This window comes from Lynx rufus, unplaced genomic scaffold (assembly GCF_022079265.1).
Source record: "Lynx rufus isolate CCGP_SWC_20201006 ecotype Redwood Valley unplaced genomic scaffold, mLynRuf1.p SCAF_2, whole genome shotgun sequence".
Lineage (NCBI taxonomy): Eukaryota > Metazoa > Chordata > Mammalia > Carnivora > Felidae > Lynx > Lynx rufus.
This window is the reverse complement of record NW_025814834.1, coordinates 116376661-116444354: the sequence shown is the minus strand read 5'-3', so window position 1 is coordinate 116444354 and position 67694 is coordinate 116376661. Positions and strand designations below refer to the sequence as shown.

Genomic DNA, 67694 nt, shown 5'->3' with positions numbered 1-67694 from the left:
TCACCCTCAACACCCTTTTCCAATTCATCTTTAAGGAAGCTTCCAAGATTACGCCCCTTGTCGCTTCGGAAATGGCGCGGTCCAACCGCGTCAATCTTTTCGCCGTTACCGGCACGACTCGAGGCCGCGATTCTGCCTCCGAGGTCACCACCTGCCTGGGTCCTTTGGCCTCCAGCCTCCGGACGTTGATCTCTCCAGGGAGGGGCTGGACGGGCCTAAATTGGGAGAGGTGAGTGATCATAACCCCTCTTTCCAAACCAAACCATATGCAGCTAAACAAATAAAAACGCGCCCTGCAATGGACCTCTGGTGTTGGTTTTGTATATTGTCAATATTGATTGATTTGATTGGGAGCCCTTTCTCTCAGAACCTCAGTCCCAGTCTCGCTGGGACATTCGACGTTGAGGCTAGATTTCTGAAGCTAGCCCTGATCTTGGATGCCGCCTTCCCTGCCACTTAAAGGCTGTTTGATTTGGGGGGACTGAAGTAACCGCTTTGAACCTCAGTTTCTAAGTCTGTAAAATGGATACAGGAATTTTAACACTTCACAGGCTTTGTGAGGATTAAAAGAGGTATAGATTACTACCATGGTACTATATATTACTGTTATTTGGACAACTATATAGGATAATGAAAGAAAAGAGGGTCATTGCTTCTGTGTTTAATAGGGAAGCAGAATAAAGAGTAGTCGCTTTAAAATACCTATGTAAAACATGCAATGCAGTATGTACAAAAGTAGAACAAATGGGCTATCCAGTTGCTGAAGGAACATAGAGGAGTCTGATGAATTAATATGGAAGGCCTAGCCACTCAGTATTATGGTGAACAAATGAATAGAAGACTTCTCAAAAAATACTATGAGCCAGGTCTTAGAAGAGATATTGGACATGATCCAGCAGAACAAAAAAGGAGAGAGCATTCTGAAGACTAAAAAATTGTATGGTGAAGAATAGAGATGGGAATTTGCTTGAGGGCAAGCTGATAAACTTGGTTAAAGCAGGAGTACAGTTATGAAAGATGAGCGGAGAAAGAGGACAAGAGTGCCATAGATAGTTTAAACTTGTCACCACTGGTCTAGAGGAGAGAATCACCAACCCACCTGTTAGGTCCTGCAACTCTTGGCCAGCTCCCAATCAGCTGTCAGGCAAGGGTCAAGAGGTGATGATCCTGCTTTAGCCTAGAGTTTAAAATGTCATACATCCCTCCCTTCCAGTGGATAGGATTCCAAAGGGCCTCAGACCAGCTTTTGAAACAGTGTGAAAAGGGATGTGAAAGCCCTACTTTTTATAGTAGGAAGTTTTTTATTTTCCAATAACAACAACAAAACAAGATTTCAGGAACATCTCTGTTCAAACTTTAAGTGGAACTTTTTATAGCCATAGGCAGTTATTAAGTCCTTTATTAACCAAGTGAGATCCCCACTTTTTTCCTCCCCTACAAACAATATTAAGCAGAAGTATGTTGATTTTCTGTGTTTATGATTCTAAGGGCTCACGTGTGAACTTCTTTGCATCTCTGTATGACTTGGTCTTTCTTTCTCTGGAGTGGTTGTTGTTGTTACTCTCCTGTTTCTGTGAGTCTCCAAATCCCTCTAGTCTGAACCCAAGGCAGGAAGGGATTCACCTTTGTATTCTAGCTGTATCTTTAGTTTCTACCACAGGGGCAGAAATTATATTTGTTGATATAGCAACAGATGGAATGCAGAAGCAGATATAAGAATCTAGTTAGGCATTAAAGGGATTTCCAAAAATGTAAAACAATACCAACTGTCTTACCGATTTTTTTTCTTTTTGGTTTGGAAAAAGTTATTTTTCATAAATGAATAAATTAAAAATGTTAACAAGTAAATATTGACTAGTTTTCTTCTCTCATCCTATTTGCTTTCAGTTGTCAAATTATAAAGCTGAATGCTATTCTGTTTCCCATATTAAATTAAAAGCATAACACTTAGGATATCTTCTAAAATTCCCCACCACATTGAACCTATTTCTGAAAATTTTCTTTTGCTAGAAAAAGTACCATTTGCCTCTTTCCTAGGTCCCAGGGAGCCACTGCAGGTGTAGATGGTTGCACATGGATGATGTGACCCTATGGGAAACTGTACTGTCCTATGTGTGTGGGACACCTCTTGTTTTGATGGAAAAGTATATGTGTGTGTGGCACCTTGGAGTATAGGGAGGGCAGGAAAGTACCAACAGGGTCAGGTAATGTCATTTATTTTATTTTGTTTTTTAGAGACAGAGTGTGAGCAGGCGAGAGGGGCAGAGGCAGAAAGAGAGAGAGAGAGAGAGAGAGAGAGAGAGAGAGAGAATCCCAAGCAGGCTCAGTACTGATTGCATGAAGCCCAATGTGGGGCTCGATCCCATCACCCTGAGATTGTGACCTGAGCTAAAATCAAGAGTTGGATGCTCAACTGACTGATCCACCCCATGTCGTTTATTTATTTAAGTTTAACCAAATCAGGTAAAGAAGTTGGCTTAGTCATCAAAAGTTGGTATAACTAGCGGACCCAGTTCATAATGTAACTCCTGTTATATTTTAAATACCCCTGTGGTTAAAGAAATTATAAAGAACAACTTTTTCTCCCTGAGCCACAGAAATTAGGGTTTTTTTTTTTCCTCCAGAGAAAAGATAAAGAAGCCAGCAGTTGTTGGCCAAGCCCCTACTGTGTATGAATACAAATATTACCTGCTTTGTTCCTCATTACAACCCTGTGAAAGAGATTTTATCCCATTTTATGGAAGCTAAGCTTCAGAATGGTTAAGTCACTTTTTCAAGGTTGTTTTACTTCAACCCACAATAAGAAGTACATTTTATATCATGATCAAGAATACACAGACGTACCTTCGCTGAAATAAAGGTTTCAGGAACTAATACTTACCCTTACTATATGCAAATAACTCTGATAGTTTCTGTTTTACTTCACTTTTGAAAACACTGTTTTGCACCCTGCTAAATCAGTTTTACAACCCATGAATGGGCTAAGATATGAACTGAATTCATGCTCTTTTCAGCAAACAAATACCTTCTCATGAACATCTCTTAAATAATGCATTACCTATATGTTGTGCTTAGTTTTATCTCATAGGACAGAGCTACCTGGACAATCCTAGGCAAAGAAGGGATAGACCTACTGAGGAACCATACCATAAGATGAAATACTTAGACAAACATGTGATGACATTAGTCCTTTCATTTAGTATGTGAGTAAATGTGGCATTTGCTTTGATTTCTAAAGAAAGTTAATTGTCCACAAAAATAATAAGTTCACTTATTTGGGGCCATCGACTAGACATGTAGAGTTTATCTTGGCTTCATAGTAAACAGTTATTTCAAATCTTAGTAAATTATAAATTATCTTTAACTTAATTTATGATAGGGTTAAAATGAAAAAACATGACACTTGGGGGGTGAGGTCATGTGAGTACAGAGTAGGGTGTTGGGAAAAGAATAAAAATGGTAGAGGAAGCAGTAGGCAATCCCCAAAATCTTAGTTTAACCCTTCATCTAGTAAACTGAAGATTGCCTAAACTATAGAATAATTTGTTTCATGTTAGATTATTTTTAATTTTTTTAAAAGTTTATTTTTGAGAGAGAGAGAGAGAGAGAGAGAGAGAGAATGAGTGGGGGAGGGGCAGAGAGAGGGAGACACAGAATCCAAAGTAGGCTCCAGACTCTGAGCTGTCAGCACAGAGCCCGATGCGGGGCTTGAACTCACGGACCACGAGATCATGACCTGAGCTGAAGTTGGGCGCTCAACCGACTGAGCCACCCAGGTGCCCCAGATTATTTTTATTTTTAAATGTTTATTTATTTTTGAAGGGGGCAGAAAGGGAGACAGAGAATCCCAAGCACCGACAGTGCAGAGCCCAACACAGGGCTCAAACCCACAAACTGTGAGATCATGACCTGAGCCAAAATCAAGACTTAGATGCTTAATCTACTGAGCCACCCAGGTACCCCATGTTAGATTATTATTATTATTTTTAATATTTATTTATTTGGGGGGGGGCAGAGGATCTGAAGCCAGCTCTGTGCTGACAGCAGAGAGCCTGATGTGAGGCTTGAACTCAACAAACTGAGATCATGACCTGAGCCAAAGTTGGACACTTAAACAACTGAGCCACCCAGGTCCCCACCCCCCCCATGTTACATTTTTAAAAAAATTTTACTTATTTAAGTGATTTAAGTAATCTCTACACCCAACGTGGGCCTTGAACTCTAGACCCCAAGATCAAGAGTTGCACTCTTCAAACTGGGCCAGCCAGGCACCCCTTACGTTAAATTTTTTTAATAGGTAAGTTTTAAAAATAGGCTACTGGGGCGCCTGGGTGGCTCAGTTTGTTGAGCGTCTGACTCTTGATCTCAGCTCAGATCTTGGATCTCAGGGTCATTAGTTGAATGTGGAGCCTACTTAAAAAACAACAACAACCATAAAACATAAAATAAACAAATAAATAAAATAGGCTACTTAAAAATCCTATGGCAGGGATTAGGGGTTGGGGAGGGAGTGGCGCATGCCTGGCTAGCTTGGTTAGAAAAGCATGCAACTCTTGATCTTGGAGTTGTGAGTTTGAGCCCCACATTAGGTGTAAAGTTTACTAATAAATAAATAAACAAACTTGGAAAAAAAAAAACATAAATCTCAAAATCCTCAGGTGGGCTGGTCTCCCAGAGTGAATGGATACATCCCCAAAGCCAACCATGGTGAGGACAAGGTTTTCTTGGATGCTTTCATCTATTCTAACATGAGTGGTTTATTTTCCCATATGCCTGTCACTTTTTTTTTTTAATTTTTTTAATGTTTATTTATTTTTGAGAGAGACCGAGCACAAGAGTGGGAGGTTGCAGAGAGAGGGAGACACAGAATCCGAAGCAGGCTCCAGGCTCCAAGCTATCAGCACACAGCCTGACACGGGGCTCGAACTCACGAACTGTGAGATCATGACCTGAGCCGAAGTCTGATGCTCAACCAACTGAGCTACCCAGGTGCCCCTGCCTGTCACTTTTAATGTATCAGCAGCCCAGTCCAGTCCCTCTTCTCCTTCCACATGGAACCAGTTGCTTGGCTGTTTCCTTATGACTCCAGTTCCTCCATCCTTTAATGCAAACTTCATACCTTTATCCACTCATTCAGTCAACAGAGAACTATGATGGTTGCATGTCCTTCTAGTTGACTTCTCACTATTGTTCGTACACCCCCCTTCTACCTGACAGGTCTCTATCAGGGGATGGTTCTCCTAGGTCTTTAGTCACATCTCACATCCCCAAACCTCTGCTTTCCCTGGAATGTCCTCTCTTTTCCACCTATCTACGCTCTACTTACCCTATCTTTTCCATGAAGTCTTCCAAAATTATTCAGCCCAAGTGATCTCTCTAAATTTATAGCTCTTATGCAGAATGAGTACCATGATTTAGCTTTTTTTCTATAGGTCTTATGTTGTTCTGTCCTTGTTTTAGGAGTTAGACTTGTCCAGGTGACTCCTACTTACCTCAACTGGGAAGTCATCCGGATCCCTGTCTGATCTATATGCTATTCCTCTGGGCCCCCATAGCTCTATGCTTACTGCTAACATAACTGTTATGTTGCCACTACGCTATGATCATTATTGACTTGAAGACAGCTTAAGTCAGTTGGCTTCTAAAAAGTGCCTGGCACCTAAAAAACAAAAAGGAAATTGCCAAAACCACAGTAAGGCCGATTTCTGACAGCCTGGATAAAAGAAAGGGCTCTCCCATTAAAATACAAGTAGATCCTGGATACATTACAACAAACATAATGGTCAGCATATTGCTGGGCTCATTAGAAAGTAAGAGAAATCACTAAAGGAAGAAAAAAATAACATTAAGCTGAAACCTATATGAAGGAGTGAACAGTATTGTGAACAGAGGCTAAACCCCGGGCCTAGCCAAGGAAGGGGAGAAAACCTGGGACTCCTGAAAGAAACTGAGCCCCATGAAGGGGCTAACACAGTCCCAGGTCAGGAGCATCATTTGGCTCCTGGCAGAAGCAAATGCAAATCTTCTCTGCAGGAAAGTGCCCCCAATTTAGGCTCTCTGGATTCCCATAGATTAAGTTTAACAAAATTTGAGCTCAAAACCCCAAGATTGAAAATATACAAAGAAACAAGCTACCAGAGGCAAGAGTGAGCAGAAAACAAAACAGATTTAGATATCCAGGAAAGTTACAGAAATACAAAATAACAAACCCAACGAGTTTCAAAAATTTAGCATCATAGGGTACCACATCTCTGAGTACAAATGATTAAAGTTGAAAGTGGGTATCAAAACGGTAAAACTTTAAATATTCAGATGTTTGGAAGTTCAAAAAATTGTTCTAAATAATTCATAAATCACAAATCATAAAGGTAATTTAAATATCTTAGGACTAAGTTATAATTAAAGTAATTTACAACAGAAAAATTGGGGGGATGTAGGGAAACAGGTCCTTAAAAACTTACAGTAGAAAAAAATAACAGCTTGAAAATTAGGTTAGGTGTCAAAATTAAGATGTTATGAAAGAACATAAAATTAAATCTAAAGAAAGCAGAAAAGAGGAAATATTATAGATAATATCCATAATTAATGAAATGGAAAACAATACATAAGGGAGAGGATCAACAAAACCAAAAGTAGTAGCTGAATAAGTAAAATAACAAATTTCTGGTGCAAAGGAAGGTAAAAGTAAATAGTAGAAATGAAAAACAAAGTACATGACTACCCAGAGAGCACAGGGGGGGAAAAAAAAGGAAAAATTTTAATTAAAAAAAAAGACATGAAATTACAAAATCCTAAAAAAAAACACTTAACCTAAATTGACTCAACAAAAAATAGAAAGTCCAATCAATGGTTAAAATTTTTCCCAAAAAGGAATGCCAGGCAAAAATGGTTCAACAGTTGAGTTTTACTGATCTGATGTCAGCTCTTCCAGAGAATGAGAGGGAACAGTTCCCAACTCAGAGGATGCACAGATCAAATGAACCATCTTAGAAACTTTTTCGAAATCTTACTAAAAAAAAAAAAAAAAAAGGCACTAACAGGTACAAGAATGTTCATAGCAACACTGTTTGTAATAGCAAAAAAATGGAAACAACCCAAATGTCCAGTAATAGGTGAATGTGTAGAATACAGGTGAAAAATGAGCATTATAGCTACTTACAACATAGATGAATCTTAAAAATAGTGTTAGGTGAAAAACTGCAGGGGACTATTAGAGCACAAAATTTTTGTAAAGCTAAAAAAGCAAAACTGAATATTTTAAAAGAATATTATATGTATATGGTTAAATATAGAGATACACATATATTTGTGTGTGTGTGTGTGTATGTAGGTAACTAATAAACACAAAGTTAAGGACCGTGGTTATGGTCGGGGGAGAGGCAGCAGAATAGGCCAGGGTAGGAACACAAGAAACTCAACGGTATTTCTAATGTTTTAATGCATAATTTGAGTGATGGGTCAAAGGTATTCACTTAATTATGTTTCATAATTTATTCATGTTAAATATATTCTTTATATATATCAAATATTACATATTATAATTTTAAAAAATATGCTGTGGTGGAAATGAAGTCTCCCTGAAAGAAAATTTATTTCCTGGGCAGAACCAGATTCCCTGACAGAAGCTACCCTACGCAGAAGACAAAGTAGGTCCTCAGTAAATATTGGTTTACTGCTTTTCCAAAGGAGAACATAAGGTCTGGGTTCCCTTACTATTGGTGCTGATCTGCAGAGCTACCTCCTGCCACACACCTAGCCTAAACCCCACAACCCTGGCCAAGTCCTGACACATGTATGACAAGAGACTGACACCTGGTGGATACAGAATGGATTTAATAAAATGGCTAAGAAGTTCATCTTTCACTCCACTTGGTGAAAGCTGGCAGTAGGGTCGGGAAAGCAGAATGAGTAGGGAAGCAGAATGAGGAAAAAACAAACATTCAGAAACAGGAAAGGGAAGGATCTCCATCTCTGAAATGTAGGAAGTATCATCTAAATGAGACCAAAGAGAGTCCTTAAAGGAGAGGGACATCCCTCATTCCTTCTGAGCCTACCAGAGGAAAGAGGCTATTATTATAGCTGCAGTAAGGAAAATGGAAGACAGGGAGGGGAAAAAGGAAACAGGTGTAGCCGATCCCAACCTAGAAAGCTAAAACCACATGTACTTTATAGTGTGGCCTGCGTCAGCTGCCTCCCCAGGAACTGCCCGTTTGGAGACCTTTGTGATTCTAAGGAGGCTGATCCCAGGCTTTCCCCGATGTAGAATGAACAAATTAGCATACACCATCCTTCTGGCCACAGTGATTGGTTAGGGGTGGGCATGTGACCCAGGATGGCTTAATCAGTCAATCTTGATGCTTCTGCTAAGATTCCTGGCACAAAGATGTTCCCTTTTCAGGTTGGATATAAATGAGAAAACGTGTAATCCCAGGAGTGCTGGCAGCCATGAGGTGGCCCAGGTTTAAAATGATCCTATAGAAGGCAGCAGCAGGGGGGGAGATCAGGTATTTAGAAACGGGTTGAGCCACTGCATCAGCTCTCCCTGGAGCCAGTACTACCTCTGGACTTCACAGTTACGTGAGCCAGGAAGTCTTAATTTTTAAGCGTTTGTAAGGTTTTCTTTGATTTAAAACCGAAAGATTCGTAGCCGATACATTCATCATACTTACTCCATCCCTATCCTCCCACAGGATAGCAGAGATCCAGGTAAGACAGTCACTACATTTATCAAGGACTCTAAAGCCAAGGGTATTGAGCTGGAAACATCAGAGGCAGGAGCCAGACACTGTGTAAGACAAGGGGGCCTCAGCAGTCTCTACAGGAGAAGGAACTGCCTTAGGAAAAGAAGAGCCAAATGAGAAGCAAGTGCAGAGAAGGGCCTCTACTAGGCAGGTAGAGTTAATGTGAATATAAACACTTTTCCCCACGTACCTATCAAGGGGGTGTTGCTTGGGGGTCTTTCCCTTCATGGGATAAGGAATTCTGAAGCACATGCCCTTTTAAGTCTTTATTACCCTGTGCTGCGGTGTCTACCTCTCCCTTTGGAAGAGCCTCCTTTTGGCTTCTACTGCCTTTGATGACACTCACTTTTGAGGTGACCGGAGGAATTTTATCTTCTGCTTCTTTGGCATGCCGGGAACCGGGGCCCTTTCCTCCTCTGGAAACAACACCATCTTCCTGATCCCGGGCAAGCACCATCCCCTTCTCAGCCCCTCCCACTGGCCCTGGTCTCCCTGACCCTCTGGCAGAGTTGCTCTCCCCTGCAGAGGCCCATGTCTCCCGTGGTAACCGGCAGGGCTGGGCAGAGTCCACGGCAGCTGCTGACTTGTCAGGGGTAGAGTTCCTTTCCCTACTTCCACCTGATTTTTTTCGAGGGCGCCCCCGTTTTCTTTTGGCATCACTTCCTGTATCCTCTATATCCTGCTTTGCTGCTTTAGCTGGTGGATCCTGCCCAATGGCCTCACTCACAGGTACTTCTGCTGATCTCTTGACACCTTTGTCATGGGGTCCTGGGTCACCACCTATGCCTACCTCCCTGTTCTCTGTGCCTCGTGGCTGAGCGAGCACCCCAGGTAGGGCTTGCCCAGGCCCAGGCCCAGGCCCAGGCCCAGGTCCAGGCAAAGCAGGAACAGCTGGTAAGATCATGTTAATGATGGGCACAGCTGCCTGGGGTCCCCCAGCCCTACTGGGCAGAGCCACTTTCAGAGGGCCTGAAGAAAGCTTGGGGGCCAGGATGGGGGGAGAGACTTGGAGTGGTGGAATAAGTGAGCGAGGGGCCCGGGGAAGGAGCAGAGGCAGCCGGGCCACCAGGGCATTAACCTGTGGGTTACTGGCTGCTGGGGCTGGGCTCTCCACTACACTCTTCTTCCGCTCTCCACGTGCAGGAGGGCCAGCCCCAGCCCGGGGTTCCGGCTCCTTAGGTGGCTAAAAGGTAAAGAGAGGACACAGTTAAGTGGGAAGACTGGACACTGGAGTCAACACAGGCATAGAAGGGTGAGAAAATATGGGGAAAGGGATACCAAAAGCCCCCAGCCCAGGGCAGCAAGGTCAGGGGCATCAACTTCCTTACCTGGGCTGGTCTCTCTGGTTTCTTATGGGCTCCACCCTCTAGGCTCTCGACACCATTCTTGGATTTAGAGGACCGCTCCCGAGGGGCATGTTCATCGTCGTCTGTGGAGGTGCAGGAAAGGTAGTAAGGCGAGGGCGAGGAGGAAACAATGGACAAGTGAGGCAACTCTGACTGGTGGAGAAGGAGGAAGAAGGCGGTCTAAGGCATGACCTAATGTCCTATAAGGGCCACTAGAAATAGAAAGCAAATGCAAGGTGTCTCTACCCTAGCAGGTGGGAGGGCCTATGAAGTTGAAAGTGGCAGAGAGTTTCTCAGGACTTGAGAGATGATGGTCCACCCACCAGCGAGCCCCACTGCCTTGAGTACGTGGGCAGGGGCAGACCGGGCAGAGATGAGGTGCTGCTGCAGGAGGAAGCGGGCGACTTCAACGATGGAACTGAAGGATCGTTTCAGGATTCGTTCTGCCCAGTCACAGGTCAGAGCGCAGGCTGCCTCAACCAGTTCGTCCCGGGGTGCTGGGGTTACTTCTGGGCCCATTTCTGGCTGCAGTGGGGAAGGACATGCCCAATCACACCCCACCTTGGCCCCTGTCAGACACCAGTGTCAACCACAGCAAGACCAGACTGCAAATGGGAGTAACTCGCCCCAGGAACCCACAAATTCTCTTCACCGTCTGCCTGAGCCATCGGGTAGGTAAAGGGAATATCCTATACACCCAGAAGCTATATGCAGAATGACCTAGGCTGTGTCACCCTCCACTTCGGAGAGAAGAATGCAATCGGAGGGTTGTTTGTTACTTACACTCTCAGAGCCCTTCAGGTCAAGTCCAGGTAAGGGTGGCATAGACACCAAGGTCTTCCTTCGTATGCCACTGTAGCAATATCTGAGACAAGTTAAAGAGCAGCCAACAACGGGGATCTCCAAGCCCCGTGGGAAGGTTAGGCTGTTTCTACTCCTGGCCCTCCACACCCTAAGTTTTCCTCCCCAGGTCCATCCTCCAGCCCCAACCTCTCCACTCAAGGATACTTGGACTGGCCTCGGCCACCAAGCCTTCGGGCCTTGATGTCAGGGAAGATCTCTCTGATGATTTTGCCAAAGTTGGCGGTGCTGAGTGGGCGGCAACAGGCAAGACTCTCACAGTACTTCCTGAGTAAGTGGGGGGAGGGGGCAAAGAGGGAAGATACTTAGACACCAGTGAGTATCTGAATCATGGGTAGATTCGGAGGGTCCCTGGCATCAAGTATGGGAAACCCCTTAACAAGTCAGTGGGGCTCTATCAAGGCAGGGAGCTCTCCAGAAGTGAGGGAGTAGTCCTAGCCCACCAACCCACACCCCGGCCCCCCATTCACCCACCGATAGGCATCATAAACACTTTGCTTTGGCAAACAGGTGTCAGTATGCTCTTCTAGATGGTTGCGGATCCATCGATAGGCATACATGTACTCCTCATTGCTAAGTGTACTTGGCTCTGAGCTGCAAGAGAAGTAAAAGGGACACACCTTACTAAGATCCTAATAGCTGCTGTGGTTCTCAACAGACTACCACTTCAGCAGTGCTGGACCAAATCACTCAGCCCAGAATCCACCTTTTCCAGGTAAACCAGGACAGCACATTTCCTTCTTTATCAAGCGGTTATGAGTATTCCTAGTCACCCAGCCCCATCTCAGTGAGCCTTCCTTTAAGAACCAGAACCTCTGACGCCTTCAACTGTAGCACCAAACCTACCTTTTGTCTCCAGTACTGGGTCCTGAGGGGAGCTGAAGGTAGAGATACAGCTTGTCGTTGTCTGAGAATTTCTGTACATCTTGCTGAGGTTGGGAGGAACAGAGGCAGGGGAAAATAAATAAGGCCAAGAAGGACCCAAGGTAGGATCTTCTGATCCTTCCCCCAAAATTGGGCTGCCTTAGAGACTGTCAGAGTGAAAAAGGACCTTAGAAATGATCTGGCGCCGGGTTCTCACTCTATCTGAGAGGCACCTAGGTGAGCTACCATGGTGAGAGGGGAATGGAGGGGATCGGCTTTGATTTTATTCCTACTGAGTGTCTATACCACAGGTCACAGAGAGATGAACTAAGATGCTCAAGGTCAAACTGGCAGCAAGTTGCAAAGCCAATTATCTTCTGACGGGGAAGACAACACTGCTTGTCCCACAGAAACCTTTCACTTAGGCATACCCTCTTCCTCCTCCTCCCCGCTGCACCAACTCCATCTCTCTACTGCCCTCTTCCCGAAAACACTCACCAGGATCCCCTCGACTTTGTTCTGCACGGCCTTGCTGTGGAGGAGAGGAGAAAGCTGGAGGTCACACACAAGATTTTCCCTGGTGTCTTACTGTTAGGGAGAGGAAGAGGGCTGAGAGGCCTGGCAGGTGCTCAGCAACGGCTACCATGATGGAGAATCTCCCAGTGCTCACAGGCACTTGCTCAGGGAGAGGCAGTTCATCTACAGAGGAAGTGAAGTGCTACGGTTCTGGAGCAAGACTTGGAAGTGGTGAGGAGTACTTACGAAATGGTACCTCGGAGCCTCTGAAGAAGGGTGGTGGGTTCTCCCGCCTCAGCACTACCTGAGGGGGGCCGTCCCCCAGTCTTGGGGCTCTTAGCGTCGGGTTCATCTTCTGCCATCCCGGCATGAGGGCTAGAGTTGAGAGGAGACACGACAGGAAGATTCAACCTCCCTTCCCCTGGAGCCACCCCGCCGCTCCCCAGGCGCTCCTCCTCTCCCTACCCAGAAACACAGAGAAACAGAAAGCCTCTGAATGTCCTCAGTGGTCTTTTTTTTTCTCACCACTTGCCTTCTCCCCAAATTAGAAATGATCCCATTACTTCTCCAGGCCCATATATACCCAAAGAGATCTCTGCCACCTCCATTCTATCTGTGTGTCCCCCCCCCCCCCCCCGCTTCCTGCAGTCTCCTGAGTGTGGAAAACTGTACAGGAAGAGATAGGCGGGTTGGGAATCCACGTTAGAAATGTCCATTTCTGCCTCTGGCCCCGTCCCGCCCTCACCCCCTTAAAAAACCAAAAACAAGAACCACCACAAAACAAAGTTCTCCGATTCTCCTCACGCCTGAATTTTCCTGGGAGGTCAGAAAGGATACGAACATACTCTGCCCTTGCAGGCTTGGAAAAAACTGGGCCCAAGTTCTCATTACTTAATCTCGCCACGGCTTCCCCCGCGGCTCCCCCTCCCCACGTCGCCGGTCCCTACGTCATCTCCCTCAACCTCCCATCCTGAGGCGCACCCCCACCTCCCTCCCTTCCCCCTGCATTCAATCCCGCGTTGCTGCAAGGTGGGAGGCTTCAGGGGGGCGAACTCCTGGGCTGGGCGTAGGACACCCGGTTGGGGGAACGGGGTCCCGGATTCGGGGCACGTGCACATGGGCGAAGGAGCTGTTGAAAATACGGCCACAATCTTTTTCTGCTCTCCTCCCAACTCATACTGCCCCCTCCCTACCTTTGAACAGTCGCCTTCCAACACAAGCAACAATAAAGGTAAGGGAGAAAGAGAAACTACCTCGTAGCCACCTTCACTCCAGCCCAGCCCCACGGTCCTGGCCCAGCGGGCTCGTGCGTTGCTTTATTTTCTTTTTTCTGAGTGGCTGGAGCAGTCCCGATCTGCCTAGAGACTCGCGCGGCCTGTTCTCTCATTGGTCGTTGCGGCCACCCGGAGACAGAAGGCGCCGGGCTCGCACCGGCGGCAGCTAAAGTCTGCCTGGTAACAGATTCTGATTGGTCAATAGGGGAGGGAAAATCCAAAGTTGGTCTTATTTGAGTGAAGAGGGGGAAGTCCGGGTTAGGTTTCGGTTAAAACTGGGGTCGGTTGGGACTGCCGGTCCCGAGAGGTTCTTCTCTTAAAGGGACCGCAGGACGAAAGGCCGGGCGCTGGGCTCCCTTTGGAGCTTTCTTTTCCTTTGCCCTCGTCTTCAGGGTTTCAGTTTTGCCTTCGGTTGTCAGAGCAACTGGAAGAAAAGAATCAGTGGCTGATAAAATAACTGGAAAATTATGGGTAGTAGTGATGGAGGTTCGCTGAAAGTTCACACCACCTCCTTTTGATGAAAAATAAGTTGAACACCCCACCCTCCGACCCCCGCCCTCAACACAGCCTACAGGCATCCACAGCAAATCTGCAAACACGGGCTCACGTTGCTCTCTGATGGAGGCCTCAAAATCTCAGCAGCTGTACCACATTAAGTTAAAATGCCAAGCGTTTCTTGGTTTCCCGTGGGTATTTTATTTCCTTCCGAAGAGTTGCTAATGTATTTGCATACCTGTAGTTCTGCACTTGGTGAACACTGGAATTTTGACTGACACCCCCAGGGGGTGCTGGATGCCCACATGAACTCTTGAAGAGAACATTGTGCTGAATAGGCCATGGGTTCTTAACCTTTCGGTTACGGCTTTGTTTAGATCGCGAGTCAAATGAAAGCAGTGGACTCTCTGCTATGAAAAATGCACGTGAGGAATAAGTTTTGCATCTAATTTCAAAGGTAAGGGACTGCAGGTTAACGATTTTTTGAATGGATGTATTTTGTTTGGCACAACAGATACGTTACACCTAAAACTGCATTTGGAGTCCTGACTTCTAATACATTCTCTAGTCTCATCATCAGTGTACTTTTGTAAGGAGGACAGCAATGATGGCTGATCTTGTCACCTTTGCCCTTTTTAGCCTCCATTTATCTACTACTAGCTTCTATGGGTACTGGGAGAACCCAGGGAATTGCAGAGTTTGGGGGAATAAGGATATAGTGGCAAGACGGTTTTCTAATAACAGCAAAAATGTGTCTGATGTTTACTGTGTGCTAGACACCATACCAAATGCTAAACACCTCATTTAATGCTCCTGGCAGCTCTTTGAGGAAGGTACTTACCGCCTCCGTTTTCCAGGGAAAGAAACTGGGATTTGGAGAAGTGAAGGGACTTGTCCACAGTTACATATGTAGTTAAGTGCTGGAATCAGAATCCAAAGGCAAGCAGTCTGCCTTCAGAGCCCATTCTCTTGAACACTGTCCTAGGCCGTGTAGATACATATTCGTAGATATTCATATACAAATATGGATATAGACTGATGGAAAGGTACCCCCAAACACCACGGTTTGGTATGAAGGGAAATATAGAGCACTTGATTGGAAAAAGAGTTTGGGATAAATTATGTCAGCTTAGGAATTCGCAGGTGGTGGGGAATAAATGGAAATTTCAGGAAAGAGAGAAAAAGTATCATAGCTCTGTAAAGGAGATTATTTTGACAGCACTGTAGAAGGTGAGGTTGTGTAGGGGGAGAGACTTGAGATGGGGAAAAAAGGCAGGTATTCATTTATGCCAGGCATTGCGCTAAGGGCTAGGGATATAAAGCTGAATGAGGTATGATGTACCTTGCCCTGAGAAGTAACAATAAAAATTATCTGATAAGCATCACCACAGTAATAGCAAGAACTTATATAGAGTTTAATATGTGCCGAGGATTCCTCTAAGGGCCTCCCAGATGTTGCCACTTTATCTCATAGCAACTCTAGCCAATAGGTACTGTGATTATCCCTATTTTACAGATGAGAAGACTGAGGCATTGAGAGGTTAATAATTTGCCCAATGTCACACAGTAAGTGAGAGAGCCAAGATCTGAACCTAGGCTATCTGGATTCAGAATTTGCTCTAAACACTATTGTACAATGCCTACTAATGTTGGGAGTGAATTTGTTGAACATTAGAAAGCAAACCATAAAAGAAAAGATGGATAAATTTAGATAGATTAATATTAAAAACTTAAATTTATTTTTAAAACCACTATGAAAAGTATATAAAATCAAGCCACACGTTGGGAGAAGATACTTTCAAGACATATAACTGACAAAGGATTATTATCTGGAATTTATAAAGGCCTTCTACAAATAAAAAGATAGCCAAATCAAAAAATGGGCAGAGAAGATCAACAGGAATTTCAAGAAAGAAGCAGAAATGGTTCATAGACATATGAAAAGTTGTTCACTCTCTATAGTAATCAAGAAATTCCAAATTAAAACCACGATAAGATGCCATTTCATACCCACTAAATTGGCAACAATTCCAAAGTCTGCCAATGCTGACAGCTGACACGGCTGTGGGCCCAGAGGAGCCCTCACCCACTGCTGGTGGGGACGTGGTTTGCTGTAATCATTTTGAAAGAGTTTGGAATTACTTGATAATGTCGAATATGGAAATATTTTATAATTCAACAATCCTACTCCTACAAACATGCCTTGAAGACAGAGGCAGTAGGATTTATAGTTTCACTGTTTGCATTAGCAAAACCTGGGAACCCCAATGTCCATCAACAGTAGAGTGAAAAGTTGTGGTATATTCATACGATGGAATGTCATAGGGCAGTGGGAATGAATGAGCCACAGCCACATGCATCTACAAGGACGAATCTTTAGAAACAGTGAAAGAACTATAACACGGAAGAGAACATACAGTACGATGCAATTTGCAAAATTTGATGGCAGGCAAAACTGCATAATATATTGTTTATGGATAAATACATATGTGGTAAAGAGTAAGAGTAATAGAATTATTACCATAAAAGTAAAGATATAACTTACCTTCAGTGAGCAAGGGAAAAGAGTTTTGGGAATGTTTCTTCAAGAACCAATCGACAATGTCTTCCATAGGATCTGATTTAATTTGTTTGTTTTCCAAATAGACGGACAGCCTTTTCAAAATACTTATCATTTCCTTCTTCTTCTTCTTTTTTTTAAAGACTTAATTTTTTTAAGCAATCTCTATACCCAATGTGGGACTCGGGCTCACAACCCAGAGATCAAGAGTTGCATGCTCCACCAACTGACCCAGCCAGGTGCCCCTCATTTCCTTCTTGTTATAGCTTTCCTTTCATACTCTTATCAGGTGCTAAGTTCCCTTTTTTTAATGTTTATTTTTATTTTATTTATTTATTTTTATCTTTGAGAGAGAGAGAGAGAGAGAGCGCATGAGCAGGGAAGAGGGGCAGAGGAAGAGAGAGAGAATTTCAAGCAGGTTCCGCTGGGATCATGACCTGAGCTAAAATCAAGAGTCGGACACTCAACCAATTGGGCCACCAGGTGCCTGCTAAGTTCCCTTTTTTAGTTGGGTCTGTTTCTGGACCTTCTTCTTTTCTATTGACTCTATTTGTCTATTCCTCCACCCATAACACACTGGTTTTTTTGTTTGTTTTTAAGTAGGCTTCACACCCAGCGTGAAGCCCAACGCAGGGCTTGAGCTCATAACCCTGAGATTAAGACCTGAGCTGAGATCAAGAGTCAGACACTCAACCGACTGAGCCCCCAGGTGCCCCAAATAATACACTGTTTTAATTAATGTAATTATGTAGTATGTTTTGCTATCTAATGCTGAACATTTTCCACCCTAAGTTTCATTAATTAAAATAGTTGTGTCTACATATGGAAGATTGTATTTTCCAAATGCGGCCACAACAGTATTGCTGGTTTCACAGATTATTCCAGGACCTTGCCACTTCCCCATCGAGAGATGGAATCTATTTCCTGTCTCCCTGAATCTGGGAAGGCCTTTGTGACTATCTCAGTGAATGGAATGCAGTGAAAGTGATGCTGTGTGACCTCCAAGTCTAGGTTAGAATAGCTGGTACAGTTTCCTCTTTGCTGTCTCTTGGGACACTCACCCTTGGGACCCAGCCACCATGTTGTGAGGAAGCCAAGCAGCCGCATGGAAAGGCCATGTGTAGCTCATAACCCCAGCCAATGTCCTGGGTGACAGCCAGCATCAATCATTGGACATGGAGTGAGTGAGCCACTGGATGATTCTAGCCTCTAGTCTTTAAGCTGCTCCAGCTGACACTGAATGGAGTCCCCATAGAGACCTGTCCAAATTACAGATTTGTGAGAAAAAGTAGTGTTGCCATTGGTTTAAGTCATTATGTGTTGGGGTGGTTTGTTACCCAGCGATAGATGACTGGAGCACTATGCCTTTATATTTCCCGCTTAGTTCTAGAAACAGCTTAGAAATTTCGTATATAACCCTCATCCCTCTAGGACAACACATTCTGGTAAGTATGCTCCATACCCATTTCATGTTCTTACAAACCCAGGTCTACCCAACCCAAGGTTTTTGTTCAATTTTTTCCTAAAAATGGGGAATATAGGGACACCTGGGTGGCTCAGTCGGTTAAGCATCCAGCTTCAGCTCAGGTCGTGATCTCACAGTTCATGAGTTTGAGCCCCACGTCAGACTCTGTACTGACAGCATGGAGCCTGGAGCCCACTTCGAATTCTTTGTCTCCCTCTCTCTCTGCCCCTGCCCTGCCCCTGCTCACTCTCTCTCTCTCTCTCTCTCTCAAAAATAAATAAACATTAAAAAAATTTTTAATGGGGTTATACTATTCTTTCTTATATATATAACTCTGCAACTTAATTTGTTTACTTAACATAATATTGTACATATTCCTCTGAGTCAGGTAGTGTTTAGAGCAGAGAGTTTGCTAGGCCTCAAAAATCAGTAAGTCAGGAAAGAGACTCCCAGTAGGGTGCCAGAGAATGGCCAGGAGCAGATATTTAGAACATGCAGCCAGGCAATCAACTTTGGAAGATGCAAGAAGGAGGGTGATCCTCACTAAGACAAATTCAATTACCTGAGGTTGTCCTGAAAGACTTACCCAAATTACAATGGGTAGGAGGTCTAATCCGTCTAAAGGGACCAAAGATGAGTGGACACCTTCCAGAACTCTGTCATACTCTTTGACATGGTGGCCTGGGACTACAGCTTTTCTGGGCATATCCTTGAGCTCAGCAAACTCTCTAGAACTTTCCAGATGGTGTCATAAACCAACTTGTGGAGCTGACCATGGTGCTAGCAGGAGCCCCTAGATGATACATTGGACTCAAGACATGCTAAGCTCAGTTTTGGTATTCTTGCTCCCTTAGTCTGGTGTAGGGGCATGGGGTGGTATCTTTGTGAGTACAACAGACAAAGGTCCTGTCAGGGTGGGTACAGCAGGGATTAGGGAAGATTTGGGTCACATACTGCTGGTGAGTGGGTCATCTGTGACAGGAAGTACTATCTTCTTTTTGGAGTTTCTGTTTTAGTGATATAGGATCAGAAGTACAGATCTAGGATACAGGTGAATTTTTAAAAAGTTTTTATTATGAAAAATTTTCAAACATACAAAAGAAGAAGGAAGTATATAATCTCCCGCATACCTATACCTATCACCCTACTTTAAGAATTTTAACAAGAGGGGCGCTTGGGTGGCTCAGTTGGTTAAGCGTTCAACTTTGGCTCAGGTCATGATCTCATGGTTTGTGAGCTTGAGCCCTATGTGAGCCTGGAGTCTGCTTTGGATTCCGTGTCTCCCTCTCTCTCTGCCTCTCTCCCACTTGTGCTCTCTCTCAAAAATAAATAAATGTTAGAAAAAAATTTAAAAAAAGAATTATTAACAACATCTGGTCAATCTTGTTTTATCTGTACCTCCTCCACTCTCCAACTTACCTGCTCCTGGTCATTTTAATAGAGGTGCTCATTATATCAGTACATCTGTAAGTAACTTAGTATTCATGTAAATACTTCAGTATAACTTTAAAAAAGGGACTTTTTTTAAACATAGTCCCAATGCCATTATCATGCCTAAAAAACTTAAACATAAGTTATTATCATTGAACAGCCAGTGTCCAAATTTCTCTAATTTTCTCAAAAATGTATTTCCTGTTATGTTCAAATCAGTATCAACAAGATCCAAACGTTGCATTTAGTTTTGGTTGATGTGTTTCTTAAATCTTTCTAAACTATACCCTCCCTCTTTCAACTTATTCATTGAGGAAACAAGTCATTTGCTTTGTAGAATTTCCCGCATTCTTCATTTTTACAATTGCATCTTTGTAATGTTTTTAAGCTTTTGAAACTTGTTCTTCTGTCTCCTATATTTCCTGTAAACCGACTGTGAGATCTAGAGACTTGTTCAGATTCATTTTGATGTTTTGGCAAGAATACTTCATAGGTAGCACATAATGCCTGGTCATTACTCTTTTTGTGATGCAGATTGATTAGTGAGTTCTGGTTTTGCCGGTCAGCTCTATCCATTATAAAATTTCATTTTGGTGTTTCATTTAATGGTTTTAGCAGCTACTGGTGACCACTGGTTAGGCTCATTTGTCACTAGAAGTTACAAATTGGTGTTATCCAAATTCTATCATTCCTTCTTAATGTACTAGCTGAAATTCCTTAAAGATCTTTTCCTCATCAACTATTTGGTTGTCCTAAGGTGGATTCCTGAGGAAAAGCAAGATAAATACTTGATTCTTTCTCTCTGTTCTCCAGTTTTCAGAATAACAAGATGGTTTTCTAGTATCTTTCAAACATGACCAATTAGAGTTTTCCTATGTGTGTTTTCATGAACTTCTGGATTTTAACATAGTGTATTTCAATCTATTTCAATTATTGTTCTCTTTGAAACTCTAATTGTCCCATCTTTGGCCAGTGGAAGCTCCTTCATGTTGACTTCTGTGTTATTTTTTCTTTTGAGATAATTGTAGATTCACATATAATTGCAAGAAATAATACAGATAGAGAGAGAGAGATCTCATGTACCCTTCCTTCACCCAGTTTCCTTGATGATGCACTTTGCATAACCATAGTGCCATATCATAACCAGGAAACTGACTGACATTGATACAACTCACCAAATTTCCTCAGGTTTCACCAGTTTTACATACACTCACTTATATGTACGTATATGCATATTTAGTTCTCTGCGATTTTATCACATTGTAGATTTGTGTAACCATCACAACAGTCAAGATACACAACAGTTCCATCACTAAAAGAATCCTCTGTGCTACTCTTTGATAGCCATCCCCCCCCAACACACACCCAGTCCCATCCCTAACCCCTGGAAACCACTAATCTTTTCTCCAGTTCTATACTTTTGTTATTTCATGAATGTTATATAAATTGAATCATAATATCTATAACCTTTTGCGATTTTTTTTTTTTTACTCAGTATAATTCTCTTGAGATCCATCCAGACCGTTGCGTGTACTAATAGTTCATTCCTTTTTTATTGCTGAGTATTATAGTCCATGGCATGGATATAGCAGTTTAACCATTAATCCACTGAAAGACATTTGGATGGTTTCCAGTTTTTGGCTGTCACGAGTAAAGCTGCTATGAACAACTGTGTGCAGATTTTTGTGCGAACATACATTTTCAGTTTTCTGGGATATATGCCCAAAAGTTCAATTTTGTTGTTGTTGTTGTTGTTGTTTTGCTTCAGACTGAGAATTATTTTGTCTTTTACGGTGACTTTGCTTCCTTCTTCCTCAACGTGGCCTTTTCTCTCCCTCTAGTTGTACAGTTTGTTCTCTCAGTCCTCAGGTCGATTTCTTGGGTATTCAGAATGATTTGACAGTTACGTAGCCGTGTTCAAGGAATGAAGCAAGCCTAGGGTCTTCCTGCTATACCTCCATCTTAGCTCCCCCCACTCATGTTTGGTCTTTTTTTTTTTTTAAGTTTATTGATTTATTTATTTTTAATTTCTTTTTTAAATGTTTATTTATTTTTGACAGAGAGAGAGAGAGAGAGAGAGACAGAGCATGAGTGGGGGAGGGGCAGAGAGAGAGGGAGACACAGGATCCAAAGCAGGCTCCAGGCTCTGAGCTGTCAGCACAGAGACCAACACAGGGCTTGAACTCACGGACCGCGAGATCATGACCTGAGCCAAAGTCGGCTGCTCAACCGACTGAACCACCCAGGCGCCCCTTTTTAAGTTTATTTATTTGTTTTTTGAGACAGAAAAAGAGAGACAGAGCAGCTGGGGAGGGTCAGAGAGAGAGGGAGAGAGAATCCCAAGCAGGTTCCGTGCCACCCAGGTGCCCCATGTTTGATCTTTATAAGGAATTGACAAAGTATTTTCCAGAGTAGCTGTACAGTTTTACACTTCCACCAGCAACGTCTGAATGATTCAGTTTTTCCCCATCCTGGCCAACATTTTTGTATTATCACTATTTTCTATTTTAGCCATCATGATAGGTGTGTAGTGATATCACATGGCTTTAATTTGTATTTCCCTGATGTCTGGTAATGTTGATTATCTTTTCATGTGCTTTCTTGCCATCTTTATATCCTCTTTGGTGAAATGTCTGTTCACATCTTTTGTCCATTTTCAAACTGGAATTTGGGTTTTTTTTTAACTGTTGAATTTTGAGAGCTTTGTATTCTAGATACAAGTCTTTGGTCAGTCAGATGTGTCCCATGTCCTTTAGATATAACCCCTGTAGTCTTCATAGATTCTGGCATGGTAAGTGTTTGAGGCTCATTTTGTTGAATGGAATTTTAAGCCTTTAGAAGTATTAGAAATTTTCTTAATGTTTATTTATTTATTTTGAGAGAGAGAGCAGGGGAGGAGCAGAGAGAGAGAGGGAGAGAGAAAATCCCAAGCAGGCTCCGCAGTCAGCACAGAGCCCAACGTGGGCCTCAAAGTCACAAACTATGAGATCATGACCTGAGCTGAACTCAAGAGTCAGACGCTTAACTGAGTCACCCAGGTGCCCCAGACCTTTAGAAATATTTAAATACGATGTAGAACGATATGATCCTTTTTCTTTCTGAAGCAGTTTGGTCATTGAAAAGGACAGGGGAGAAACTTAGGAGAGAAACGTCTAGTAAGACACCCTAGATCCCAAGGCCCCCATAAGTCACGCATCACACATGCCTCCTTACTTTCATTTGTTCAGTAAAGCATTCTTTGTGCTAAGGCACAAGCCAGGTGCTGGGAATAAGCGGGTAGTCTCAATGTAATGTGACATATGTTCATTCTGAGGTTAAGTGCAGGAGGCCCCATCCTGGAGAGGGAGCCTAAAAGCCTCCAGGCTGTGGAGGATGGATTGAAAAAAATAGTGAAGTTTAGGAACACCAGTAGACACTCTGTCCCCTCAGGTCTCCTTGTGACAACCACCTCCAAAGTCTTCACATTCTGTCTGGCCATAGAAGTGAGATTTGGGCACCTTCAGTATCATGTTGTAATCCCTGGTGTGAACTAGTCAGTCCCCCGGAGTCCTCGTCAGGACTTTCCCATACAAGATACAAAGGATCGGCAGAAGCGGGGTCACAGGCTGTGCCCCCAAAGACAAGGTGATCTAAGAAATAGGTTCAGTAGTTTATTTCTTGGTAAAGCAATTTCCAAAAGTTTGTGTAAAAACAGCCAGTGAGCAACATGCAACAGGTGGTCAGTAAATGAAGACACCACTCAATACGTCCCAATAGCTTCTGTTTGGCTTTGGTGGGACTATCTGCCAAGGCGTGGGGGCCGAGAGGGAGCAGCGTGAAGCCAGGTGTCTGAGGAAGTGAGGGCTCAGATGTGGGATGGGGCTACCCGGGGTGGACTTCAGACCCAAATGTCAGAGCTGCAGTCACCCCCGGGGTAGCGGAGCTCATGGGCCAGGGCCGGACCTAGGGGCTCCTTCCCAAAGTCCACCAGGAAGTTGGGGTTCAACTTCAGGCCTCCCTTTACTGTGTCTACATCGATCTGCAGCATCACAGAGCCTTCCCTGGCAGAAAGAGGGAGGGGGTAAGAAAGAGGTCAGGGGTGGCCATCCCTTTCCCCCAAGAGTTTGTGATGCAGGGGTGGGTCCTAAGAAAGGAGCAGGGCCTGTATGGCGGAGGCGGGTGGGGTGCCCAAGGAGTCTTCAGGAAACCAGACTCTTCTGGGAAAGGAGGACTTGGGGAGGGGAGCCCAGGCTGTCTGCTTCTCACCTGATGAGATCAGGGTAAAACTGCTTGTCCCAGGCACTGTACAGAGATGTAGTGACGTACAGACGTTTCCCGTCTAGGCTCAGCTGGATCATCTGAGGGCCTCCGGGTACCCGTTTCCCCTTGGGAAAATCAGGAGTCAGGGCCCATGATAACACATGGGTCCTGGGAGAGGGATCATGGAGCATGCCCCCACCCCATACTTCTCCAGCATGGATATGAGGGTACCCATGAGCTGGAGTGGAGGGTGGGGGTGTGCGGGTGAGGGGTGGATGTTGGGGGTAGATCCTCACCTTGACCACCAGGGGCTCTGGCTGGGATTTTAGCTCCTGGTCCTCCAGCACTTGCACGGGCCCTCCCTTAACAATGCTGCCCCCAAGGAAGAGCTGGGTGGGGGGATACAGAGCAGAAAGGAGGACGGTGGTGGGAGGTGAGGACATCGCAGGAAGAGCAGGGTGCCTCAGTCAGTGTGCCCACACTCCCTCACTTGTGGCCACGGCTGCCCACAGTCCTGGCCTGTGCCACCCCTCAGTCTGCATTTTTGCTATTCCTGAACCTCCCTGATCATCCCCCAGCCACTTCCTACCGTCCACCTCATCCCCAGCCTTCTTCTTCCTCCCCCTTTTCTCTCCCCCATCATGTTAGCACCCCACCTGTCCCGTGAGGCGGGGCCTCTGAGGGTCAGAGATGTCATACTGCCGCAGGTCCCCATGCAGCCAGTTGCTGAAGTAGAGGAAGCGGTCATCCAGAGACAGCAGGATGTCGGTGATCAGGCCTGGGGCAGGGGTGCCATTCAGAGGCTGTAAGGACTTTTGTTCCCCGGGGCCAGGAATCAGCCTTCTGACTCCCAACGTCCCCTGGACACTCACCGGGCATTTCGGGCAGCATCCAGCCCTTCACTTTCTTGGGGGGCACCTGGATGACCTTCTCCACTGACCAAGTACCTCCCTGCGTCGGGAGGTGGACAGTGGGGTTAGGCAGAGAGGTGAGCCTGTTAGATTGGGGACTTGGGGTTGCATCTGGGTCTCCCCAGCGCCTGCTGTCTGCAGTGAGACAGCAGATGGAGGGCCTTCTTGCCACTTGGGTCTAACTCCTGTGCAAGACCCTTAAGGTAGGGATGATGTCTCCTTCACCACTACATTCCTAGCACTTAGCACAGTGCCTAACATAGAAACCCACAGACGTTTTTTGAATGAATGAGTAGGAATTTAGGATTCAGGGGAGAAGAGAGATGGGACAAGTGGCCTTGGTTTTTGTTCCTGGAGAAATAGGGCTAGCGGAGCCAGGCAGAGGGGCTTGGGTCAGCCCTAGAGAGAGGGGTGCCTCATGGCTATGGACGGCTGGGAGGAGAGGGCCAGAGGACACAGAGGCACCTGATTCTTGTAGAAGCGCTGGATGGTGGAGCTGAGGGCACAGCCCACGAAGCCCTGGGCCGCGTCTGGGTTGTGCAGGAAGCGGACCTCCAGGGGGATGAGCCCGTCCTGCAGGGGCAGGGTCTGCACGATCTCATGGCGCTGCCAGTCCCACACGTGTAAATGGCTTCCATACAGCCCTGGGGAAGGGATGGGGCCAGAGGATGGGCTCAGGATCAGGGCAGGGCAGCATGAGTGAAGGCTGGGGCACAACCCAGGGCATAGGTTGAAAAACCGGTTGGAGGGATAAGAAGGATGCTTGAGCAAGCCGGAGTACTCAGCGAGTCCTATACCATCAATCACCCCAAGAGTCGGGTTCACAGGAGAGAAGTAGGAGACCTGAAGAGGGGTTTTCAAGCAGACAGTAGGGGTGTGTGTGCCCAGGCTCCTACTGGTCTATGGGGGACAAGTCTCACCTGCCTCTACATCAGCGGGGTTGAAGCCATCTCGAAAGACATTGGGAGCCGCCCATTCACTGCTGATCATGACATTGTGTCGAGGCTGGTACCAGAAGTCATAGCCCATGGGTGCAGCGCCCCCAGGCCGTTCCCATGTTCCCTTCACCTCGAATGTCTCTCCATCCAGCAGCACGAAACCCCCTGAACAGTGAAGGAAGTAAAGTGGCAGGTAGCAACAGTAGAGATGCCAGCCTTATCCAGCCCTTGCCCCCAGGCACGTCCAAGGGGCTGCAAGTCCATTTCATGGTGCCCCTTCCTCCCCCTGGATTTGCTAGCTCCTTCAATTCAGGTGCCCAAAGGGTTCCATCCAGGGGACCAGGTGGGAGGTGGGGACTCATTCTGGTGCCCCTACCTCCCGTCAACTTCATCCCGGTCCTAGACCACAGGGGACATTTCTGTCCCCTTGAGCCGAGAGTCTGGGACTCAGAAGGCTGTGGCTCTCTTGCCCAGCCTCTCTCTCAGTGTGGACTCCCTTCCAGAGGCTAGGCTCCATTCTGCTCACTAAGTTGTATTTTTTTTTTTAGAGCAGACAAATTGCATATACTCGTTATTCACTGTGAATGCCTAACATGTCCTCCCTTGCTTAGTGTGTTATGACACCTTGATAGTCCTTTGCAAATACAACTAGATGTCAACTCCTCAGTGGTATTAAACCTAGGAGGGTCACATTCCTCCTACCTCTGAGAAGGAACTGGTGTCCCATTCCAAGCCCTCAGATGGAATAGGTAAGGTTCAGAGAGAAACAGCTCAGTGTGGTGATTAGGTCACAGATTCTGGAACCACACTGCTGGGTTTGAGTTCTGCCTCTACAGCTTATTAGCTGTATGACTTTGGCTAAGTTATTTACCCAGCCTGTGCCCCGGCTTTCTCATCTGGAAAACAGAGATGCTAGGCACACCTACCTCATAGGTTGTACCTGGCGCACGGGAGACATTGTGTAAGTATTAGCTAAGACAGCACCATAAATGAGAGTGCCGATGTGAAGGTTAAGGACCCCACGGACTGTGAGACTTGCCCATGAATCATAAAGGCTGATATTAAATGTCTGTGTTTTCCGGGGTCATGTCATAGTCCCCCAGAACATAGTGCACTGTTCTGACTGTAATTTCTAAGTGAATTTGTCATTCAAGTTTCATCTTTATAGAAATCATTGAAACGACTGAAGTTCCTTGACTATAGTTTAAATTTTGGATAAGACCCAGCCCTCTGGTTCTCCCTGGAAGGTCATTCTATCCCTCTGTCTCAGCTTGGGCGCTGTTCTCCCCACAGATGTGCCTACAGTGCCAACAGGTACCTTTGCCATTGCCCTTGGGGTCTCCCAGGGAGCTGACCATCACCTCCCCGCTAGCCAGGCAGTGGCTGGTATGGACGTAGCCCAGGTCACACTTGGCATGGATGTCTTCAGCCTCAATGACCTGGATATGGGTAAGGAATGGCATCGGAATGTTATAGGGCTGGGGGGACCCACCTGTGACTCCCCCATCCCCCCACTCCTATCTGCTGACACCATCATATTTTTTCCTTTAAGACATGAACACAATTTTCCCAGGGGGAATATGGCAGAGATTCAGTCTGGTAGCTTCTGCAGAGCAGCAAGGGAGAGTCTGAGAGACTAACTCCGCAGGCAGAAAGCACTGACTTCTCTCCCATTGTCTGTCTTGAAGGCACCATGAGTCCGTGAGACCAGAAGCTCCTCCCCTGCTGGGCCATCGCCAGCATCAAGGCACAAAGATGGCACTCAACCACGTATTGGGAAGGGTGGTTAGAGGCTCCTGCCTGAGGCAAGTCCTCGGCTCATAATTGGCTGGGGGAAAAAAGGGCTCCTTCACTCTCTCAGAGTCAAAACAAAAAGCTCCTCCCAACCCCTCTGGTGCCCACCCCCATGATTCTATATGGTGACCACCCGCAGGCCTTGGTAACCCTCCTCTGAAGTCCCGCCCCCTCCCCCTGCTGCTGAGCCCTGACACTGTGCAAGAGCTGAAGGCAGCTGGCTGGGGGGTGGCCTGTGGCCTGGAGGGTGCCCAGAGTGGCGTGTCTGTTAGATCCTTGAGCAACAAAGGCAGGCAACATGCCTTGTGTAGCTTTGGGGCACGGGGCTCGGAGCCCACATCCACCACATAGATGCGGGAGGACATGAGACAGGGCAGCATCAGCTTGGTGCGGGACTTGGTGCTGTCCCCGAAGCAGCTGCTGCAGGTGTTCCATCCTGAGTGATGCAGTTCGTCCTTCAGGTTGGGCATGGGCAGCCGGTGGATGACCTAGGATGGGAGAGGGGGCAGGAGGTGGTGCTCACCCAGACCATGCCACTGGGATCCCTGGACCCACTTGGGCTGGGCAGCACAGCACAGGCTGGTGTTCATCGTTGTCCTGTACCTTGGGGGTGCCCTTGTGCAGGGAACAGATTGTACAACCGTACCCAAGGAGGGTGAAGAAGGATGCGGCTGGGGAAGGGCATTGCCGGGGCCAGGGCTAGAGAGGGGACTCAGGGTACTCCAGTGCCCAAGCTGCACCTCACCTGGCAATAGTGAGGAGACTTGGGGTCAACGTCCACGGTGGCCAAATAATCCGGGGCCTCAATGCCTGTGTTTCGGTAAATACAGGGCAGGTAGATAATCTCTTCCCTGGGTCCTAAAGGGTAGAAAGCAGTTAGTGGGGATGGCAGGGTGGAGAGGAATGACGGGCACGGAGCTGGGCATGCCCGAGGCTGAGGCCTCAGGTCTCCTGCCCTCACCGGCAGTGGGATCAGTAGAGGGTGATGGCTTTGCACAATTCCCTTCTGGGGGCACAGGCTGGCAGATGCTGCACACTTACCTTTCATGGCCTCCAGAGGGGTAGGGTAGCCCGGTCCACACTTTTCACACTTTGTAGCTGTGAAAACAATGAGGCAGGTTGGCTCTGTCACTCGCTGCAGGGTCAAGGCTCCTTCCCTACCTGTGGCAACACATATCTCACCACGTGCTGGCCCAGGTCCTGTCCTGACTCTGGCCCTGTCACCGCCACCATCCTCCCCGGCCCTCAGAGCCCTGATGCATGTGTGCATGTGGCAGGAAGAGCCTTCACAGGTATGACCTGAAGGTGGACAGACACTCAAGCAGGACCCAGGAGAGGGGCAGGAGAGGCTGTGCGGTACAATGGCTATGACATTGACTTGAGTCCCAGTCCCGGCTGCTCACTGGGACTTGCTCCAAGCCATGGGAGCTTTGGGGCAAGTTACTTAACCTCCCTAGCCTCAACATCCACACCATCTGTAAAAAGAAAGTAATAAGAATACCACGATTGGCTTTTATTAGAAGGAAACAAGAAGGTGCAATGAGTGAAGTATGCAGCTCGTGCTTGCCTGACAGGAGCCCATCAAAGCCTGGCTGTTCCTCAGCGAGTGAGGGTGGTGCCTGTTCACCTCCCTTCCCAGAAAGCTGTCTCTGCCAGGGTCTGGGACACTTCCTGCCTTTCTCCCCTCTGGGTCCTGACCCCAGGCTGCTGTCCAAAGCCTGGGTTACTTCTCCGAAGGTCTGGTAAGGATCAGAGGCTGAAGTTTGGGGCCACAGAGCTGTTACCACCTGGATGTGCAGAGACTAGTTTCTACCCCCGGGTGTCACCCACTTCCTGCATCTGTAACGTTAGGTGTTTGGTCCTGCTCTGGAGGGCTCAGAGGCCCACCTACCAGAGCTATATAGGGTGTGGCCCTCCTTGTCCCTGAAGTCTGGCAAGAGAAGCCACATGGATCTACCGGACCAACATCAGTCTCTGAGAAGGAGGGCTGCCAGGACCAGGTGTCAGGCATCAGGGTTTGGAGCCTGACCAGGAGGGAGAGGGAGGACTAGCACAAAGGGAGCTGTAGGAGGAAAGAAATCCCGGAGTGGAGATCACAGGATGGGGCGTTGCCTCCTTGCTGCAGCCCATGGCCGGTCTGGCCACTGCCCTGACAGCTGGGGGGCCACAAGTAGGGAGGCAGGAGTAGCCAGAGTTGAGCCTCCATGGTACCTGGAGGCCCTCAGTCGGACCTCAGCCGGGAAGCCAGGTCCCCTACTCATGGCAGCCAAGTGACTTAGGAGGCCCAGGTGGAAGCAACAGCATTGTTGAGTGCGGAAACCTGGTTTCAAGCTCCAGGTCTGATGTCTGTTCTCTCATGTTCTCTCCCCTGCTTTGGCTAAAAGCAGGTAATAATATCTTACCTTCTTTTCTAGGTGCCCATGACGGTCAAATAAGCCAATGTATTCAGAAGTACTTTAAAGGAGAAGTGTTGTATAAATATGGGAAGGACTGTGCCAGAAGCTGGGGACAGACATCCCAGGCAGTGGTTGGCGCTCATAGAGAGGGCTGGGTGGGTGTGGCAGGGTGAGAGGTCCAGTCCAAAGGAATTAAGAGGACTTGTGCCAGGGCTTGGCACAGGAGGGGAGGGAGAGGGGAGGGAGGTTGCCCAACACAGAACAGAAGGAGATTCAAAACTCCCAAGACCTCAAGACAGAGACCCAAAACCCGCAAAGCTGAACGGAGAGAGAGAAATAAAGGTGTGAGGGAGGTGTTGCTGGCTGTGCTGTCTTCCTGTGCCTGCCCCCACCCCCTCCCAGCAGTTCTTAGAATCAGTCAGGCCCATGCACCCACCAGGCCCCCAGGAGCATCAGTGTTCTTTCTGGGAAACAATGCCCTGTCTTAAGCATCTTAAGCAAGATCTCTGAACATCTGTGGGTTTAGGATGAGCACAGGGTAGCTCACTGGAGCTTCTAGAAGCCTGAGAGTGAGGAACAGGAGGGCTTGGGGACTGGGGGGTGGGTTGAGGGGTGGGAGGCACTGGAATAGGCGCCCAGCGGCCGAGTGTGGGCTCCGCTTTCCATCCCAGAGTGATCAGGTTCCGGGTGGCTAGAGAGCCATCTGTCCCCAAAGGCCTGGGCTCCCTACTTCCTGGAGTAAGAAGCTGGCCCAGGGCTGAAATCAGGACTGTCATTCACCTATGGTGATAGGCCGGGGACAAAAGATTCTGCCACTGTATTCCCGCCCCACCAGATATTCCCAGCTGCAGAAAGGCACCCGGGCTGCAGCTGAGAAGCCAGGTGGGGGTCCAGGGCCACCCATCTCCGCAGCCCCTCCACCCTCCTCTTCTGGCACCCTCTAGAAACTTTGGCTGAGCTGGGAGATTCAGGGGTGGGGGTGGGGTGGCGCCGGTGGAGCAGAGTCCAGCGCCTGCCCCCCCACCCAGCTCTCCCGACCTAGCTTTTCTGCCACTTCCTGTGGCAGGGTGGGCAGCACTTGGTTGTCAGAAAGCCCCCTCCTTACCCATGCTGCTTGCTGGTATGCTTTGATCCTGACTGGCCTGTCAGGAGGGAGCAGAAACAGAGGCCGGGCTGGTGTCCGAGGCACGCTGTGCCCGGGAAGGGGCAAAGGGAAGGAATTTATACAACCAATTGGGGGGCGGGGCGGGGCAGGGGGAGGGCCCCGGCTGCAGCCCAGGGTGAACCACTAAGGGCAGCTGGCCAGGATGTTCTCAAATGGCCTGGGAGGCTGCTGTTTGAGTTGCAGGGTGTGTGTGTATCTGTGTGTGCGCGTGTGCTAGGAGCCTGTGCATTTGCAGATATGCACTGTACCTGTGTGTGTATCTCTTGTGGGTGCCTGGGAATACTTTGTGGGTCTGTGTATGTGCACAGTCCTGTATGCCTGTGTGTGTGTGTGTGTGTGTGTGTGTGTGTCTTTGTGTGTGCATACGTGCCCTTTGAGTGTTCCTGTGTGTCTGGACTTGTGCATGTCTGTGTGTACTTAAGTGAGTTTGTGCCTGCCAGAGTGTTGCTTGTGTGGGCCTATGCATATGTGCCTGTGTGCGTGAGTGTGTGTGTTTGCGCGAGCGTATGAGCGCACATGTTCCTGTGTCAGTGCTCATCTCTGTACTTGGGTCTGTTTCCACGCAGGGCTGTGGGCCCATCTGCTCCTATTCACAGCCAGGGTCAGCTCCTAAGATTGCCCTCTGATTCCAGACGTCCAGGCTCCAAAAGGCACAGTCCTACCCACCCCCAAACTGCCCACCCTGTCCTCCTGCCATGGCCGCCCTGACAGGAACCGGGGTTAACTAGGACCCATGTCCAGGTTTCACTTTCTCCTGACTTGTGTATTCCTGTTGAGCTTTGAAGTGGAAGGAAAATTGGCAGCACTCATTATCACGCTCATTACCCTCATAAATCCCGGCAGGTGGAAGTGTAGTGCCCCCCCATCTCTGGACTGGGTACCTCATACAGCTCCCTAGGTGGGTAGCAGGGCCCCAGAGCAGTCCAGCATGATGTCACTGTCCCTAACTGGCCTGTGACAAGTCAGAAGACTCTCAGGGTTCCATTCATCCAGGAAGGAAGGAGTCCCCCAGCTGGAGGATTCAATGCCACCAGGGCTGCCTAGCCTGCTAGTACAGGGTCCCAGGGATATGCCACACAGCCGCCAAGCAAATGACAGGTGCTTGCTGAAGAACCAAGGCAAGGTTGAGGCCTGATCTGTTAACTCTCTCTGGGGCTGCCCCAATCCAGAGAGGCCCGAGTTCGAAGGGCTGGGCAAGGGAACCCACCCCACTTGTTTTTCATCATGAAGTCAAGGGGCCCTCTTTCCTGAAACCTGGCTGCCTGACAGGGGTAACATTTGCTTCTTCTAGGAACCTGCTGACTCGGCGTCTACAGAAGCCACTTTCATCTTGGATGAAAGCTATGGGGTGAAGTTTTTATTGGATAGTGAAAGGGACGAAGTTTGGTCTCGAGACTGCTGGCAGAAAGATCCATGGTGTTTCCAAACCGGAGTGAAAGGAAGAACAAAGCTGGGCTGCAGTATGACAGATGATGGGCATCTGTCCTCCTGGTTCCCGTGGGTAAGGGAGCACCCAGAGGGAGATGCTCTGTGGCTGCCCTTACCCCCTTCTCCTCAATATCACTCAACTCCCCTGACTCTTTCCTACATCTGGGTCCTCACCATCACGCCATCAGCCAGGCATGTGCCGCAGTCAGCCCTGTGGGTGCAGCTGTCCCCCAGGGGGTGGCCCAGGGGGCTTCTTCTTCGCCTGGGCTCGCCTCCCCATCTGCTGGCTGTCTCTCCTCACCCTGCCTCCAGCCTGCGCCTCTGGCCTCCTCCTCCTCCTCCTCGGACCCCATCTCATACCTCCTCTACTTTCCTGCTTTGGGGCTTGAAGTAGCCTTACAACCAAGATCTGAAAGAGAAAGAAAGCCCATCCTCACCCCCTTGTCAAAAGTTCTGGGGCACCTGGGGGGCTCAGTCGGTTAACTGTCTGACTTCGGCTCAGGTCACGATCTTGCGGTTCGTGGGATCGAGCCCCGCGTCGGGCCCTCTGCTCTCAGTGCTGAGCTCACCTCAGATCCTCTGTCTCCCTCTCTCTCTCTGCCCCTCCCCCTTTTGCATATGTGCTCTTAAAGTAAATAAATAAACATTAAAAAAAAAAGGTTCTTGAGTCATCACCCCCAAAGAAACTGTGATTTTGCTTATTCTAGACAAGAACCGCAAAGCACCATTCTGTCACAGACTGTAGGTTCTTCCATGCTCTGAACCCTGACCTGGTGTTCTCTGTGGCTCCTGAATGGCACCCCTAGCCCCTACCTACTGCTTCCTCCACAGCCTGCAAGGTGGTTGGGAAAATTCGTTCAAATCAGGGCTACAGGTGGAAGCAGCCCAGGGAGAGGGCTCAGGCTGGTCTTAGAAGGGTCCACGGCCCATGGCGTCTTTGCTTCCATGATGGGCCACCCCAGTCAGCCTCATTGTGGCTCAGGCATCCCTAATGTTGCTTCTCAGGAACTTATGCATTCTCTCCTCTCTCTGATCTGCCCTTCCCTAGCCAACCAGAGTCCAACTGGAGCTGGCTGACTCCCAGATTGATATGAAGGCATATGAGGAGGGCCACAAGCTTCCTGCCCTGGGCAGTCCCAGGGAGGGTGAGACCCCAGCCCAGGTCTGCTAATCCCAGGAGGCCATATGCCTGACACTGGGCACCCCCACCCCAAAGGAGGGTGGGTGCAGCCCATGTTCCTTCCTGCTGGTTCAAGCTCCAAAAAAGCACAGTAAATATTAGAGGAGGTAGGTTATCAGGCCAGCAGCTGAACAGCCAGGCGGTTATGTAACCGCTGCCCGAACTTTGGCTTTGCTCCATCATCTACAGACAGAAAGCAGATTCTTGTGGCGTAGGGCGTATGGAGCCTCTCTGCTGGTTCCCCCTTTTCCTTCCAGTCTCTGCCAGACTTCTTTGGGCCTCTTTAAACAGACCACTGTTTGGCAAGATGGCGAAGTGAGGAAAGAAAGATTAAACCCAGAGAAGGGAAAGGAGAGGAGATGACGTCAGAGTCTCCAAGAATAATTTAACATTTAAAAAAGAAAAGAGACAAAAAGAGGGGCGCCTGGGGGGCTCAGTCTGTTAAGAGTCCGACTTCAGCTCAGGTCATGATCTCTCAGTTCATGGATTTGAGCTTCGACAGCTGTGCTGACAGCTAGGAGCCTGGAGCCTGCTTTGGATTCTGTGTCTCCCTCTCTGTCCCTCCCCCACTCATGCTCTGTCTCTCTCAAAATGTAAATAAACATTTGAAAAAATTAAAAAAAAAGAGAGACAGGAAAAAAAGTGTTGTTCTTCATCTCTCGCAAAACAAAAGCAATGGGGAAGCAATCCCAGTCCGGCCGGTGGGGGCGGGGGGGGGGTGGAGGGGAGGATATCAGGGATCAAGCAGAACTAAACTGAATGAACCACCTGGTCACACTCGCCCTTGCCCACAGCACCCCCACTTAACCCTTGCCACACCCCAAACTTGTAGGTAAATCATCCTCCTTTGACTTAGGAAGAAGCTGAGGCTCAGAGGGGCCAAGGCCAAGGTAGGTGCCGAGCAGGAACCCCTCTCAGGTTCCTGGGTTCTGGAGCTCACAGTTTTTCTAATCACTCCAGGCCATTTGGTGTTTTGTTTGGCTCTGTTTGGCTTGGGAGGGGTGTGGGTGGTGGGGAGGAAGAAGCTCCAGAAGGAATGTGGAAAGCTGTGCTGTTTTGTTTCTGGGGACTCTCAGGGACACTTTCTTGGGAATGGGGAGAGAAGAAGCAGGTGTCTCCTGAACTGAACAGTGGGGTCTTCCTGGTGCGGAGGGAGTGGGGGATGCCCCCTGCTACAGGAAAGGTACTACGTCCATGTGTAACCATGGTTACCTTTGGAGAGAGGCAACGGAAGGAAGGGGATAATTTTTTTACTTTTGTTTCAGACACTTGTATATATCTATTTTTTAATGCTTATTTTTTTATTTTTGAGAGAGAGAGAGAGAGAGACAAGAGTAGGCGGAGGAGGGGCAGAGAGAGAGGGAGACACAGAATCCAAAGCAGGCTCCAGGCTCTGAGCTGTCAACCCAGAGCCCGACGCGGGGCTTGAACTCATGAACCGTGAGATCATGACCTGAGCCGAAGTCAGATGCTTAACTGACTGAGCCACCCAGGCACCCCCAGACACTTGTACATTTAAAAAAAAATTTTTTTTAATGTTTATTTTTGAGAGAGAGAGCATGAACAGGGGAGGAGCAGAGAGACAGGGAGACACAGAATCAGAAGCAGGCTCCAGGCTCCAAGCACAGAGCCTGATGCGGGGCTCGAACTCACAAACCACAAGATCATGACCTGGGCCAAAGTCAGACTCTCAACCGACTGAGCCACCCAGGCGCCCCGACACTTGTACATTTTAAAAAATAATAAGCGTGTATTACTTTTGTAATCAAAACCCCAAATAAAGGTACTAATTTATTTTATTTATTTTTTTGCCTGCCTGCCCTCTCCTTTGGGAGAGACACGCGTGCGTGGTCATTCATTCATTCCGTCTTGGCCTCCACCAGGTTTGGTAGGCAGAGTGGGAAACAAGGCAGTTTCTGCCGTCATAGAGATGATTTGTGGAGGGAGATGGCCACTAATCAAGGCAATAGCATCATTACCAATAAAGTGCAATGAAGGACATGGGGTAATGTGGGTGGCCGAGAGTAAACGGGGATTGGACAGGGTGCTCTGGTCTATACACGTGCAGGTTTGTGTGCAAACGAGCAGCGCGAACAGAACGAACACACCCAACACACAACCCAAGGTGCCTGTGGCACCCAAGGCAGCAGCCTGCGGAGGCCTCATGTGGGACTGGCTGGACAGGTGGAGGTTTTTCGCAGCTAAGCAGTTCCTGAGCCACGTCCTGCTCATTTCTCCTGGTTTTAACAGACCAACGACACGCCCTGTGCAGGAGGGAGTAGCATTTACTGAGGACCTGTTAGCAGGTGTGGCTGGTGCCAGGCCGGGCCCTGCACACTAGCAGTTAGCTCAGGGACTGCCCACAGCAAACTGGACAGGTAAACAGCTTTTTCTTCATATTACATCAGAGGAAACAGAGTTTTACAAATTCAACCAGCTGCTCACGCTAATTTCACAGCACCTCCCTATCTCTGAACAATGCTGAGTTCAAAGCCTGCCACTCAGAATAACAACAGAGCTCAGAGAGAGGAAAAAAGCCCTCTGCCAGGGCTGGGGGTGATCTGAGAGGCACTTGGAGGGCTTCCGGCCCACCCTCAGTGCACTCAGAAATAGCCGCCTTCTGGCCTGTCACGGATGCTGGAAAGATCACCACTAACAGTTTATTTCTGTGGAATGGGATGTCCTCTTCTCACCTTCCAGCCTCAGAGGTTACCCTTGAGGTGCTAAGCATGGCTTGGTTTTATCAGAGGCATGCCTCTGATAATCAGAGCAAGGAAGACTTGGAGCGCCTGGGTGGCTCAGTCGGTTGAGCTGAGACTTCGGCTGTCATGATCTTGCGGTTTGTGAGTTCGAGCCCACGTCTGGCTCTGTGCTAACAGCTCGGAGCCTACTTCAGATTCTGTGTCTACTCTTCTCTCTGCCCCGCCTCTGCTCAGGCTCTGTCTCTCTGTTTCTCAATAACAAATAAATGTTAAAAAAAAAATTTAAGGGGCGCCTGGGTGGCGCAGTTGGTTAAGCGTCCGACTTCGGCCAGGTCACGATCTCGCGGTCCGGGAGTTCGAGCCCTGCGTCAGGCTCTGGGCTGATGGCTCGGAGCCTGGACCCTGTTTCCGATTCTGTGTCTCCCTCTCTCTCTGCCCCTCCCCCGTTCATGCTCTGTCTCTCTCTGTCCCAAAAATAAATAAAAAACATTGAAAAAAAAATTAAAAAAAAAAAATAAAAAAAAATTTAAGAGCAAGGGAGATGCGAAGGAGAGGAAAGTGTTTAAAAAGCCGTCTCTTGGGACAGAAGAAAAGAAAGGCAAATGAGAGAGGGAGATCTCTTTCTCTCTCTAGGTCTCTCTCTCAGCAAAAAATGTCAATTTTTACAAAAATAGAAGAGTATGATGAACCTGCAGTTACACCACCATCTTCCCTAAAACTCTGCTCACAACCCTACCTGCTTCAACTCTTCTTCCTAGCCCTCCTCCACCTCAGATTTTCTTGAAGCCAACACGAGACACTGTATTATTCCTTGCATTAATATTTCTATAAGCATCCTTTCAAGATTAGAATTCTTTTTTTTAATTTTATTTTTTATTAAAAAAAAATTTTTTTAAATGTTTATTTTTGAGACAGAGAGAGACAGAGCATGAACAGGGGAGGGTCAGAGAGAAAGGGAGACACAGAATCCGAAGCAGGCTCCAGGCTCTGAGCTGTCAGGCACAGAGCCTGACGCGGGGCTTGAACTCACAGACCGTGAGATCATGACCTGAGCCAAAGTCAGTCGCTTAACTGACTGAGCCACCCAGGCGCACCTAATTTTATTTTTTAAAAATTTACATCATAGTTAGCATATAGTGCAACAATGATTTCAAGAGTAGATTCCTTAATGCCCCTTACCCATTTAGCCCATCCCCCCTCCCATAACCCCTCCAGGAACCCTCAGTTTGTTCTCCATATTTATGAGTTTCTTATGTTTGTCCCCCTCTCTGTTTTTATATTATTTTTGTTTCCCTTCCCTTATGTTCATCTCTTTTGTCTCTTAAAGTCCTCATGTGAGTGAAGTCATAAAATATTTGTCTTTCTCTGACTGACTAATTTCACTTAGCATAATACCTCCAGTTCCATCCACGTAGTTGCAAATGGCAAGATTTCATTCTTTTTGATTGCCGAGTAATACCCCATTGTGTGTGTATATATATATATATATATATATATATATATATATATATACCACATCTTTATCCATTCATCCATCAATGGAAATTTGGGCTTTTTCCATACTTTGGCTATTGTTAATAGTGCTGCTGTGAATATTGGGGTGCATGTGTCCCTTCGAAACAGCACACCTGTATCCCTTGGTTATATAGCCAGTAGTGCAATTGCTGGGTCTTAGGGTAATTCTATTTTTAGTTTTTTGAGGAACCTTCATACTGTGTTCCAGAGCGGCTGCACCAGCTTGCATTCCCATCTTTTTTTTTTTTTAAACCACTGTCTCATAATCGCACCTATGCAAATTAGTAAGTCTTCACTATTATCAGATATTCAAATTTCCCCTTTTGTCTTACACGTTTTTGTTTTACAGGTTATTTGAATCAAGATCTGAAGAGGGTCCATACCTTTCTATTGTTCTTTTTCTTATGCATTTTTTAAAGTTTATTTATTTAGTTTTGAGAGAGAGACAGAGTGAGAGGGGGAGGGGCCAAGAGAGAGGGAGAGAGAGAATCTCAAGCAGGCTCCACACTGTCAGCACAAGCCCCATGTGAGGCTCCAACTCACGAACCGTGTGATGATGACCCAAGCCAAAACAGAGTTGGACGCTTAACCGAGCCTCCCAGGCGCCCCTCTATTGTTCTTAAATCTGTTTAATCTGTAGGAAAGCAAGGGTATCTATCTACCTTGAAGATAGATTCAAGTTTAAGTGAAGGAGGATCTCACTACAACAGAAATTATGTATCTTGTCACATATCTAACCTACAAGAAGAAAAAGTGAGGTGGGTGTGAACCCAGTGTTGTAGTCTAGAGGAGGTAACAGCGACATCAGTCCCAGAGACACAGGGAAGTTTGCTGTGACTTCCTCCCCGGCCCCTCCTGTGCCAGCCTTCCTCCTGTGCCAAGCCTGGCTCCAGAAGAGCTGAGACGAGAACCATAAAAAGGCTTTTATGCAATCGTCTCCACCTTTACAGAGGCTCACTTGGCTTGCACCTTCTCAGTTACGAGCCCTGGGAAGAAAGAATTACATCAGTTTCGGTTAATGGCCCAAATTAAGCCATCAAAACCTCTAATCAAGGTTCCATTTTGGACATGTTATAATACTGCAAATAAAAAAAATCCAAAGGAAAATGAAAGCCCTTCTATTTGAGGTTGGAAGGACCTTTGGCCCCTGGAGTCGTATCTCTGAGTCACAGTTTCTCTACTAAGCTCAGGACAGGCAGGAACAAATTGCCCTCCTTCTCAGGGCCTACATTTTCTCACCTCACCACCAAGATGCTGCCTGGGAAAAGGGCAGGCAGCTTGGATACTCCCTCCAGTGTCCCAAAGAGACAGGAATCCTGAGGCTTTGGGACACCTGTCTTCATTCTACATGGAATCAGAGGAAGGTCTGGGAAAGGGCCTCACTGCATGTCCTGGACTCTCTGTCTTCCATATACCATATCTAACCTGCTGTTCCACTGCAATTTCCCCAGGGTCACAAGTGTAGAAAGATGGAGAGTGCTGTTTGGAAAGGGGATATTTTGGGATTTCCTGTCTCACCTTATCAAAAGGCTGCTCAGAAACCAGAGTTTAAAAAGGCTTAAACTGAAAAATGATGATCTCTCTTAATATAGAAAGATCTCCGGGGCACCTGGGTGGCTCATTCGGTTAAGTCTCTGACTCTTAATGTCGGCTCAGGTCGTGATCTCACGGTTTGTGGGTTCAAGCCCCGTATTGGGCTCTGTGCTGACAGTGTGGAGCCTGCTTGGGACTCTCTCTCTCCCTCTCTCTCTGCCCCTCCCCCACTCACACTGTCTCTCTCAACAATAAATAAACTTAGAAAACAAAAGAAAAAAAGGATACAAAGATCTCCAACAAGTCAATCAGAAAAAGACAATCGGTACAATAGAAAAATATTCCAAGGATACGAAAATGAAGGTTAAATGGGTAATAAACATAAATAAAGATACCCAACCTCATTAGCAACTAAAGAAATGCTTGTTAAAACAACAACATGACAGGATTTTCAAAAATAAGAAGATTGTTAACATTTAGTGTTGGAAGAGGTGTGGGGACAGGGACACTCTTGTATTTTTTGGCAAGAGTATAAAATGGTGGAACATTTTCAGAAGGCAGTTTAGCAGCACCTGGCAGCATTTTCAGTGGGAATCCACCTTGGATGATCCACTCTGTGGAAATGGACAAGTATTCAAATCTATTAATAAGATGTCCACTGCAACCTTGCTCATAATAGTGACAGGTTGGAAACAACCAGTAGGGGAATAGTTCAATATATTATGGAACATCCATAACACGAACACCAAGAAACCATAATGTATAATTTTATACACATGGACGTGGAAGGATATCCAAGAAATATGGACGAGGGGGAAAGAGGCAGAAAATAGTATGAACCCATTCAATTTAAACTATATATAAAATTAATTAATTAAACCATATAGTTTTATTTAGTTTGACTACTTTACATATTAAACTAATTAATTCAAATTATAATTTATAATTGCATAGTATATAATTACATAACTTCTAATTTAATATGTACTATAAATGTATACTATAAACAAACAAACAAACAAATAAATAAGGTTACATGTTTGTAGAAAAGCATTTGAAGAGACAAACTTCTTGTAGTTCTTGTAAGTTCATACCAAACTTACCAAATGTAACCAACACTGGTTACCTCTGAGGACTTGGATTATAGGGAACAATATTTCTTTTTCACATTATGTACCAATTATGTATTTTTTACATTTTTTTAAGTAAGCTTGAAATACACACATAATTTAAAAATTGAAATAGTGAAAGAATACGATAACACTCTTGTGTCTTTTTTTTTTTAATTTTTTTTTTCAACGTTTATTTATTTTTGGGACAGAGAGAGACAGAGCATGAACGGGGGAGGGGCAGAGAGAGAGGGACACACAGAATCGGAAACAGGCTCCAGGCTCTGAGCCATCAGCCCAGAGCCCGACGCGGGGCTCGAACTCACGGACCGCGAGATCGTGACCTGGCTGAAGTCGGACGCTTAACCGACTGCGCCACCCAGGCGCCCCAACACTCTTGTGCCTTGAGCCAAAATTTAAAAGGTTAAAATCCAGTCATGGTGAGAACATGAAGAACTCTCACTGGAGACGGGTGACAGTGCCAACTGGTGCCTTATTAACAAATGTGATTCGTCAATACCTATCAAAAGTTAAATTGTGCACAGCGTTTTTACCTGGGAGTTCCAGTTCTAGGATACAGTCCATAGAAGCACCTGGACAAGTAGGCAATAAATAGGTCATAATGACAACAACAACAAAAACAGACATCACTTATTAAATGTTTAACATATCCTTGGTATCGCTCTAAGCACTTTAAAGACAAAAAAGAAGTGAACCCCAATCCACATAAAAGCTTACTATGTGCCAGATACTTCCGTAAGCTCTTTACATGCTCTACCTTGTTTATTTATTTATTTATTTATTTATTATTTTTTTAAATTTTTTTTAACGTTTATTTATTTTTGAGACAGAAGGGTCAGAGAAAGAGGGAGACACAGAATCTGAAACAGGCTCCAGGCTCTGAGCTGTCAGCACAGAGCCCGACACGGGGCTCGAACTCACGGACCACGAGATCATGACCTGAGCCGAAGTCGGATGCTTAACCGACTGAGCCACCCAGGTGCCCCTCTACCTTGTTTAATTAATCCTTACAACAAACCTATGAAGTGGAGACTCTTACTGCGCCCATTTTACAGATAAGGAAGTGACAGCATACAAAAGGGAAGTAACTTGCTCCAACTCACACAGCTAGTGGGTAGCAGAGTCTAGGATTTGAATCTAGACAGTCAGCTTCAGACTCTGTGCCTATAACGGCTACACTCTCCTGTAGTGAATCATAGAACTTTCGCAAGAGCTCCTTGAGATGGGTTGTTTTGTGTTTCATTGTTTGGGGCTGGCCAGCACGTATGGCTCTTTTTATGTCTGTTGGCAGCTGGAACCCACCACCAACCACTCTAGGAACCAAATAGGCCCCATGCTCACTGTCCCAGATCCCTTTGCGGCTAGGATCAAGCACATGACAGTCCTGGACATGTAGGTGTGCCCAGGAGGGCTCAGACACAAAGAGGTAGGACAGTGGTGAGTGGGCTTTGGTGGATGTGGACACAGTCAAGTGTGCGGGTGACCAGCCATGCTGCAGGGTCCAGGGCTGCACTTGGAGCATGATGGGTGGAGGCAGTGACCCCCCCACCCCTGCAGTGACTGCGGGGTCTCCTACCAAGAAGGGCTCTCTGGCCACGCCTGGCTGTATTCAACACATCTGCCAATGGGGCCGTATGACTCAAAGGATCCAACAGTGCTTGACAAATTGGGGTGACCCACGAGGCTGTGGCAAGCAAGACCCAGAAGGAGAGTCACCACGGAGGCCAAAAGAGGTGTTGAGGCTTAGCCCCCTTCAGCAGGCTCCTCTTTTGATAAATAGACTCTTGTGGGCTTCTGAGTCCCAAGAGAAACAAAATGTGGGACCATGGGACACCGGGTGACTTTGTGGCCCAAGCCCCTTCATAAACTAAGGATTATCTGATTCGCCTAGTTGGCCCAGGATTTCAGTAGCTCCATGCTTCTTACCTCCAAGTATAGCTGGGTGGAGCCTGAGAACATCCTGAAGGCAGAAAGAAACCACAAAATGCCCCGCTGTGCCCTCTTATTTGCCCTGTCTTGCCAAAACTCATCTTTCTCAGTATGCTCTACTGGCTTCAAAAGCCTGCTCATCAGGAAAGCCGCTGGCATCAGGAAAGATACTGAGAAGAAAAAACATTCTAGCTTGGGTTACAGGTGGCTGGCTGTCCACAACAGACCATTGCCAGGCAGGAGTGGCCCATCAGATTAACAGCAAAAATTCTAGAACCAGATTTCCTGTGTTTGAATTCTGGTTCTACAAGTTCCTAGCTGAATGAATTTGGGCAAGTTATCTAACCTCTGTGTACCTCAGTTTCCTCATCTCTAAAAGAGAGATAATAAAAATACCTACTCTCATAGGCTGCACTGAAATTAAATGACTTAATAAATGTAAAGTTCTTCTAGTAGCAGTGAGCATGCACTGGAGTGCTAATGTTATGATCGCAGTAATAAAGCCCGTCTAAAGTTTTAGAGATCTGTTGCACAAACCCAAAACCAAACTGTACATTTAAAAATGGTTAAGGGGTGACTGGGTGGTTCAGTCGGTTAAGGGCCAGACTTCGGCTCAGGCCATGATCTCATTGTTCGTGGGTTCCAGCCCCGCATCAGGCTCTGTGCTGGCAGCTCAGAGCCTGCTTTGGTTTCTGTGTCTCCCTCTCTCTCTGCCCCTGCCCTGCTTGCCCTCTGTCTCTCTGTCTCTCTCTATCTCAAAAGTAAATAAACATTAAAAAAAGTTTTTTTGAAATGGTTAAGATGGGGGCACCTGAGTGGCTTAGTCGGTTAAGTGACTTGATTTCGGCTCAGGTCGTGATTCCCAGGTCATGGGATCGAGCCCCACATCAGGTTCTATGCTGAGTGTGGAGCCTGCTTAAGATTCTCTCTCCCTCTCCCCTGTCACTCTCTCCCACTCATGTGCTCTCTCTTTCTTTCTAGAATAAAAAAAAAAAATGGGGGCACCTGGATGGCTTAATCAGTTAAGCGCCCAACTCTTGATTTCAGCTCAGGTCATGATCTCCCAGTTTGTGGGATCAAGTCCCACATTGGGCTCTGTGCTGACAGTGTGGAGCCTGCTTGGGATCTTCTCTTTCCCTCTCTCTCTGCCCCTCCCCTGCTCGTGCTCTCTTTCAAAATAAATAAATAAACTTATTTAAAAAAAATAAAATAGGGGCGCCTGGGTGGCTCTGTTGATTTAGCATCTGACTTCTGCTCAGGTCATGATCTCGCGGTTTGTGGGTTCGAGTCCCGCGTCGGGCTCTGTGCTGATGGCTCAGAGCCTGGAGCCTGCTTCCGATTCTGTGCCTCCCTCTCTCTCTGTGCCCCTCCCCCACTCACGCTTTGTCTCCCTCTCAAAAATAAATAAATATTAAAAAAAAGATAAAAAAATAAAATAAATGGTTAAGATGGTAAATTTAATGTTATAGATTCTTCAGCACAATAAAAAATGTTATAAAACTTGTGAAATTGAAGTTTTTACACATAGAATTTTATAACCAAGATACTCACTTTCAAAGCTAGAGAATTAGTGATTCTTTTCTTAACTTGCAGATAATTAATAAATGCCTCTTTATTTAAAAAGATAATAATGCTTTCTGAGAGATAGTCCTAGAAGTTAGTGGAGAAGGAGAATCCTCCAGTGGGTAAAATTTCAAGTAGAATTTATTACTGGCTCTGTTGGTGGAAGACACAGTCTGAGGATCTTTACTGATCCATGTGCAAGGCCAGTGCTTTGGCTGGGTGGACAGATTCAAACAGAATGAGAACAGAGGATCGGGGACAGCGGGTTCAGGAAGAAGGCTTGTGCATAGACCACACAGGAGGGTCCCAGAATGTGAAGAATATTTGTGTCAGTGGTCCCTCACCATCAGAAATTAGGGTTGCTTCTGGTGGCCAAGTGGGTCAAGGGAACCTACTTTGTGGATGTCATTCTGTTTCCTCCCCAGACATTCCATGAAAGAAGTGGCTGTGGTGGCAAGAACACAGGCTGCATGTGGCCTTCCCAGGATGTACTACCCCCTTACCATGGCTGACCTACCAGGGCTATTACTTGGCCTACAAAAGCTACCAAACCAGCCCACCACCTGGTGAAGGATGCTTATGTTAGGTCTCTTCAACAAAGAGGAGGCAGAAATGTGTTCTCTCTATAAGTCAATTTCATATTTGGACTTATTTTCCCTGCTCCCATATGTTTGCTGCCACCACCACCACCACCTGTGGGCATCCTGGATGCTTTGTAGGCTCCCTTGGTGGCCCACATAACATGGCTTCTGACCAAAGCTCTCAATGTACAGTGACGGAGTGCTAGCAATGTCCAGCAGACATTAACTCATCTAATCTTCACAGCAATCATATTGAGCAAAATACTATTATTATTAGCTCCATTTTACAGATAAGGAAACTGAGTCACAGGGAAGTTTCTTAAATTGCTCAAAGTCAGAAGTAGGTGAGTGGTGAGGCCTGTATTTGAATCCAGACAATTTGGTCTAGAGTCCATGCTTTAACCACCACACGAAGATTCATGGGAGTCATGGATCTTATCATGTACCCCATCCCTCAGAAGCAGCCGACCTCCCAGAAGACTCATTTATGGTAAAACCTTTTAAGATTGGAGCGCTGACCACAGAGTGCAATTTATGTTCTGAACCAGCAACCATTCTATGGCACCATTTCTCTTCCAGCCAGAATACACGATGAGTCCAGAAACAGAGAGAAGGGTGGGAGTTATAACCCATTCACAACATTTTTTGCATGCAGATCCATGGCTATCAGCTTTGCCCGTTTAGGGGTTTGGTATCCCAAGGAGATTTGCTTCTGCAAAGAGGAGACACCAGTAGTTCCGTTGAACTGGACCTTGAGACAGTAACCTGAGTATTTTAGTTTTTTATGCCATCGAGTGAAAGGCAGAAAAGGGGGCAAGATGTTAGCTGGGGCGATTGATCCTGATGATTGAGAGAAAATAAGGTTGCTGTTACACACAGGGTCAGGGAGAGAGATGGGTGCAACCCACGGGTACCCCCAGGGTACCTCATACCACCAGGTGCAATGGTTAATGTTAACAGAAGACTAAGCAGCAGAAGAGAACTGAGAGTTCAGGTCCTCCAGGAGTGAAGGCCGAGGTCACTCCACAAGGAAAGAACCTCAGTTGTCTTAAGTCCTGGCTGAGCTCTAGAACCAGTCTACATGGATTCAGATCTAAGCACTAACACAAGCTGGCTGCATGTCTATCTCTGCTTTAGTTTCTGTAGCAGGATTCTCGCACAGAGTCGTGACACCCAGGCTTTTTTTTTCAGGCAGCAACTTTATTTGTTCCAGCACCGCTCAGTTGGGTTTGTACCCAAAGAATGGAGCCCCGAATGCCATGTGGCATAGTTTTTTATATATTTTTTTTACTTCTTCGTCTCCCATATATAGTAACACACACACGTAGTCTGATTAAATGGTCTCATGTTACAACGTTGGGAAGGATGTTGTCAAGGTTGCCTTGAGGGTTTTTTTTTTTTCTTTCCTTAGGGAGGGGACCCTACCACAGTTTCCACACCTATAAACTAGGGATAATAATAGTTCATACCTCAAGTGGTTATTTTGAGAATTGAGTAATACTTCTAAAGCACTTAGGACAGGGTCTGGCATGCAGTAAACACCCTATAAATGTTAGCCATTATTAAGGCAAAGGAATGAGAAGTAATAGAGGGAAGTCATATATACCAGCAACAGCTTCAGGACCAGCTGGGAAAATGAGAACAGTACACACAAAAACTTGTACAGGCATGTTTATGTTAGTTTTATTATTATTAGCCAAAAATAAAAACAGTCCAGATGTCTTTCAATGTGGGTATGATTAAACGAAGGTATATCCACACCACAGTAAGTTTCCCTGGCAACAAAAAGAAATGAACCATTGCACAGGAAGAAAAACATCAACACAATGACAAGGGAACCTACAGAATAAGAGAAAATACTTGCAAATCCTCTATGCAATGAGGAGTGGATATCTAAAATATACAAAGACACACACAACTCAACAGAAAAAAACTCCAAACAATCCATTTAAAAAATGGGCAGAAGGGGCGCCTGGGTGGCTCAGTCGGTTGGGCGTCCGACTTCGGCTCAGGTCATGATCTCATGGTTTGTGAGTTCGAGCCCCGTGTCGGGCTCTGTGCTGACAGCTCAGAGCCTGGAGCCTGTTTCAGATTCTGTGTCTCCCTCTCTCTCTGACCCTCCCCCGATCATGCTCTATCTCTCTCTGTCTCAAAAATGAATAAACATTAAAAAAAATTTTTTTTTAAATGGGCAGAGGACACAAGTAGACATTTTTCCAAAGAAGACACACAGAAGGCCAAAAGGCACATGAAAAGGTGCTCAACATCACTCATCACCAAGAAAATGTGAATCAAAACCACAATAAGATATCACCCCATGCCTGTCACAATGGCTATTATTAAAAAGACAGGAAATAGTTAAGTGATGGCAAGGATGTGGAGAAAAGGGAACCCTTGTACTCTGTTGGTGGGGATGTAAATTGGTGCAGCCACTGTGGAAAACAGTATGGAGTTTTGTAAAAAAATTAAAACTAGAACCACCCTATGATCCGCGATTCCACTTCTGTGTATATATCCGAAGAAGATGAAAATGCTAACCTGAAGTGATATACACACCCCTATGTTTATTGCAGTATTATTTACAATACACACATACACACACACAGGAACATTATTCAGCCATAAAAATAAGACCTTACCATTTGCAACAGCACGGATGGACCTTAAGGGCTTTACGTTAAATAAGTTAGAGAAAGACAAATCTCACATATACACAGAATTAAACAACAACAACAACAACAACAACAACACATAGATATGGAAAACAGATTGATAGTTGCCAGAGAAGAGGGGTGTGGGGGGGGTGGGGAAAATCAGTGAAGGGGGTCAAAAGATATAAACTTCCAGTTATAAAATAAATCATAGGGATGTAATATACAGCTTGGTGATCATAGAATAATATTATGTTGCAAATGTAAAAGTTGCTAAGACAGTAGATCTTAGAAGTTCTCATCACAATAAAGAAAAATTTGGTGGGGTGCCTGGGTAGCTCAGTCAGTTAAGCATCTGACTTCAGCTCAGGTCATGATCTTGCAGTCTGTGAGTTCGAGCCCTGCATCGAGCTCTGTGCTGACAGCTCAGAGCCTGGAGCCTGCTTCAGATTCTGTGTCTCCCTCTCTCTCTAGCCCCTCCCCTGATCATGCGCACTCTCTCTCTCTCTCTCTTTCTCTCTCTGTCTCAAAAATAAACATTAAAAAAAATCGGTAACTATGGTGATGATGTCAACTAGACTTATTGTGGTGATCATTTACAATATATACAAATATCAAATCATTATGTTGTATACCTGAAGCTAATATAATGTCATATGTCAATTATATCTCAATTAAAAAAAATGAACTATTGTTTACACACAGTAACCTCGATGAATCTCCAGAGAATCATGTGGAGTGAAAAAAGCCAATCACAAAGGGTTACATACTGTATGATTCAATCTACATTAACATTCTTGAAATTATAAAATTACAGAAATTGAGAACAGATTAATGTTTACCAGGAGTTAAGGTGTGAAGAAAGTGGGTGTGGCCATAAAAGGGCAACATGAGGGAAATTTGTAGTAATATAAATGCTCTGTACCTTGACTGTATCAATGATTTCCAGGTTGCAAAACTGCACTATAATTTGCAAGAAGTTACCATCCAGAGAAACTGGGAAGAGTATGTAGAATCTTCCTGTATTTTTTCTTAGGACTGCATGGGAATCTATAATTACCTCCAAAGAAGAAGTTTAATTAAAAATAAGAACCTGAGGGGCACCTGGGTGGCTCAGTCGGTTGAGCGTCCGACTCTTGATTTTGGCTCAGGTCATGATCCCAGAGTTGAGGGACAGAGCCCCAAGTTGGGCTTTGCGCTGGGTGTGGAGCCTGCCTAAGACACTTTCTCTCTCTCTCTCTCTCTCTCTCTCTCTCCCCCTCTGCCCCTCCCCCTGCTCATTCTCTCTCTCTCTCTCTCTCTCTCTAAATAAAATGAAAAGACAAAAAACAAAACAAAAACATGAGAACAAGAGAACAGTAAAAAAAACAAAAAAGACAAGAACTGTAGTCTCTAGTCATATTCCCTTCCTTACTTTGTGTATATATGTGTGTGTATGCTTTTAATTTGTAATTTTTGCCAATTTTGTGGTGTAAATACGACTGATTTCCAGCTGCCAATGAGTCATCATTAAACACAGAATTGGGAAGAGATGGGGCACAAGTCCGTTTCACAAGCTAGTGCAGGCCAGCAAAACTGTTTGCCCTATTAGTTTGGCAAAAGTTAGAAAGGCTGATAATATCCTATAATGGAGAGGTGTGAGAGAATGACACTCATCGTTAATGAAATGCCTTAAAAAATCAAATTAAACTATTTTTATTTGAGTATAGTATAACAATGTTACATTAGTTTTAAGTGTACAACATTGTGATTTGATACTCCTATACATTATGCTGTGCTCAAAATGATGTTTTGGGGAGGGCAACACTGTTAATATCTTTCAAAATGTTAGATGTCAAGTTTTTGACCCCAATACAATTTTATGGAAATACTTTAACAAGTGCATAAGTATACAAAAATAGCTGTCCGGTACAGCATTATTTGTAATAGTGACAACAGTAGACATTTCATGAAGAGAATGATTACGTAATTTGGGTTATATCTGTGCTGTAGAACACAAGGAAAGCAGACCATACATACTGGCACAGAAGGACAGTCAAGATATTTGAGCAAAAAGCAGGGTGCCAACTGCCGAACTGTATGTATAACATGTTCTCTTTAAGCAAGCAAACAAACAAACAAACAAACAAACAAAAAACCAGGTGCGCCTGGGTGGTTCAATTGGTTGAGCGTCTGACTTTGGCTGAGGTCATGATCTTGCGGTTCATGAGTTCGAGCCTTGCATCGGGCTCTGTGCTGACAGCTCAGAGCCTGGAGCCCGCATCTGATTCTGTCTCTCTCTCTCTCTTTCTCTCTCTCTCAAAATAAATAATTAAATATAAAAAAGAAAAGAAAAGACAAATGTGTAGAAACACATTCTCTGATGTAGGATTTTCGAAGGGCTTGTTCCAAACATGAAGAGAGGAGGGCTGACATCCTCTTCTTTGCCCTCCAATATCTTTGCTTCTTTTCAGATCACTTTTTTAAAAGCTTTATTGGGCTATTCACATACCAAAAAACTCACCCATATAAAAAGTGTAGTTCAGTGATTTTTAGTATATTCACAGGTATGCAACCATCAACACAATCTCATTTTAGAATATCTCCATGAGGTCAGAAAAAAACCTAAAACCACCTAGAATTCATTAGTGGCCACTTTCCATTCCCCACCCCCAGCCCTAGGCAACCACTAATCTATGGATTTGCCTTTTCTGGACATTTCATTTAAATGGAGTCATATAATATGTGGCTTTTTGTGCCTGGCTTACTTCACTTAGCATGATAGGTTCAAAGTCTACCCATGTTGTAGCACATATCAGTACTTCATTCCATTTCGTGGCCAAATAACATTCAATCGTATGGATATACCACATTTTGTGTGCTCATTCATCTGTTGATTGACATATGGGCTGTTTCCTTTTTTGGAGTACTATGAATATGTGTGTATCAGGTTTCCTATGATATATGTTCTCATCTCTCATGGGTGTATACTCAGGAGTGGCAAGAGAACTTTTTCTGTTTGCAGAAGAGGGTTTCTGTCTCCTTTATGTTGAAGGCTTTCCTCAAATATCTAGTGATCCCTGGTGATCCTGTTTCCATCAAAGTCTGAATTTTCAGCACCCCCACCTCAGCCCAGCTTTTCAAGGTACCCAATGCCTCCAAATCCTAAGATTTTTCAAGATGCCAGGGTGTGCAGACACCTTTACTTTACCATCCTAAAACCAAAAGTCTCATAAATACCTTAAAAATCAACTATGTAAGCAGTTATATCCATTCTTTAAAAAAAAATTATAGTAAAGCTAAAATCCCATTATAACTTCTCCCAACTCCATTTCCCTCTCCAGGGGCCAAGTTATTCCCCTCATCCCAGCAAAGCATACTTCCTGTTTTAATTCCACTTCATTTGGCAGATTTTCTTGATTTTTTATTGTTAGGAAAATTTTCAGAGGTTCTTTGAAATTTCCCTAAGTAAAATTATATAAAAGTCACTTTCAACCACCATCATGAGCCCATTAGCCTTATGTTTATGTATTATTTTGTGCGTTAAAAAAATTTTTTTTTACATTTATTTATTTTTGAGAGACAGAGAGAGACAGAGCACAAGTGGGGGAGGGGCAGAGAGAGAAGGAGACACAGAATCTGAAGCAGGCTCCAAGCTCCGAGGTGACAGCACAGAGCCCCACTCGGGGCTCGAACTCACAAACCGTGAGATCATGACCTGAGCTGAAGCTGGACACTCAACCCACTGAGCCACCCAGGCATCCCCTATTTTGTGTGTTTAAATTATTACAAATGGTATCATATCATTTGTATCATATATTATATATGCAAAATGTAATTTCAATTAGAATCCCAATACAATTCGGTTGATTTTTTAAATCGATAAATGATCCTAAAGGAAGATAAATACCCAGGAAGACAGACAACAGATTAATATCCACATTACATGAAAAGGTCTTCTAAATTGTTAAGGAAAAGACATGCAATCTAACAGAAAAGTGGACAGACAATATGAAGAGACAATGCAGAGAGGAGAAAATTCTCTACAAAGAAATATGAAAAGATGCTTAAAGTCACAGACAGTCCAGGAAATGCAACTTAAGGATCAGAAGCCATGCTCTACCTTGTCAGGCATAATATGGGAAAGAGCTATTAACAGCTGTTGCTGGCAGGGATGTGCGGAAAGAATACTTTCACCTTTAACTTTTGAGGAAAGGTAATGAACTGGGGGCCCCTGGGTGGCTCAGTTGATTGAGCATCTGACGCTTAATTTTAACTCAGATCATGATCTCATGGTTCATGGGTTCTGTATCAGGCTCTCTTGGGATTCGTTCTCTCTCTCCTCCTCTCTCTGCCCCTTCCCTACTCGCTCTCTCTCTCAAAATAAATAAACATTTTTTTTTTAAAGGTAATGAACTGGGGTGCCTGAGTGGCTCAGTCAGTTAAGCATCCGACTTCTGCTCAGGTCATGATCTCACAGCTTGTGAATTTGAGCCCCACGTCCAGCTCTGTGCTAACAGATCAGATCCTGGAGCTGCTTCGGATTATGTGTCTCCCTCTCTCTCTGCCCCTCCCCTACTCATGTTCGATTTCTCTCTCTAAGAATAAACATTAAAAAAATAAAAATAGGGGCGCCTGGGTGGCGCAGTCGGTTAAGCGTCCGACTTCAGCCAGGTCACGATCTCGCGGTCCGTGAGTTCGAGCCCCGCGTCGGGCTCTGGGCTGATGGCTCAGAGCCTGGAGCCTGTTTCCGATTCTGTGTCTCCCTCTCTCTCTGCCCCTCCCCCGTTCATGCTCTGTCTCTCTCTGTCCCAAAAATAAATAAACGTTGAAAAAAAAATAAAAATAAAAATAAAAGAAGGTAATTAACTGACTTATATACTGAAAAAAAACTTTTGTCTCTAAATATTTTACATCTCTCATTACACTATTTCGTCTAGATTTATGGTTTATGTTACTTTTAATCCGGACTCAATGCATGAATGCACATAATACTTCTATTCCTCATTATTTTTATGTGCATCTGAACAGCATTCTATATTTCAATTACATTTGAATACCATGTTTATTTAATCTCTTGGATTTTCTATATGGGCAATCATATTGATTGCCTAGCCACAATTTTTCCGTTCTCTTTCTCAACACCTGTATCTCAATTTTTCCTTTCTTCCTCCCTTCCTTCCTTCCATCTGTGTTATTTATGAGGTGAGGATTGCCAGCCCATCAGATGCAGGGATAATGGTCTTCTTTATCTTGTTCTTTACTTTAATGAGATTATGGGACTACATCTAAAGTTTTACCACTAACTAATGTCTATTGTAGGATTTTTGGTGGATATCCTTAATCAGGTTAAAGAAAATCCCCTCTCTGCTTTCTTCATTAAAAGCTGTTTATATTCTTTTCATGGATGGCTGTTAAATATTATCAAATTCTCTTTCTGCTTCCATTGAAATAATTATATAGTGTCTCTTCTTTAATCTGGTGAGTTACATTGATAAATTTCCTAATGGTGAATTAACCTTTAATCTGAGATAAACCCTGCTTAGTCATGCTGTATTATTTAATATGCTATTAGATTTAATCTGCTAATATTTTATCAGTTTTGCAATTATGTTTAAAAAGCCTAAACTTTCCTTATAATCTCCATGCCTCAAGCCTCAGTGACCTTTGCCTAGAGATAAAATTTGACTCTAATCTGCTCTATTCACATTGACAATGGCTCTCAAGTATAATTTTGGCAGGAAGTATGTTAGAATTACCCTTCTCATCTCCAATCTGTTTTTGTTTGTTTGATTTAGGAGGGATTGGGAAAAGTCTGAATACCCATACCCAGAAAGGGTTCATCTGCTTGAAAGGGGTGTGGGGGTTGAGCATGAGATTTCCTCTACCCTTTCTAGAACTTGGAAGTATGCAGTTCAGCAAATGCTTCAAGGTTAGACATAAGTGTAATGAGGAAACCCATTTTCAGTTGCTGCCTTGGCGTTTCACAGTGTAACAACCCTGCTCACACCCAGAGTCTGGATACTTAGATAAGGACCTGAGTTTAGGATTCCACCCCAGTTCCCACTGTGCTTTTCCCGGGGCACCTTTTAAAATAACCAATTAGCGCTGAACCCCCGAAAAGTGAGTGGTCTCCGTCCCAACCATCTTGTAAGTAACAGGTGCCTCTTATCCTGCTTTTCTGTCTCCTGCTCACTGATGACCTGGGACAGAGGACTGCTCTTCCCCTCGCTTACAATAATTCTTGTGACTTTACTTCCTTTGTGTGCTTATACTGAGACTGCGGCTTCAATCAAAATGGAGTTTTCACTTCCCCAAAGTGGGGGTGTTGAGGGAACATGAGGCAGGCTGAGGGGAAAGCACAAGCTAGCACCCCCCCACCCCCCACCGTGGAATATGTGTGATACTCCTCGGACATTCCTGCTACCCAAGAACAAAGGAAGGGGGTTTAAGTGCTTGCCATGGTCATGGGGGAAACTCAGGCAAATGAAAAATTAAATTCCCTTACTGCCTATAGTGCATTGACAAGTCCTTGAAACTGGCAGAGTGACCTCCCTCTAGGAGCTCAGCTGCCTGGATGCTGGCACTTTGTGGGGGGCAAAAGAGAACTTTAGCTTAACATTATCCCAACATCAAGGACCCTGTAAGTCAACTTCCTTTATCTCAACTGCCCCAGGATATATGCTGGCCATCGTACTCCAAGTTTATGGCCCCCTGATATACATCTAAAGGGTCTCATGACTGAACTTATATTAAATGGTAATAAATGGTGTTTCCCTAGCAACAGCTAGTCCCTCAAGGTCCTGGAAACCTTGCTTCCAAAATTCCTTAGAGACTTACTCTATCCCTGACCCCCTGCCAACCTGAGGGTATAGAATGACGAGTTTCCCGACAAGACCCCAGTGCAGCTCTTCCTGCCCATGGGTCCTGTCCCTGTGCCTTAATAAAAATTACCTTTTTGCACCAAGGACATCTTCAAGAATTCTTTCCTGGCTGTCGGCTCTGAACCACCCCACCATCACCCCAAAACCTCATCAGGGGCTTGGATGTTGAGGAAGTTGCCTTCCCACCCCATGTGGGTGGCTTGGGCCCTCTCATTCAGCAAGTCATAATCTGCATATTCTATATCTTAAAAAAATTTTAATGTTTATTCATGTTTTTTGAGGGAGAGGGAGGGAGAAGGAGGGAGAGTGAGCCTGTGTGAGTGGGGGAGGGGCAGAGAGAGAGAGGGAGACAAAATCTGAGTCAGGCTCCAGACTTTGAGCTGTCAGCTAGAACTCATGAACCGCAAGATCATGACCTGAGCCAAAGTCAGACACTTAACCCACTGAGCCACCCAGATGCCCCATAATCTGCGTATTTTTAATTTAATACACCAGCTACAGCCCCTCAACACAGATAAACAGAGGGAAGGGAACTAGATGTGTAAATCGTTGATTTTTTTCTTCTGCACTCCTGGCTAGGCTTTCAGCAGGAGAGATACTCAGAATAGGATGGTCAGGCCAAGCGGTTCAGGGGAGAGCATGTGCTGTGGATCCCACGTGCTCTTTGAAACTTAAGAACTCTAAAATACAGTGAATATGTGAGTGTGAATAAAAACACTACAATAGGGGCACCTGGGTGGCTCAGTCAAGCGACCGACTCCTGATTCCGGCTCAGGTCATGAATTCATGATTTGTCAGATTGAACCCTGTGCTGGGCTCTGCTCTCCCTCTTAAAATAAGTAAATAAACTTAAAAAAGAAAAGAAAAGAGAAAAGAAAAAAGAAAAGAGAAGAGAAGAAAAGAGAAAAGAAAAGAAAAGAAAAGAAAAAAGAAGAAAAGAAAAAAAAGAAAAGAAAAGAAAAGAAAAAGAAAAGCAGGGGCGTCTGGGTGGTTCAGTCAGTCATGCATCTGACTTCAGCTCAGGTCATGATTTCACTGCTCATGTGTTCAAGCCCCACGTCGGGCTCTATGCTGACAGCTCAGAACCTGGAGCCTGCTTCCAATTCTGTGTTTCCCTGTCTCTCTGCCCCTCTCCCACTCACACTTTCTTTCTCTCAAAAAAAAAAAAAGTTAAAAAAAATTTTAAAAAGCAAATATATATATATAGATAGATAGATAGATAGATTTTTAATTTTTATTTTTTACTTAGGGGAGCCTGGGTGGCTCAGTCAGTTAAGTGTCTGACTTCCACTCAGGTCATGCTCTCACGGTTTGGTTTGTAGGTTAGAGCCCTGTATCAGGCTCTGTGCTGACAGCTCAGAGCCGGGAACCCTGCTTCCCATTCTGTGTCTCCCTCTCTCTCTGCCCCTCTACCACTTGCTCTCTGTATCTCTCTCAAAAAAATAAATAAGCATAAAAATTTTTTTTAATTTATTTATTTAGAGAGAAAGAGTGCATGCACATGAATAGGGGAGAGGCAGAAAGAGAGGGAGAGAGAGAATCCCAAGCAGGCTCTAAGATGTCAGCATGGAGCCCCATGAGGGGCTCAATCCTATGAACTGTGAGATCATGACCTGAGCAGAGATCAAGAGTTGGACGCTTAACTGAATGTACCACCCAGGCACCCCAAGAAAAGGATGCTTAGTTATACATCATGTTGGAACAACTGTGTATTTTTAAAAAATGTTTTATTTATTTTTGAGAGAGTATGAGAGTGGGAAGGGCTTAGGTAGGGGGACAGAAGATCTGAGGCAGGCTCTTTGCTGACAGCAGCGAACCCAATATGGGGCTTGAACTCATGAACCATGAGATCATGACCTAAGCCAAAGTCAGACACTTGACCAACTGAGATACCCAGGCTCCCTGGAACAACTGGGTATTGATCTGGAAGGAAATAAAGTTAGATACATTATCTCCTATCATATACAAAACAAAAATCCAGAGAATAAAGATCCAAATGTTAGAAAGTGAAACAAATAAGCAAAATAAAGTATAAAGACTATGTGGAAGTAATTCATAGAAGAAGAGAATTGAGTATAACACTCCTCATCAGCATAATGGAAATTATTTTTCACTATCAGATGGGCAAAAATTTAAAGACTGATACTATCTAATGGTTTTGAGAGTGTGGGGAAATCTGGCACATTCTAATTACATAGTCATACACTACTCATGAGAGTAAAAGTTTGATATGATCTGTATTAGTTGGTTTGGGCTGCCATAACAAAATACAGGTATCACAGCCTGGGTAGCTTAAACAATAGAAATTAATTTTCTCACAGTTCTGCAGGCTGGAAGATTAAAGTCAAGGTGCCACCAACAAGGTTGGTTTCTGGCAACACTTCTATTCCTGGCTTAGAGATGACTGTCTTCTTGCTATGTTCTTGGATGGCCTTTCTTCCATGCCTATGGAGACAGAGAGTGCACAGAGATTTTTTTTTTTTTTAATTAGAGAGAGAGAGAGAGCAAGCATGTGCTGGGGAGAAGGGAAGATGGAGAGAGAGAGAGAGAGAGAGAGAGAGAGAATCCCAAGCAGGCTCCATGCTCAGTGCAGAGCCTGATGCAGGGGTCTATCCCATGACCCTGGGATTAGGACCTGAGCTGAAATCAAGAGTCAGACATTCAACTGACAGAGCCATCCAGGTGCCCCTCTTCCTCTTCTGATAAAACGAAACACCAGTCCTATAGGATTAGGGCCCCGCTCATACCACCACATTTAACCTTAATTACTTCCTTAAAGGCCCTATCTCTAAGTACTGTCACATTGGGGATTAGAGCTTTAACATGTGAATTTTGGTAGAGGGGTAATCACAGTTCAGTCCAAAACACAATCTTTCTGAAAATAAGCTGCTAGCATCTATTAAAACAAAAAAAAAAAAATGTGCTTATTCACAATAGGCAACAGGTGGAAACAACCCAGATACCAATGAATAGATGAATGAGTAAACAAAATGTGGTATATACATACCATGGACTATTATTCAGCTTTAAAAAATAATGCATTTTTTACATATGCTACAACATGGATGAACCTTGAAAACATTATGCTAAGTAAAATAAGCCAGACAAAAAAGACAAATATTATATGATGCCACTCACTATGATGTATACAGAACAGGTAAATTCATAAAGACAGAAAGTAGTATAGCGGTTACCAGGGCCTGTGGGGAAGGGTGGTTATTTGTTGATGGATACAAGGTTTCTATTTGGGGTGATGAAAAGGTTCTGGAAATGGATAATGGTGATGGTTGCACAGGATTGTGAATACACTTAATGTCACTGAATTGTACACTTAAAATGGTTAATATGGTAAATTATGTTATGTATATTTTACTACAATAAAAGATACAAAAAATTTAAATATGCACTCCAATTTATACAATGAATACCACACAGAAAAAAAAAAAAAACCACCCTACTCTTACACACAGTAACATAGATGAATCTCAAATACATATGGTTGAGCAAAAGCCAAGCACAAAAGAGTACCGCGTCATTTGTTTATTTGAAGTTCAAGAACAGACAGACAAATCTAAATTAACGGATATCAGGAGGGTGGTTTCCTCTCGGGGGAGGATTATTGACTTGAAAGGGTATAAGGAAGGTTTCTGCAGAAAGATTTATACCTTGATCTAAATAGTGGTTACATGGACATATACATATATAAATTTTAATTGAGGACTGCCTGGGTAGCTCAGTCAGTTAATCTCGGCTCTGGTCATGATCTCAAAGTTTGTGAGTTCAAGACCCGAGTCGGGCTCTGCAGCGCTGGCAGCTAGAGACCTGTTTGGGAGTCTGTGTCTCCTTCTCTCTGCCCCTCCCCCTCTCTTTTGTGCTCTCTCTCTCAAAATAAATAAACATAAAACAATTTTTAGTGGAATTATGCATCGGATTTGTGTACTATATGTATGCTCCATCCATAGAGAGTAAAGGTATGTATCTTTTGACTCAGTCTACAGAAACAAAAGCATCACTAGGTAACAATAAAAGTTTAAGAATTAAAAAAAAATTTTTAATGTTTATTTCAGAGAGAGAGAGAAAGAGAGACGGGGGAGGGGTAGAGAGAGAGGGAGACACAGAGTCTAAAGCAGACTTCAGGATCTGAGCTGTCAGCACAGAGACTTATGTGGGGCTTGAACCCACAAATCATGAGATCATGACTTGAGCCAAAGTCAGACACTTAACCACCAAGACACCCAGGCGCCCGGGAGATTACCAACTTTTGAAAGATATATTTGTATTGTTTGACTTGTATTTTGTCTTTGAAGTAAAAATGCTTCTCTAAAATAAATAAGTAAACAGTATTAGTAAGGAAAAAAATACATGATCATTATTGATATCTTGGAAGGAACTATGTCAAAATGTTAAGAATGATTATCTCTAGGTGGTAAGAGTAAAGATTAACTTCTGTTTTAAATATTTAAAATCAACTTTGTCAAGGCATAATTTATGTACAGGAAAACTCACTATTGAGTGTTTTCTACTGTAAACTTTTCTGTATTTGTACACTGTAAAAATGAATGACAGCATTCTCAGACAATGGTAGTGGCATGATTTTTTAATCTCACCAAATTCTCTCTTAAGAAAACGAGGGTTGTCTGGGTGGCTCAGTCAGTTAAGTGTCCGGCTCTTGATTTCAGCTCAGAGCATGATCTCGAGGTTTGTGAGTTCGAGCCCCACGTCAGGCTCCATGCTAACAGCACAGAGCTTGCTTGGGATTTTCTCTCTCTCTCTCTCCCCCTCCCTCCCCCTCTCTCTCTCTCAAAATAAATAAATAAACTGTAAAAAAAAAAAAAAAAAAGGAGAGAACTAGACAGCAAACCAAAATCCTATCAACTTTGTTTCCAATGATTACAAAATTAGGTGACAAGTTGTCTCCGAGACACCCAAACATTAGTGGGTAAGGACGAACTGATGCAGGAGGGCCGGGTTTAAGTGATGAGGGAGTCTCAGGCAGGCTGAGGGCAAAATACATGCTAGCAAACCCCTCCCGCAGGTGGGATGTGTGTGACATTCCTCAGGCACTCCTGGCTACCCAAGGACAAAAAAAAGGAAAGAAAACAAATGGCCAAGTGATAGAGATCACAGTCATACAGGACTTTGGGTCTCCATGGAGACTTAGGTCTCCATCTAGTAAATTACAAGAAAAAGGCAATCTTATCAATAGCCTAAGCTCTAGAATCCTAGAGAGTCAATTTCCTGGAGCCCCAACATCGCCTCTCCACAGTGATACGGGGAACAAAGGCAGAAGGAAATGACAGGTAAAATTAAGTCTCCTTATAACCTGCAGCCCATTGACTAATACCTGAGGCTGGCAGAGTAAAACGTTTTCCCAGGAACTCCCTACTGTCTTAACGCTAATGCTTTGCTAGAGGGAAAAACCACCTTAGCTGGACAATAGCAAGGCCTCAGGTATCTCCGGAGTCCTCTTTAGCACATCAAAGTCCTTCTGGAGGCCTCCCTTTTGTCTATACCTCCCCAACTCCATAGTATGTAACCAGCCATTCTTCACAACCCAGCGCAGCTCTTTCTGCCCACGGGTCCTGTCCCTATGCTTTAATAAAATCACCTTTTTTGCACCAAAGACGTCTTCAAGAATTCTTTCTTGGGCGTGGGCTCTGGACCACCCCACCATCACCCCAAAACCTCATCACAAGGACCCAGAGCAGATCCCAACCACCCACCATCACCCCAAAACTTCATCATGAGGACCCAGAGCAGGTCCCACAGGACCAGCCCAGAGGGTCTTGGCTTCGTACAGGATGGAAATCAAATGCAAGACCAGAGAAAGGAAGAGCAGCATTCACTGAGAGGTTTTTTTTTTCATGAGGTCCCTTCAGTTTCACTGTCTCAAAGGGACCCCATGAAAAAAGCCATTTTTTCCCTTTGCTCCTTGCCCAGCTTCAATTCTTGCTCACACCTGCACCCCTCCCCCACCCCCCCACACACTCAACACCTGTCTTGTAATGCAGATAAAATATGTCCTCCTTGTAAGGGACAAAGAGCTAATGTTATCTTTGGAGTCTTCCAAAGATAACATCTATGGAGTTTACCAGGAGGAGCGTACATCCTCCAAGACCCCTGGCTTCAGGAAATGAGAGACTTATGATGGACACCTGGACCCCATCCTTGTTCTGACCAGCTCCCAGATGCCTAAGAGGACATGTGAATAAGCCCACAATCACCAATAAAAACCCCAGGCCCCAAGCAAAGATGATATTTCATGCTCTTTTCCTTTCCGAGTCTCCTGGATGCTCTGTCTGTATCTCTCTCTCTCTATTTTTTTTCAGTCAACTCTGCCTTCACTTCCTGCTGGCTCACGGTTGACTTCCATCCTGTGTGAAGCCAAGGGTCCTCCTGGCTAGTCCTGGGGTTCCCCTTCTTTGGGTCCTCGGACCGGCCTGTCTGCATCACCTTCAGTTTCCCTGTCTCAAAATCGCCACTACCTAAAAGACCTGTGAGTTGTTGGAATTTGTGTGGGAGAAGAAACACCTGAAAACAGGAGATCCCAAAACAGCTAAGAGGCATTCATTGGAAAACACAGCAGGCTAATTTGAAACAGCAGTTGAAACAGAAAAGGGGTATGCCCAATCCAATGGCTGAGAAGGCAAGGGGATCCAGGTCTGAAGTGGCTGGAGTAGTCTGGGTCCCAGGAACTTCCAAACTGAACAGCAAGGCTCCCTTCTAGGATAGTGCTACACACTGAGAAGAAACTGCTGGAAGTAGAGAAAAAAATTAATCAGAACAGGGATAACAGAGCCAAAGGAAGAGAAGGTGTAGATAAAGGGAAGGAGGGAGGGTGCACCTGGGTGGCCAGTCAGTTGAACATCTGACTCTGGATTTGGGCTCAGGTCATGGTCCCAGGGTTGTGAGTTTGAGCCTCACGTTGGGCTCCGCACTGAGCATGGAGCCTGCTTAAGAATCTCTTTCCCTCTGCCTCTCTCCCCACAAAAGGGGAGAAGGAGAACCAAGCTAGGAAACCGTACAGAGCACGCTAGGTTTTTTGAAGCATTACACAAAACACGACAGCAGAGGGGGCTCTGTGAAGTTAGAAAAGCTATCCTGAACCACGACTCCTACAAGTTCAGGAAAACAATTGTTTCCAAAAATATGAGAGAAAAGACTCATGGGCAAATCCCACACAAAGTTATTCTAACAAGAACGAGAATAGGGAGAATAACATCCCTACAGGCAATGGAAGCATGCCAGACAGATGTTCCCACAAGCAGAATAATCTAATTCACTATTTCCAAACGAGCTGAAAGATTTCCTCAGTAGGAAATGATACAAGAAATAAAAGAACAACATAAGTCAGAATTTGAAAAAAATGCAAGTGTGGGTGACTCACCTCAGGAAATCATTGGAAATAAAAGAAAAAGTATTTTCAGAAATGAAGACTATAAACTAAAAGGAATATAAGACTGAATAAATACAACAGATAAAGCCCCAAGAGAAGCAGAATGTAAAAAAAAATTTAGGTTGAAAATAAATGAAAAGATATTAAGGATTCAAGAGCCAGTGACAAATACTAAAGACAGGTAAAGATCAGGAGCAAATAGTAGACCTAAAGAAGAAAATCAAAGCAGGGGAAGAAGATAAATACAAAAATATCAGGGCCCCTGGGTGGCTTGGTTAAGTGTCCGACTTCAGCTCAGGTTACCATTTCGTGGTTCATGAGTTTGAGCCCTGTGTTGGGCTCTGTGCTGACAGCTCAGAGCCTGGAGCCTGCTTCACATTCTGTGTCTCCCTCTCTCTCTGCCCTTTCGCCCACTCACTCTTGCTTGCTCTCTCTTGTGCTCAAAAATAAACATTAAAAAAAAAAAGCTGTAAATCAAGGGAAGAAATATTTTAAAGAACAAATACAAAAAACTGTTTTAACTTTTTAGAAATAATGTTGTAGAAACGATATTAATATATTGGTGGTACTATTAGTACTGTTATCCTGAGACTGTTGTAAACTGTGGGATAAAATAAATGAGTAATCCTGGGATATGTTAATTCTATAACCCCCTATGTCCAAGAAAACAGAGTCTCTTCTCATTGTGGAAGAAAAGAAATACAGATGTAATACAGACTAGGTTAAGTAAAAGGCTTGTGGTTATTTTATTTGAAGTGGAAGTATCAGTGTAAAATCTTGAGACACTTTGTTATATATATATATATATATATATATATATATATATATATTTCCCCCTTTCCTCTTCCCCTACCCCTTCCTTTTGTAAACAATTCTGGCCCAAAAGCCATGAGGTGGGCCCAAGCAAGACAGGCCTCTTTTGTGAGGCAGAGATGGATGCACTGTGGCCCAGCAGGAGATGTGAAGGAGACATCTAGGCAGGGAGGTAGCAGTGACAGTGACCTGAGATGGACCGCTGGAGCCACAGGAAGCTAAAGGGAACATCTTCGTGAAGGGTGGGCCAGGTAGGCTGCTGGCATCAGAGCAGGCTGAGGAGCTCACTGGCACAGGGCTGGGATAGCAAAGCAAGAGCACAGCAAGGAGAACTGAAGTCTGGGCGCCAGGAGGAGGATGTTCGTGCAGGGATAGAGATGGTGGCAGTGACACGAGATGGGTCACACATAAGAGAGCTGATTAAAAAAATCATATAGTGGGGCGCCTGGGTGGCTCAGTCGGTTGAGTGTCCGAATTCAGCTCAGGTCATGATCTCATGGTTCGTGGGTTCAAGCCCTGCGTTGGGCTGTGTGCTGACAGCTCAGAGCCTGCAGCCTGCTCCAGATTGTGTCTCCAGTTCTCTCTGCTCCTCCCCCACTTGTGCTCTCTCTGTCTCTAAAATAAATAAACATTAAAAAAAAAATCATATAGTGAGGGGTTCCAGGGTGGCTCAGTTGGTTGAGCATCTCTTGATTTCGGCTCAGGTCATGACCCCAGGGTCAGGGGGTTGAGCCCTACATTGGGCTACCATTCTCTCTCTGTGTCTCTCTGCGCCTCTCCTCCACTTGTGCTCTCGCTCTTTCTCCCTAAAATTAAAAAAAAAAAAAAATCATACAGGGAAGCTAATGGTAGCCATGTTTCTCACTTTCAGAAAAAGGGAATTACAGAAATGAAAAGAGAGAAAATTAGAATATTCCCAGTGGTGTTGGATTGGAATTGGAGATATTGGTGTAAACTTAATAGTTTTTAATACCTATAGATAAGTATAGAAATAAATATTGATGTAAACGTACATGTGTAGCTCACTCCACTGAGAAGTCTTGTGAACATCAACATCTCCATAGTAAAAAGCTCACCTAAGGACCCAATCTTGGTTCCTAAATACTAGTCTCCACTAAAAGAAATCAAGGCTCCTCGGAAAAATGGCTGACACCAGGGCTTGTGCGGAGAGAAATTATGAGATGAGCGTAGAATATCCTGTTGTGCCAGAAAGGATGGGCTCAAAAATGATGGGGAAATGTTAAAAGGCTTGAAAACACTCTTACTGGCCAAATCTGGAATAATTTGAGCACTAAAATGAATAATGTTTAAATCCATGAGTTTCTAAAAATACAAAAAATGTCGGGGCGCCTGGGTGGCTCAGTTGGTTGAGTGTCCAGCTCTTGATTTTGGCTCAGGTCATGATCTCACAGTTTGTGGGTTTGAGCCCTGTTTGAGCCCCACTTTGGGCTCAGTGCTGATAGCACAGAGCCTGCTTGGGATTCTTTCTCTCTCTCAAAAATAAATAAACTTAAAACAATACAAAAATTGTCGCATTTAAATAATGATGGGGCAAAATCATCTTAAAAAGTCATTAAAGAGAAAGAATCCAGTTATCTTGCTTTTCTTTTTTTTTAACTTTTTTTTTTTAAGGTAGGCTCCACAGCCAATGTGAGGCTTGAACTCACCACCCTGAGATTGAGAGTCACATGTTCTACCAAATGAGCCAGGTGCCTCTTATCCCGCCTTCCTTACATGTGTTTAGCGCTGAGTAACCAAAAAGTAGCTGAGGGTAAGTGTCTCTCTACGGAAATAGTCAAGCTAAGGAATGAAAATGAAATAGCAGATTCAAAATATCATTATTTTGCAACACCAGTGAATTTACTGAACAGAAGCAATTGTTAACATCACAAAAAAGAGAGACAATCAGACACAATGGGCCTCCAATGAAAGAATACACCACCACCTACAGTCTCGCCAAAGGCATCCAACCTGGGTCTGATCAGACCTCTGGGTTGAGCTGCCCACATGCAGAAAAGCAGAGGAGAGAGGAACACAGTGAGTTGCACTATTGGTATACAATCAGCAAAACCCAGGCTGTAGGAAGAAGGAAGGGTACTCGGGTCAGACATCTGGAGTCTTCAATGGGTAAACGGTTAGGAAAAGAAAGGGATGGAAGAGGAAATCTGTACATTCAGTAATCTTCAAAATAGAAGATTGTTTCATGACCTCCACAAGAGGTGGAATGAAAGCAGTTCCAATGAGCTCAAGGTGAGAAAGATTAAGGGAAAGGTTAGACTGCAATTTTTTTTTTTTATGACATGACCTGACTTTTATTTTTATTTTTATTTCTTTTTAAAGTAGGCTCTACACCGAACGTGGGGCTTGAACTCCTGACACCAGGATCAAGGGTTGCATGCTTCACTGAGCCAGCCAGGCATCCTAAAGGACAATCTGAGATGAGATGGGAGGGGCAGGGTGTTGGCAGGGCCAGGAGGCCTGAGCTGTGCCTTCAGGGAAAATCAGCCACCTGTAATTAACAAAACTTTCCGCAACCTAATTCTAATCAGCAACCTAATTCTAATCATCGTGTGAAGTGTGAACAGTTCCTCTAACAACCAAAGTTTTCTGCTTGAAGAGCTTTATTTTCTATTGTCAGTGTAAGGAATTATCTTTAAGCCATTTTAATTGTTTGGAATTCCATAGCTTTTAAGTTTGACATTTACCAACTTCTCATTCTAAATTCATTTTTTCATTTGAAAAGATGACATAATTTAAAACTTAAAAAAATTTTTTAATGTCTACTTATTTTTGAGAGAAAGAGAGCGAAAAAATTATGACATAATTTAAAACTTAAAAAAATTTTTTTAACGTTTATTTATTTTTTTTTTAAATTTTTTTTCAACGTTTATTTATTTTTGGGACAGAGAGAGACAGAGCATGAACGGGGGAGGGACAGAGAGAGAGGGAGACACAGAATCAGAAACAGGCTCCAGGCTCCGAGCCATCAGCCCAGAGCCTGACGCGGGGCTCGAACTCACGGACCGCGAGATCGTGACCTGGCTGAAGTCGGACGCTTAACCGACTGCGCCACCCAGGCGCCCCTAACGTTTATTTTTGAGAGAAAGAGAGCAGAAGTAGGAGAGCAGCAGAGAGAGGGAGACACAGAATCGGAAGCAGGCTCCAGGTTCCGAGCTGTCAGCACAGGGCCTAATACGGAGCTCGAACCCACTAACCGTGAGATCATGACCTGAGCCAAAGTCGGACACTCAACCCACTGAGCCACCCAGGTGCCCCAACATATTTAAAATTTTAAGTAGTTATAACTGGAGCACTTTTAGCATATATTCACTATTTTACCCAACTGGACACATTCCAACCAAGAATCAAAGGGTAATAAAAAAATAATAATTCTACAGATTTTAGAATGGAAATAATAAAAATAAGTGGTTTTTCTTAGTCCTAACTATCCCTAAAAGGCAAGAGGAGATGAAAAGACTCTATATTGATTTGTATATAATGATAGAAGAATAACATGTCATTAAAAAGGGCTAAAGATTGGAAAACAAAACAAAACCAAACTTAGAATACATGCCAAATCAAAGAAGTGGGAAACACTGGAGGATAGTGTCCAGGGAAGCATGCCTCCTTGATAAAACTATAAAGAAATACAAGGGAGGGTGCACTGATTTCCTGTCAGGTTATGATCTCATGAGACTGAGCCCCAGGTCAGCATAGAGTCTACTTGGGATTCTCTCTCTCTCTCCTTCTCTCTCTTCCCCTCCCCTGCACTCTCTCTCTCTTTCACAAAATAAACTTAGAAAAAAATAAACTTATTACAAAAAAGAAATACAAGGGAGTGATGATTACAAAAGTCAGGAATAGTGGCTACTTTTTAGGGGCAAAGTGAGAATTGTGATTAGGACTGGGTGGGATAGTTGGAGTGGTTCCATTTCTTGATCTAGATGGTAGTTTCAAGGGTAGTTGCCTTACAATAATTCATCAAGTCATATATTTGTTTTGCGTGATCTTCTGTGTTTTATTTTTCAACTATAAAGGTAAAAAAACAGATGCATTTCTGTATCCAGATGCAGTTGGTTGATAATGCCTCCTCCTTCCCCTTCTACTCCTCCTCATTTATTTATTTATTTACTTATTTATTTATGGGGGAAAAAAAAGATCTACTTCCCTAGCCCTGCAACCTATAAATGTTACCTTATTTAGGGGCGTCTGGGTGGCGCAGTCGGTTAAGCGTCCGACTTCAGCCAGGTCACGATCTCGTGGTCCGTGAGTTCGAGCCCTGCGTCAAGCTCTGGGCTGATGGCTCAGAGCCTGGAGCCTGCTTTGGATTCTGTGTCTCCCTCTCTCTCTGCCCCTCCCCCGTTCATGCTCTGTCTCTCTCTGTCCCAAAAATTAAAAAAAAAAAAAAAAAGGTTGAAAAAAATAAATGTTACCTTATTTAGAAAAAGGGTGTTTGCAGTTGTCATTTAAGGAAGGATCTTTACTTTTCTTTTTTCTTTTCTTTATAATTTTTTTAAGTAGGCTCCATGCCCAGTGTGGGGCTTGAACTCACGACCCAGAGATCACGAGTTGGATGCTCTACCAATTGAGCCACCCAGGTGTCCCTAAAGGAAGGATCTTTAATTTTTTTTTTAATGTTTATTTATTTTTTTGAGAGAGAGAGACAGAGTGTGAGCAGGGGAGGGGCAGAGAGAGAGGGAGACACAGAATCCGAAGCAGGCTCTAGGCTCTGAGCTGTCAGCACAGAGCCTGACATAGGGCTGGAACTCACAAGCCATGAGATCCTAACCTGAGCCAAAGTCGGATACTTAACCAACCAAGCCACCCAGGGGCCCCAGGAAGGGTCCTTAAATGAAGAGAATATAATGAATTATCTGGGCAGGCCCTAAATGTAATCATAAGTGTCCTTAAAAGAGAAAGGCAGAGGGGGATTTGACCCAGAGGAGAAGGTGACATGAGGACAAAGAGTGATGTACCCACAGGCCAAAGAACCCTCCAGAGAGGGTGTGGCCCTGCTGACGCCTTGACTTCAGACTTCTGGCTTCTAGAACTGTGTGAGGATACATTTCTGTTGTTTTAAACCACTGTGGTTTGTTATTTGTTACAGCAAATGAATGCACCAGGTAAGTCATGGCAGGTCAGTCATCCTACTGCAGCAAGAATCTACATAGATTACAAAAAACACATTATTTATTTGTTTGTTTGTTTATTTATTCATTTATTTATTAAAGTTTTTGTTTCTTAGAGAGAGAGAGAGAGAGAGTACGTGCACACAAACAGGGGAGGGGCAGAGAAAGAGGGAGAGAGAGAATCCCAAGCAGGCTCTGTGCTGTCACCACAGAGCCTGGCATGGAGCTTGATCTCATGAATCATGAGATCATGACCTGAGCCAAAACCAAGAGTTGGACACTTAG

The 67694-nt window shown here is 44.9% G+C and overlaps 2 protein-coding genes and 1 long non-coding RNA gene across 4 annotated transcripts; 1 reads left to right on the top strand and 2 right to left on the bottom strand.

Annotated features, from left to right (window-relative positions):
* Positions 1–7816: 7816 nt before the first annotated feature.
* RFX5 (regulatory factor X5) lies at positions 7817–13664 on the bottom strand. The gene is made up of 10 exons (XM_047084347.1): positions 13582–13664; positions 12575–12703; positions 12311–12344; positions 11795–11877; positions 11423–11542; positions 11096–11215; positions 10871–10952; positions 10411–10612; positions 10070–10170; positions 7817–9924 (listed from the first exon to the last, which is right to left on the bottom strand). The coding sequence occupies exons 2-10, from the start codon at positions 12688–12690 to the stop codon at positions 8935–8937; spliced, it is 1848 nt and encodes a 615-aa protein (XP_046940303.1). The 5' UTR covers positions 12691–12703; positions 13582–13664; the 3' UTR covers positions 7817–8934.
* On the top strand, positions 13356–33021 carry LOC124515459 (uncharacterized). The gene is made up of 3 exons (XR_006962816.1): positions 13356–13559; positions 14475–14554; positions 32288–33021. It is a non-coding gene; the product is annotated as an uncharacterized LOC124515459 (long non-coding RNA).
* SELENBP1 (selenium binding protein 1) lies at positions 23251–28705 on the bottom strand. Of its 2 annotated transcripts, XM_047084350.1 has the most exons (11): positions 28477–28705; positions 28181–28293; positions 27738–27923; positions 26960–27080; positions 25624–25806; positions 25169–25347; positions 24665–24743; positions 24449–24570; positions 24089–24181; positions 23799–23917; positions 23251–23593 (listed from the first exon to the last, which is right to left on the bottom strand). In XM_047084350.1, exons 1-11 carry the CDS (start codon positions 28703–28705, stop codon positions 23431–23433), a joined length of 1587 nt encoding a protein of 528 aa, XP_046940306.1. In that variant the 3' UTR covers positions 23251–23430. The 2 variants fall into 2 exon arrangements, with proteins under 2 accessions (XP_046940306.1, XP_046940304.1); XM_047084348.1 differs by lacking the exon at positions 27738–27923.
* Positions 33022–67694: the final 34673 nt, after the last annotated feature.

What these genes read in the sequence shown, in the direction of transcription:
- RFX5 (XM_047084347.1), bottom strand. Translation starts at nt 12,690, where the DNA reads ATGGCAGAAGATGAACCCGACGCTAAGAGCCCCAAGACTGGGGGACGG. An exon ending in GGTGGCCGAGGCCAGTCCAA is followed by an intron (nt 10,953 to 11,095) that starts GTATCCTTGAGT and finishes AACTTGTCTCAG; the next exon opens with ATATTGCTACAGTGGCATAC. An exon ending in ACCTGAAGGGCTCTGAGAGT is followed by an intron (nt 10,613 to 10,870) that starts GTAAGTAACAAA and finishes TCCCCACTGCAG; the next exon opens with CCAGAAATGGGCCCAGAAGT.
- SELENBP1 (XM_047084350.1), bottom strand. Translation starts at nt 28,705, where the DNA reads ATGCACACATGCATCAGGGCTCTGAGGGCCGGGGAGGATGGTGGCGGT. An exon ending in CCCCAAGGGCAATGGCAAAG is followed by an intron (nt 25,807 to 26,959) that starts GTACCTGTTGGC and finishes TTCACTGTTCAG; the next exon opens with GGGGTTTCGTGCTGCTGGAT. An exon ending in AGCGCTTCTACAAGAATCAG is followed by an intron (nt 24,744 to 25,168) that starts GTGCCTCTGTGT and finishes CTCCCGACGCAG; the next exon opens with GGAGGTACTTGGTCAGTGGA.